Source organism: Maylandia zebra, linkage group LG14 (genome assembly GCF_041146795.1).
Source record: "Maylandia zebra isolate NMK-2024a linkage group LG14, Mzebra_GT3a, whole genome shotgun sequence".
NCBI classification, from domain to species: Eukaryota; Metazoa; Chordata; class Actinopteri; order Cichliformes; family Cichlidae; genus Maylandia; species Maylandia zebra.
Window position 1 is genome coordinate 30,680,019 of NC_135180.1, and position 72,089 is coordinate 30,752,107.

General features: G+C 40.4%; 1 protein-coding gene, 1 long non-coding RNA gene and 1 pseudogene across 3 annotated transcripts; 1 reads left to right on the forward strand and 2 right to left on the reverse strand.

Annotated features, from left to right (window-relative positions):
• The first annotated feature begins 7,712 nt into the window (after positions 1 to 7,712).
• LOC143412490 (uncharacterized) lies at positions 7,713 to 19,977 on the forward strand. Its single transcript, XM_076873338.1, has 5 exons — positions 7,713 to 7,861; positions 17,507 to 17,558; positions 18,370 to 18,525; positions 18,760 to 18,855; positions 19,047 to 19,977. Exons 3-5 carry the CDS (start codon positions 18,412 to 18,414, stop codon positions 19,284 to 19,286), a joined length of 450 nt encoding a protein of 149 aa, XP_076729453.1. The 5' UTR covers positions 7,713 to 7,861; positions 17,507 to 17,558; positions 18,370 to 18,411; the 3' UTR covers positions 19,287 to 19,977.
• LOC112431500 (uncharacterized) lies at positions 9,406 to 12,870 on the reverse strand. 2 transcript variants are annotated; one of them, XR_013093003.1, is made up of 8 exons: positions 12,550 to 12,870; positions 12,034 to 12,073; positions 11,842 to 11,888; positions 11,485 to 11,529; positions 10,612 to 10,641; positions 10,082 to 10,150; positions 9,801 to 9,875; positions 9,406 to 9,421 (listed from the first exon to the last, which is right to left on the reverse strand). It is a non-coding gene; the product is annotated as an uncharacterized LOC112431500 (long non-coding RNA). The 2 variants fall into 2 exon arrangements; XR_013093002.1 differs by lacking the exon at positions 9,406 to 9,421 and having other exon boundaries at positions 9,626 to 9,875.
• Positions 19,978 to 37,940: 17,963 nt separating the features above from the next.
• On the reverse strand, positions 37,941 to 40,151 carry LOC112431501 (uncharacterized; annotated as a pseudogene).
• Between the last annotated feature and the right edge of the window lie 31,938 nt (positions 40,152 to 72,089).

Consider the following 72,089-nt stretch of genomic DNA (forward strand, 5'->3'; position numbering starts at 1 on the left):
CCTACAGAAAAGTGGATCTGCGTTGAACACAGTTTCTTCTGTTTCTTCTAAGCTACGATGGATAGTAACGACGACACGCTTGAGACGCGGTCAATATGCTCCAACACCTCACGTGCCAGTCAGCGCTCTTCAGCCAGTGCCATTGCAGCCAGAGCACGGGCAAAAGCAGAGGCTGCACGTGCTCAAGCACTATTTGCACAAAAAGAGGCAGATATGTTAAAAGCACAAGCATATATTGAGGAAGAACAACAAAAAGCAGCAGCTGAGGCTGCTAGGAAGAGAGCAGAGCTGCAAGCCAGTTTGCATACCTTGAGGCTTGAGAGCGCGGCTGCAGCTGCCATTGCTGAAGCGAATGTTCTTGAAGCAGCTGTTGAAAACGAATTTGGGGAGTTAGATCGGGTTAGCCTGAAAAGTGAATACGTTGAGCGTAACCCAAGTCCTGAACCTCACCAAAACACACAGCTACCAGAACTCATGCCAACTCTGATGCACCAACTACCAGTCGACAGTGATGAGATCAGCAAATACAACTTGCCTGTTCAGAGAACATCCAAATTGAGTCAAGATGCCACTCCCTATTACCCTCGTACTCAAAGCCCCTGCAGGACAGCCCCGTTCAAGCAAGAACATTCACACAGCTTAAATCCATCCAGGGATACCTACAGACACCAGACACAGTCACATGATATGAGACCATACAGCAGTAGCTACCAACCGCCTCAGTCTCATACAGGTGCTGCCAGGACTGACGAGCCCACTTCATCATCGACCACAGACTTGGCCAAGTATCTAATACGGCGAGAGATGATAAGCTCTGGGCTGTTAAGGTTCGACGATCAGCCAGAAAATTATTGGGCCTGGAAGCAATCTTTCCACAGTTCTACAGAGGACTTAAAACTGACGTCAAGAGAGGAGCTTGATCTGCTATGTAAATGGCTGGGACCAAAGTTATCAGAGCATGCTAAGAGGATACGAGCAGTCCACATACGGTTTTATTCCGTTCAGTTGTTAGTTCACCTGTAGTTTTTTAGAGTGGCCATTAGAGGTCACCCCACCGCTTTGTATGAGAGAGACTATGGGCAGGGAGAAACGTGGGCAAGGCACCTGAGCTTTTCTGCTCCAGATTACCAGCAGAGAAGTTGTCATTCCGTGAGAAGTGTGCGTTAATGAGCAACAGAACACACACACACACACACACACACACATGCCCACGCACCTAAGCCTGTATGCAATACCTGCTCCTCTGACAATCCCTGTTACCTTCAACTGTGTAAATGTAGCTGTTGCTGTTCTGAGAGTCTATTGTGCAAGTGGTGTGATATGCCCATGTAGAAAGGACGGCACTGCAACGCTGGACTTGCCCTTACTCTGGGCTCCCTCTTTATTCTGGCAACTGGTACAAAGAAAACAGCACAGTCTTCATTAACAATGTGCAAAGCAACTGCAACATTCAGTTCACCAGCTTGGGAGTTTTTTTCCTTTTCTTTCCAAACATAACACTTAACAAATGACTAAGATATATTTATACAACACAACATCAACAAAGTCTTTCTTTTAAAAGTTCTAGCTGAAACCAAACCTGTGATCGTATAGTAGCAATATTATTTATTTATTTTTCTCCTTTTTCCTAACCAACAACAACAATAACATATAAAAACAGCTTTTCTATTATAAAACAATCATCATTGTTCATCTTTTTTTTTTCCTATACAACAGCATCAATTAAAACTTATACTTAACAGCGCCTACCTGGTACAAAGAAAACAGCACACAGTCTTCATTAACAATGTGCAAAGCAACTGCAACATTCAGTTCTGTTAAAAAGAATTAGAGCAATTACAATCTCATAGAGAAGCATTAGAGCTAAGTGCAAGTCAAAAAGCACCCAACTAGCTAACGAGTATTAGCTTAGCATGCTAACTAAAAATGCTACTCGTGAATAAAGTTACTACCCATGCATCAAAATGCCTGTAACTTTCAGGATACATGCTAGTACTGCTTACAATCAAAATACATGTTGACAATTACCACTATGAGAGTGTTTTCATTAATACAATTACAAAATTGACAACAGTATCGCTCACTAGCACCTACCACCAGCTTGGGAGTTTTTTTCCTTTGCTGAGGCATGCGCTGTGCAGCAATTTGGAACCTTAACAGTTGCAGTTGCTGTGTTTGTCCACCAGGTGGCTCCAACTATTCACAAAGCACATCAATTTTGAGGAAATTCATTAAGCTATTTTCTAACTCTGTTACATCAAGTCAATACAAAAGTCTGCACTATCCTCAGTGTCTTCATTGTCTCCCTTCTGAACATTCATCCGGGCCTTGAGCAGTGTTCTGGCCGACACTCCGGGGAGTGGTAGCGGCAAATCTGAACTAGCACCTTACAGTCCTCCCAGTCCAAGCTATCTACCCAACATAGATATTGACATTTTCATATCGGAATTTATCCTGCAACATGAACCATGGGTAATGGAAGTATCGATATTTCAGGATCGCTCTGCACATCACTACTCCTCAGTTTTAGAATAAGACAGTAGACAGCGGTGAGGAGGAGAGTGCAAGTGCGTCACAAAAACACGCAAATATGACTGCAGTCATATTTGCGTGTTTTTGTGACGGGTTAGGTGCTGCTTCATTTACGGGTGTCATGACACCCGTAAATGAAGCAGCACCTGACTGCAGTTTAAAGAAGAAGCAGGTGCTAACTGAGAAGAGATTCAGCCAATCCAAGCTGAGGCATTTGATTTTTCTGAATGTCAACCTGCACTGTGGACATACAGTTTGGCTACTAAGTTTGGTTCTGTGGATTTCTGTTTTGTTTTTGTGTTAAATCAAAATTAAAAGTTTAATTAAAATATTACACAAATGTAAGAATGCCTGCTTTTGTAACAGAACAAATACACAAAATAAGGGAATTATAAGGCTTCTCATAAAAACGCTAAATGCAAAAGGTTTTATCAACACACAAATCATTCATATTTGCCAAGTAAAGATAAAATATGAGGCTACAGATGATAATAAATTAAGAGCCAATTGGTAGCCAAAAGAACCGGCTCTTCTTTGGGAGCCATGCCACAAGAGCCGGCTCCCATCACTAGTTTATACAGTTTGTAATTGAGAGACTGCTCCATTCATTTTGGGCATATCATTTTTGAGCTGGAAGCCCAGAAAGCTCCTTGGTGCTTAACAGGCTAAGCTCCAGTTTTTAACCTCAAACAAATGGTCAGACTTAAAGACTCAATCAAAAGCTAGAAATCGCTCCCCGTTTTGTTATCTCCCATAACCCACCCACCTGTCCCGAAAGCTATCTCGGATCTAGTACCCTCATAACTCTCTTACCTCTTCTGCTACATGCCTTTCCTCTTTTGAATTTACTCTAGGGTACCAATTTCCACTGTTCTTTAAGAATGAGATTGAGCTGGCAGTTTAAATCATTCAAAGCACATGCAGCATGCCCAACGGGTTTAGATCCATACGCAGGTTGCTTTGTGCCACAGCCGGTAGTGGCAATATGTTGACCGGTGTATTGCCACTGCTGACCACGACAGAGACGTGGTTCAAGGATAAAATAAATAGCAGTTTATTAACAACTATTTAAAACATCCCATAAAAGCATTAACAGGTGGATCAATATACATATATTCTAAAAAGTTCAGAGCAGAGGCTTACCAGTGGGTGACAGAGATGCCAAATGAGGACGAATAAAAAAAAAGAGAAAATCCACCGATAAATGTGCAGCACACTGTCACACACTCACACTCTAGTGCAGCTCAAACAAAGGTGTGTAGTACACCAAGGGTCCCACCACCAAGACACCCCAGTCACTTCCACTTCAGGCCCTCTGCATCTAAATAAAAGAAACAAAAGAAAACTATAATGGATTCAAAACAAACTCGATATACACCCCCTGTGGCTAGCCCAACCACAGAACACACTGGTGATAGAAAAGTAGCTAGAAAACGGGCCTCCTTCCAGTGGTGCAAAGCAAAAACAAAAGGTTACAAATCAAAACATTCAAAAACCAAATATACATCGGAATGAATTAACCCTGTGCTCGAAGCAGACGGCATCACAATATCACTCCAAATCGTCATCCGTCCGACAATTCTAATTGGATACTTCGGTCAATTAACATGCACGTCCGCAGGCTTCCATATCTGGCATGTATGGCGCCACTGTTCTCTGAATTATCCACTTCTATAAAACTGGCAGCAACAGGGAAAAGAAAATCCCAAACAGGAAAAGGAAGGCAAAGCAGCAGCACTTCTGTTCTGTTAGCTGAGCGTAGAATAGAAAAGGCGTAGCGGCCCTGCTGTAAAGCTACTGGCCGCCCACTAAGGCCCACACTTCCTGCAATACATAATGAGTGTTTACTAGAAAAGAAAACAATAAAAGACAGATTGTGAAAAATCAGAGTTACGTACCAATTAAACGGCGTCACCCGATTTATTAACACAGTGGATCATAGGAGGCTTCTGCACCTACGACCTATAAACAACATTGGTTTACCACTGAGTGAAATAATGTACGCCCTGCACCGAATAAACACATACCAGCCACGATGGAGGCTTCAGGAAGGTAATCCACGGGTGATCTCTGTAACACAAACAACAACCAACATGAGTACTGCCAATTCAGGCTGAGGCAACAACAACATGTACGCAGCTCCTACCTGTAACACCGGGAGAAGTCAGGTGACCGAAAGGAGATAACAGGTACACGATTCGGGGATGCTCAGATGGCCACTATTTATACTAGTGCCCCCTAATGCGCCTGACTAAAAGTGGGATCAACCAGAACATTTAATATTCCTTCTGCCACATTAGCAAGGCCTGCGGGCATGATGGGTTGTAACAGCACTTTTATTTCTTCTATCTCATGCATGAGAAGGGACGTCAGACACGGGGCACTGAGAGTGTCTCTGACAATGAACAGTCCAGCTCCTCTTTTAAACACAGTTGCAATACACAAGGCCTTTCACCGTTGTTGTTCACAACTTAGATCTAAAAAAGGATTCCACTTTCCACTACCTGTTCTCCCCCACTCTGGCTTCTTCCTGTGTGAATGCCCCCCCCTCCCCACAAGAAAATTAAACATAAGTCGCTCAGAAAATATAAGTAAACTTAGAATATAATTTTAAGGAGATTCAAACTGTCCAAAAATATAAACCCTGAGCTTGAAAATAAAAAGCATCTGGACTTCTTTAAGTTGTTTGAAGTTGCTAAGGTCAAATGGTGGAGAGTCCCAGATTTAAATGCTGTGGGAGTGTTCCCCCAACAGGGACAAAAGGACACCCTAATGATCCTCTACCTAATCACATGAACCAAGGTGTGAAAACGGGTGTAGGTAGGTCACAATCAGCCAAGGTTTCGGGTGAGCTCGTTGTGAAACCTAGCCCCACCCTATCATATGATTTCCTGAGATCAGATGGCCCAAGATGTGAGTGGGCATTAAGTGAATAGTAACCTCATAAATTGCAAAAAAAAGTGCAATAAACTACAGAAAAATTTAAAATTGTTTATGGTTTTTTGCATATAGTTCTAGTTAGAGAAATTTAAGAGGTTTGTCCCTCAAAACTGTAAATACAAAAAAGTTGCACAAAATAGTTTCCAACCACAGGAAATTTATTTTGAGTGTCTTAATAGTTTTATTTTTGAGATACACCAATTTTTATATACTGCAGGAAAAACAAAAGTAAATATTATAATGCAAATTTGCAAAGAAAAACCAGCATGTGTATCAAAATAAACTATTTCCAGCAGTGCAATTTGAGTTCTAAGCATCCCAGAAACTATACAGAAAAGCATAAAGTTGAACATGACTTTTAAAAACACCGGTATAAGCTTATAAGGCCCTGAAGGTTAAAAAAAAAAAAAAAAGCCTACATTGATGTCACTTCTGGTTTTGGGTAAGTAATGGTGGACATGCGATAGTTGTGATGATGCCTATTCCAACGTAGGAAGTGTTATGAACTAGGGCTGGGCCATATTATACCGTTCACGGTAATACCGGTATAATGTTAGGCAACGATAGGAAAATGAAATATCGCGATAGAATGGGAGTAAAACGCGCATGCGCAGTGCCTTTGTTTTCATACGCACATGGCCGATTGTTGAGTGAAACAGATGAATCAGAATTGGTTTGTAAAAATGGTGCAACTTCAGTGATGTGGAACTTATTTGGTGTTTGTCCGTCAGATACACGACAAAGCACATTTTTTTGCAGAACAGGCAAGCGGCCGTCGTTATTGTCGTATTTGTCGGACTAAGATGCTCTTAAATCTGGGAGTAATCTGGGTCCTAAACTCCGTATGCTTCAGGTCAAACAACACTGCAGCATCACTGAGCGTTAAAAACTGTCTAAATTCTTTCATCTTTAATAAAACGATCAGCATTGCTGCTTTACCAGGTGTAACTATAAAGTTTAACTTCCAGGCATCCATGAAAACAAAAGTTATTACATTTAACGGAGTTAGAAGTTAGCAGGAAGCTAGCAGAAGTTAGCTCGCTAGTTTTGCTAGTTACCTAAGCATGATATTGCATGTTCTGACTGAGAGATTTCTGAAAAAAATCAAACGTACAGCTCTGCTATCACTTCCAACATAAATGAAGACAGGAAACTAAACAGCAGTGACGTTTGTAGGGTTACTGAAGTTGGGCTAGCTGGTATATAATGATGTGCTACGTGATCGCTAGCGACACAGCTATATTAGCATAACATAAACAGTGAAGCTGGAGGACGAACACTAACACTTTTCCACTTATAAAAGTTAACGTTAAGGTTCTTCATGGTTAGAGACAAATGCAATCGCATGGCAGGATGCTGTAAACGGACCAAACTTCAGTCAGGAGAACAACTGAGATAATCCATCCACAATACGAGGTTAGTCATTAATATACTGCAACATGGGAATAGAGCAGCTGCCAGAGAATTCAACATTAATGAATCAATGGTACAGAAGTGGAGGAAGCAAGAAGAATGAGTTTAATAAAGTTTGATTTATCTGACTGCTTTGTTTTGCTTAATGTGCCTTATAATCCTGTGCACCTTATGGTCCGAAAAATGCGTACTGCACACTGCAGTTTAATGTTGCAAAGCACCTCTTTTTAACTTCAGTGGATATTATACATGGTTATGCTCAGGATATGTCAGCCCATTTCTACTGGAAATGCCTTTTGGTTAAACTTTCAGCAAGGAATTTGCATTTGCACTGTTACATTTTTATAAAGCTTTAATGTACATAAAAACCAGCTTCTTGTTTAAGTGAAAATAAATGGAAGGTTGTCTTTTTGCGCTAGTAATGTTGTGGAGTTGTATTTTGTCTCGCATCAATTATATCGTCGGTTATATCGTTATCGCAAATTTTCAAATATATATCGTGATAAATATTTTTGGCCATATCGCCCTGCTCTATTATGAACAGCTGATCGGATCGGCAAAGCGTGTTTCTGGAATATTATGTTTTTGTTGCTGCAAGTGTTTTTTGTGCAGTTGTTGCAACACTATATGTGTAAGAAACCGTGACCTACACTGAAAGAAGTGATATTGTCTCCTTTTAAATATAGCATATTATATTTTGGTATATCTTTTCAATTCAAATGAGTAATTCCTGTCTACATATATAATTCGAGTAACTCCAGAATACATTCCCTGCATTTTAATCCAATTAATTTTAGTTAATTAAATGTAGCTCAAAATGCTTAAGTATGTTTTTCATAGCCTCCTGCTGGGCCATTTTGCGCATGCGTTAGGACAGGCCACCATTTTGCACGCGGACTGAAGAAGCGGACTCTTTGTGTGCTGCAAGCGGGCTCAAGTTAATCGCACAACTTCATATAAAGGTGGTCTAGCTTCGGTAAGTAAACCTTTTACGGTCGTTTTTGTTTTATTTTTTTACCTCAGTCAAAGCATGTTGACTCTTTAAGACGTGTGCACATGGAGAAAGAAGTCTAAGTAGTTGTACACCTCTGAACTTTGTCATGAATTTGACTTAAGCTAGCTATGTGCTCTATTAGCTACTGCTCTATTAAAAGAGTAATTGTATTGATGCGTTAAAATGTCATATGTTTTTAGCTTAGTTCTTGTGGCACACTTTGTACTAACAAATTATGGAACGAGGCAATTTCTCTGTAGTTAGCTGTAAAGTTCACTGTACAGTCGCCTGCGGTTTTAAGTTGAGAAATCGTCCCTCCCGCCACAACATTGGCATTAAGGAATAGTCGGGCGGGGGAGGGGGCTTCTGAACGCACCTGCACAGTCAGGGGTGCAGTAGGAAATAAGTAGGATTGGCATTGCACAACGTCTTTTGTGCAGAAAAAAATAATGGTTGTAAACTGTGGAGGAGAATAACTCAGTGGTTGCCAAAAATGTGAGATCAAAAGGCACTGAGAGTGATGTTTGTCAGAACTGAAATTAACTCAGAAAAGAAGTTGCTTCACTTGATAGAGCTGTTGAGTGCAAGACCTGTCAGCAGTCTGGTTTAGCATTTAAAGCCTCGCTACGTGCTTCCAAACCGCTGCATTTAATCTCAGAGAAAACTAACACAGAGAAGTAAAGCAAGTGTGTAAGTTCATCTCTTTATGTTTGCATAGTATTTTCATGTTGAGCTTAACAACCGACCCATACGGTAAAAAAATATATTTTAAAATACATTTTGAAATATATTTCAAAATATACAAAAAATGGCCAAAAAATATATGTGCTAAAATACATTTTAAAATATATTTATATATTTAAAATGTATTTTAGCACATATATTTTTTGGCCATTTTTTGTATATTTCAAAATGTATTTCAAAATGTATTTTAAAATACATTTTGAAATATGTTTATGTATTTTGAAATGTTTTTTAGCACATATATTTTTTGGCCATTTTTTGTATATTTTGAAATATATTAATAAAATATATTTCAAAATACAATTTAAATTTATTTAAAATCATTCAAAAAAATATAAATTTAACCCTTCATATATTTCTAAGAAAACACATTCACATGTAACATCTGAAAGAAATCTTTATTTGATGTTTAAAACATACATATAGCATATCAATCAAGCAAGGGATATTCATTTTATAAGTTTATTCTCATTACATACTCAAACATTCTAAAAGAAACACACACACATATACATATATGTGTGTGTGTGTGTATATATATATATATATATATATATATATATATATATATATGTATATATATATATATATATATATATATATATATATATATATATATACACACACACACACACATATGTGTGTGTATGTGTATATGTGTGTGTGATTGTATGAACATAAGTCAGCATACTTAAAATGTAATTTCTTTTCCTTTTCCAGCAGTCTCAGTTCCCCCAGCTTTCACGGCATTCCTCAAAGCCCTTCTGGACACGCTGGGAAACCCCTTCCTTACCGCCACTGTAACAAACAAAAGTCACAGTTCTATTACTTTTATCAGAGTTAAAATAAAAATGTGATTTATGTTAGCTGGCTTCATTTAGCAAACAGATATTTCTGTTTATATAGATACAGATATTAATACAGATATATTTTACGCATAATTTTACCTCTTTTTTTTCCTAGATGGGAAGTCTATCCAGTTCACATTACAGTTTGGTCGTCTCTCCTTACCTTCCAGCATTCATAAATCTGTTGACCTTCTTTGTCTGAGACCAACCACTACAATGCATCATCACCTATTTGTATTGGTAACTTACTTTACAACCTATTTTAATGGTTGCAAAGTAAGTTACTTGTGCTGTATGCAATTTTAGATACACAGAAAGTCTTCACTTACTATATATGGCTGTCATAGTGTCCTTATCAAGGGCAGTTCTTCACTCTGCGCCGATGTCCGTTTTGCTCTGTCCTCCTATAAAAAGCATGAACATTTGAGTGTTTGACTAGTTTTAGATTTCCAAAAATTTGATATTTGTACAACTAAACATTTGAACTACAATATATGCTATTGAGCGATACTTTTATGGGTAATTTTTGGTAAAGAAACTGGTGACAGAGTTGTAGGCTTTTTAAAGTACTATTAGCTAACCATTTGAACTGACTTTCAAAGCTGATTACCTTTTAAATTGCTGTGGATCAAAACCTCCAGTGGGAAGGCGGCCATTAGAAGAACACGCACCATTGAACCTGAAAATAACAAAAACAAACAAAAAACAGAACAATATATAAGAGTCCGGTAGGGTAATAAATCTCTTCTGAAGCAATATAGTTCATTTTGGGTGAAAAACAAAACATTCCTCTAAAATATATATACTGACATCAGCAATCAACATCATGATTGTAATTATTTCCTTTTTAGTACATCTACTGCTGTTTGCATGTGTCAAGCACTACGACTGTATCTATGCATATAAATTCACCATATATATCCAGCAAAAATGTTTTGTTATAGTCAAAAGGAAAACAAACAAAGGCATTCAATCAGAGGTGAGAAATTAATTGGGAATATGAATTATAGGTGAACTATTCTTTACCTACTAGCAATCAAGCTTCTTTAACCAAGAAGCTTGAAATATTTGAATGTAAAATAAAATAAATAAATAAATAATAATAAAAATAACATGATGTAATTAAAATGCACAACTTACATTAAGGAAATCTGCATTTGTATCCACAGGCTAAAAGTAAAACAGTAAATGTGTTAGTGATAGTACAGGTATTTGTAAAAAAAAAAAAAAAAAGAGGCAGTAACTGTGACGCTTCTAGTGGGATGCTAAATGCAGAGATTTATATTTACAGTATAATACTGCATGTACGGGTAACTGTGTTGTGAACTGTAACTGAATATTAGAGAATCTCAGAGAAATTAAATGTATTTATTTTTTTGAATTTATCAATCATAAAACCGTCTGTTTTGAAGGCCTGTTACGATAGCGACTTTTTGTTGGTCGGTATATTGCCCCATAAACAATTGCGACAAGTTATGTCATTGTCATTTTAAGACCATTTTATGTCTTTGAATGTATAATCATAATATAACACCATAATAATGCAAGATCTACACACTTTCAATTGACAAACCAACATCTAATTCTTAAAGTATTTAGATCATTGAAATTAGGAATCAAAATATTAGATACCTTAAAAACTTGAATAAATAGTAAATTTTCTAACAAATAGAAAACAATGTTATTTAATGTTATTGTTTTGTTATCATTATATTTTATTTTTGTAAATATAATGGCGGATAAATTACATCATCAACAATTATTGAGGTCATGTACATGTATTGTGTGTTAAGTCGATATATCGATTATTGTGATAGGCCTACTGTTTTTGTATCATAACGAGCTTGTCAAACATGCATGACCACTAAACAATGTCTAAGCAGTAGTATTGGTCTGAATGACAACAAACATAACTAGTGTTTTGGAAAATCTGTTAGAAAACAGTTATTTCAATAATTATGATTAGCATGTGACACAGACACCGCATAAAAAACTACAACAACAAATACTTACTTTAGGAGGATGGGGGAGGGCAGCATGAGGTTGAGACTTTGACATCTGTAAAAAACAAATTCATGTATTACAAACAAGTCACTTAAAAATACATTAATGTGGCAGACTGTTCCCTGTTCAGATGCAGTGTATAAGTACAATCAGGGCTGTCACAACAATGGGGTGGGGCCAAGTGGCTGCAACCCTAGGTACAATGTGCAGGTATATATAATTACATATAATATATGTGAATAAAGCAAGAATCTGTTTAGGTTAGTCACTGTGCTGACTGATGCTTGCTAGGTTTATATGATTGCAAACTGCACAAAAACAACAACAGCAACAACATTAATGACAATGACAAACAAAATTACTTACATTTATGTAAATCTCACATTAGGAAGATCTGCATTTGATTTCATGGGCTGAAATAAATAGGCAGAAACATTACTGCTAAAAAAAAAAAAAAAAAAAACTCTAAAAAGCCTAAAAATGACTTAAAAAGCAAGGAAATATGGAACATTGTAATTAGCGAACATTAATAAAGCATAACTGTTCTTTGTTTCTAACCTTGGTAAGTACTCTGTAGCCAGAAGGAGAGGTAGGATTTCTGTGAAAGCCAAATTAAATGTGAATAGGCTTTGATAGTTATTGAGAAGGCAGAATAATAAGAAAAGGCAAAAGTACGTCACAATATAATTAATTAAGTTACATATTTTGATTACCAAATTATGGAAGCGTGGAGCTGCCACCCAGGCAAAAGAAAAATAGAGCTGTATCACGTTATGACGTGAAATGTTTATTGTTCTAACATTATGCTTTTCATGTTTGTATAATATAATATCACGTTATTATAATATACATAATTGTCACGTTCGCACAATATTGTACGGACGTGATAATTATGTACATTTTTCGTACAATGTTGTTCAAACATGTTGTTCAAACATGATAGTATATTGTTAGAACGATAAACTTTTCACGTTATAACGTGATATACTTATATTTCTCTTTTGCCTGGGTGGCAGCTCTACGCTTCCGTTCCAAATACACGAGAATAAAGTAATATTATATGGGAAAAGGCACCTGCTAGCTTGATGATGGAGGCTTCTTAGACTGGCCACCCGCCTTGGCTTCTTGTCGCCACTCCACGAAATAAAGGTCCGTTTCCTCCATGCCGGCTAATTATTCATCCTCATTAAAATCTCGTATATGTTCAGTTGGCAGAATTGAGAATTTTACATCTTCCAACCACTTAATTAACGCGAACATAATCGGCTTGTTTCTTCCCGTCTCCTGTATCCGGCCGTTCCTCTCGCTGTCAGATTTCGCGCCTCAGAGACGTCGTTATTTTTCAAAAAAAAAAAAAAAGAAGAAAGAAAGAAACAGTAACAACTACTAAAGAGAGTTTTTGCACGTTCATTGCACATTTGTGGGAATGTTTAAATATTTAATTTTTATTAATTACTTTTCATTGTATCTTTATTTTTTAAACCACCGTGGCAATGCGCATGCGCATACACTCCTGCACGCAAAGGGCTTTGGAGTTGACGTAATGTCGCAATGCATTGTGGGAGCGCAGCACCATCTTGGCAGGTCACGAATCAAAACAAGATTGCTACGAACCATTCTGAAACGTAGCTCAAAAGAAAATGACGGTATAGAGACAGATTCTGTCCAGATGCAAAGAGACGGTACTTGATTGTTGAAATGTGGACCCGTATGAAATATAGCCGTGGAGTAGAAACCCTGAAGACCAAACCGCTATTGACTTAGCATGATCTACTCTCATACCTTGTCTGTGGAGTCAGAGCATACACGGCACACCAATTTCGCAATTATAAATCTCTGGAGGCGCACATCCAATTCACCAAGGACTGGGTACAAGATTTGGCTAATTTTAAGCCTCCACGTTGTGAGTACGCCGTCATTCAAGCAAAGGTAAGTCAGCTTGAGTACTGCGAGTAAAATGCGTTTGATTCCCCCCAACATTCAAATTAGTGCTAGCAAAAATTCATTCGTGAGGGGGAAATTACAGTGAGAACATGTAGAGGCTCTGTTAGAGGGATAACATAGTGAGTTCAGTGCATTGATGTGACATTGTCCTGAAGGATTTAGTTATTCTTTATGGTTAAAGAAATTGCCCTAATTAATTCATATTTATTATAAATAATCCTAATTACACATCTTGCTTCCTTGTTTGTGTCCTGTGTCACTAAAAATACATTCTGTTTTAGTTTTATACATTGATTAATGACCTGCAGAATCTGCTTGTCATATTAGGTGTCCATAGTTGTCACTTAAAGTCGAACTTTATGTTTTCTCCCTCTTGAAAGTGATTACATCCTTGCATTACATACTTTAGGTTCATTTTTTGCTGATAGGTTTCTAAAAAGAAACATGCAGATTTAGAATATAACATGCAGCGTTCTATAGATGGATACATAAAAACACTTTATTTGTTACATTTATGATAAATGGATTTGAAAGTAAATAAAACACATTTGTGTCGGCCTTGGCTTATTAAAGTTCTTGTCTTTAAATGAACTTTGTCTGTGTGTGTTTTAGGTCCTGCACTCTTAAAGACTGAATTGCAGCATTGCAGCCACAGGTCATTGTGAGCATCACAGGGAAGGTTGAAGCCGCCCACTGCAGCTGTATGGCTAGAGTCGTGGAGACTTGCAGCCATGTCACTGCTCTTCTGTTTAATGTAGAAGCAACAGTGAGGATCTGTGGCACAAGGACTGTTACAGATGAACCTGCATACTGGGTTTTGCTGGGTAATATGACCAAGATACAGCCAGAGGTTGGCCATAAGATAGACTTCTCCTCTTCAGCTGCCCAAAAAAAAGGTTCTTGATCAAAACATAAACAGACCATTCGTTGTGACAGGTAAAAGAAGCCATCCTCAAAAAAGGAAAGTTCCACCTGCTACTGTGGAGGAGTTGGATCAACTGATGGGACAATATTTTTCCAAGCATAGTTCTGTTCTGAATAACCCATAATGTTTTAATTTAGGGGGCCATGTAAATACTTTGCATTTACTGAATATGTACTTACTAAATACCACTGTTCAAAAGTTGAATAAAGAAACAAAGAAATGTTTGCCTATTTTTAATTAAAAGCACTTTGTCGAACATCACATCAGTTACAATGTAGAAAAAATGTTATGTATAGTTTACAAATGACAAAATGTTCACATAAAATCATGACAGCATTTGTATAATATCACCCACTACTAGCAATCTGTAATTTACTGTCTCTTTTGAAAACTTATCACTACATAAACAGCACAAGACTTAAAAGTATTTAACAAGAGCATTTTTCCCTGGTTTTACTATCACACTGGGGCACATGTTCACCAAAACGCAGCAAACCTTTGCCATCTTATCCAGGAAGGTCACCTTTTTATCCTCACATGGAAGAAGTAATCTGATTGGCATGGTGGTATGTAGCATGTAGTTTGAAGCAGGGATTTCGTAGTGCCCCATGTGTAGTGTTGGAACCCAGTCAGGATTTGTTTCATTCATTTCATAGGCTGGTTTGTTGCAATAATGCCAAATAATTAGCAACTCTATAAATAGAAGGTAGTTCTGCATGTTTGTTCTAAGTTTGTGCTATTGAAAATAAAATTAACAGGCTATAAATAATAATATGAACTTATTTAGAACTTACCTGAATGAAAATACTGGAGCACACCAACAGATATCTGTGGCTGGTAGAGAACTGAATATCAGCTCGTCTCGCAGCTGCTATCCAGGCTAGACGCCTTCTTTTGGTAACATCCAACACATAATCTCCCTCATGATGTTTCCAGGTGAGGAAACAATGAAAAGAGAGCCTGTTTTCAAGCTTATTCCTTTGTCGGTAGTGCAATCTAACATTACAACCGACCACACAGCAAGCATTTGTTTGGCCTGCTAATATGGTGCCTTGACCAAAAATCCTGGCTACGCCCCATCCCGTAAGATCACGCTCCAGAGCCCTATTAACGTACGGATCTAGAAAGAAGACGCTGCATTTTTAACTCTGAGGGAGATGGAGAATGAGCCTATTTCCAAAACAGTGGAGTGTGTTCCTTTAAGTACTAAATTGTATATATTGTCAAAAACTAAAGTGTACATAGCAGTTGTTGTATCTTGTTTACTGTATCACTGACAGATAATTTCAAAGTCAATGAACGCTACATTATAGTGAGATATTGTGTAATGTGAAATACTGTAAGCAAATGAATAAACAACCTAATTCGTGATAGACCTTTGACTCTGTTTTGTTTGAATCCAACTGTTTTTTGCAGATGTGCATAAAACATGTTACTTTTAGTATTGTTATCATTATCATCATTATTGCACTAAATAAATTTTAAATAAAGGATACTTTGATATACATTCTACTGTAAGGTTGGAAATGTATTTTCTTCACCCTAAAATATGTTTTGAAATGTATTTTGGTTTGAAAGAAATATATTTTCAATTTCAAAAATATATTTTTTTGGAGCATCACAAATACAAAATATATTTACCATATATTTGAAATATATTTTGGCCAGGAAAAATGTATTTTTTTACCGTATGGGGATGTATGGAGCCACAGCTGGACTGGCTGTCGGAGTTTTGTATTGAGGGGGAAAGGAAGCGATTTGTTTTATACTTCAGCTAGAATGAAAAAAGACACAAAGCTGGAGTTATTCGGTGTCTTCATGCTGAACAGCTAAAACTTCTTCCCTCATTCTCCCCCCTCCCTCTCCTGTTGCTACTTCAATCATGAAACTGATCGATTATCAGGTGATCGGCTTTTCTGTCGCTAGTCTCTCTCATTTGTTAGTCACCCAGTTTGCGCTAGAAAGAGGAAAACGGCAGATAAACAACAGCAGCACGTTTAAGCTTGATAAGCTGTTGCTAGAATTTTTTTAATATTACTTCTAGTATCCGCTTATGTTTTCTGGAGCCACAGCCGTAATAGCTGCTGGTCATGATAGTTTGGATATGTGGTGAGAAGGAAACATGAAGGTGAAACCAGGAGAAGTTTTTACTGAATCATTAGAGCTGAACAGGTAATGAAGAAACAGGTTTACATTTTAGGTCACATGAATGAGTTGAAGGGAAGTTATGAACTGTTTATGAGAGACAAATAACACCAGGATCCTTTTCTATGTAGCTGACATCTGGTAACTGTGCAGGGGCGGATCTAGCAAAGTTTTGCCAGGGGGCCAGGTAGGGCATTAACAGGGAAAGGGAGACACAAAGACATAATTTCTTTCTTATTCTCATTTAAAATGTCTAGCTTTTAATAAATAATTATTCTAAATCTTACTACCAAAGTGGTGATCTGGTTAAATGTATAGAGATCCATTATTGTATGTAGTAAATATTAAGTCTAATATATGCCCTAGTAATAGTAGTACATATAGCACTTTTTCCTTTGGGAAGGTACGCTGCCTGCAACTGTATTGAAGAAAAATGTTGAATCAAATTATTATAGAAAAATAATTGATTTCTGTGCATTAAAGTAGATTACGTCAATTAAGCATTATCAGGCGAAGGGTGCGGGGTGGTTTCCTAATATTTTTGCTGGGAGTTGGCAGTCCTATTAGTTAGTTTAATATTTCTATGTACTGTTTAGAATACCTGAATAAGGAGGATGGTGTAAGTTTTTTTAGGTTGATCAGTATTGCTGAAGTATAAAATATTTTGGGTGCAGTGTATTTTTTGCATACAGGTATAACAGAATAGCTTGAATGTTTTGTTTTTAAAACTGAGTATGAACTTATACAAAATGCAGCAAAATATTTATAAAAACAGTTTTATTTATTATAAAATACACTATATCGGATTCATATCGGAATCGGCAGATAATCAAATTTATGATATCGGTATTGGACATAAAAAAGTGGTATCGTGCCATCTGTAGTTTGCACAGAGGCACAAGTAAGATTTGTTTTGTTACAAGGGAGTATCATGAAGTAATGCACTAATGGCTTGGAAACGGTAATTGTTTGTCTTTCTAAAGTTTATTTTTTTTATTTGTCTTCCTTTTCTGGCAGATTTTCTTCCCCTTATGTGTTACTGTTTATTCAAGAAGATGGTGTTATTTTGGTAAGTACATGCAAATTCCTTACATATTTATCACAACAGTATTTGTCACAGTATTGCAGGGACAAGTTTATCTATCTCATCTTAAGGGTTCTTGTGATTATTAATATTGATATTAATTAATATCAATTAATATATATGATTAAATTTCTTTTATCCAGGACAAAAGAAAAAAAAAACTTGCGAAAGTGAAATGAAAAACAGGAATTTAGTTCTTGTGAGTTAAGAGGATGCAGAGCATAGGGTTAGATGGAGGTGGATCATTCACTGTGGTGATCCCTGAAGGAAACAGCCAAGAGAAAAAGGATCAGATTGCAAAAAAAAATGTGGTTTGTTTGCATACATGAGTCTTTACGGTACCCACAGGACTCCTGAAGTATAAGTACTCTGAAGTTTGCAGAGCAATTTCAGAGATGTTTGGGGCTTACATGGCAAGCATGTTTTTAGTTGCACATCTAAATTTTCTCTGCTCTCTGTTGCTGATGGCAGAGTTCTGCCCCGCTGACCTCACAGGTGAGACACTCCCACCAGTGGACAAAGAGCACAGGAAAATGTGTTGCCAACCACCTGAAACAGACAAATATCTGCTTTTTAAAACCCTTTAAACCCGTTAAATGGACTGATGCCATTCATTTCTTCTTTGATTAACAGTAGTAACATCCTTCATGCACTGTATACTAACCCATATGATAATCATGCTTTATGAAGTGATGGCAATTGCATTGTAGCATTTAATGAAGAAATAACAAAATAATCATACCAATGATTAAGCACCAGTCTTCTTTTTTTCTGTGTGTGTGTGTGTGTGATACAGGTAAATGCTGAATTCCAGTGTATTACAACACTTCAACTGGAGATGACCTTCGCGGCACAGTTAGACAGAATTACACCTCAGTTGATGACAGTTTTCCAGAAGAAGGGCGGTGTTTCTGGGCAGAAACTTGCCCACCACTTGCAGATCATGCAAGAGGTAAATCTGAATATTGCAAATTCTATTTGGATTTCTTTTGTCTTAAGTGGCAGGTCACTGGTGAGTCCAATAAGCCGTTTTAGGTGACCAGCCAAGCAATTTAAATTTTGAAATTTCATATATAAATTTTATTTACTATGTTTGAACTGACATATGATAAAAATTTACTTATTGCGAATGTCAGACATTGTTCTTTTTTCCAAATTGGTTTAATCAGCAACTCTCTTTAAACAGGCTGAAAGTGATGTTAAAGTGAAAAGGGAAGCAGTTCTCAGGGCACTTTGCCTCTACCTTGGTGAAGAGGACGGAAGCCTTATTCGGGAGTTCTTTGTAAGTCATTTAAGTCATTGTAAGCAAGTCATCTATACACACACTTTTTAGATAGATATCTGTGTGTGTGTGTATTACACACACACACACACACACACACACACACACACACACACACACACAAATGACTAGATTGGAATTTAATTGTAGAGTTAATTGTTTTTTCTTTTACCTTTTTATTAAATGTTTAGGACATTGAAGGAGATGATATCCAGAGAGACCTGAAGAAGCACACCATGGGCATTTATGTCATCAACAGGGAGGATGGACAAAATGGACATTATGATGACATTGGAATATTTGTTGAAGGGGAGATAGTCATGGACAACATTGGATCTCTGGCCCAAGCTTGTGCATTGATGCTTGGAGTAATCTATGCACTAAACCTAGCCTTCCCCAAGGAATTGAAGGACTATTATGAATTCATTTAGAAAGTGTTGATGGGATTCGATGGTGAAAAGCTCTCCCCCAAAGTCTTTGGGCTGAAGAGCAAAATTGCTACTGGATAGGAAGATTTCTAAAATAACACATCAAGAGAATGCTGTTATGTAAATTACCAATGACTGGTGCTCTTGTGAATAGGAGTGAAACTCTTGTACAACCATCATTTGTTCTGTGTTATGTTTCGATTGAACATTTTAACTTTCAATAATGAATGTTTCACGTGTGGTACATTTGAGTAGCTTGAAGAGCAACTTTGTAATTATTCAGTTATAGCTGCTGCCCTGCGTATAATCAGTGTTAACTCAACCGGATAAAAAAAACAAAAAAAAAACATTCATGATTACCACACTGCAGCACACTGGTAACACTTTAAAGACTATTAATTGTTTTGAAGCGAGTATGTTAGGTCAGAAAATATGTAAAACATTCAGAATCTTCAAGGAAGGACTAGACTGGAAAGACAGTGGTCAATAAGCAGTAAGGAAAACACAAGTTTAATTTTAAGTCTAATTACCTTATTAAAATGCAATTTCTAAATATGGATCGCAGAACAGCAAGTCTGAAACTGGTTAGTTTGTGGATGCATCAGTTTCTAATTGTGATACATTATACTGCTGGTAGTGTTTTATTCTTTTATGTAAGGAGTTTGTTTGTTTTTTTCTTTTTTAGAGGAAGAGAAACATTTGTTAACATTTCTCTTGTCTGTTGTTTCTGTTTTGTTTGAATACAGCTTTTCAAAGCTACTAGTTCATAGGCAAAAGTTTTGTAATTTGTATTATACAAATTGCAGCAATTTCCCTTAGAGATGTGGATTCTTATTCTGTTTGCAACAAATTTTGCATTAATAAATGATGTGAAAGAATGTTGTAGTTTTCATTATTGACGTTTTTAAAAACTACAAATCAGGGTAAGCAATATTTTTTAAGTAAACTTAACTTAATTGAAATAGAGAGAAATTAACAATTTGATTGATTTGAATAGAAGTTTGGGACATAAGTGTAAAGGAAACAAATTATTCTGGTACATTTAACACGACCTTAGTTGGACTTACTAATAATATTTGACTAAGACGTATCCACAACAGTTAAGTTAAAGTAGCTTAAAAATATATGTTGGTTTTACTCGCTTAAATTAAATTCAGTGTACTTAAAAAATATTTCTGGATTCAAACAAATTTATTTCGTGCAACCACTTGTCATAAAAAAATTTAGTAAATTGAACAAAACATTTTTTTCAGTGTAGGACTTTTATTTTATTTTCACTTGCTAAATACGGGACAGATTTGACTGGGGAAAAGAAAGGGGAGAAAGAAAGAGGGAAAGAAAAACAGTGGGGAAGAGGGACGGGGATAAAGGGCAAAAAACAAAAACCAACAAAATAAGCAGACAAAAAATACACATATCAATCACCTGGATCACCTGTTGAGAAAGAAAAAAGAAAACAAGCATTTAACAAGGGATAAACAACATCACGATGATCTATGGGAATATAATAGTAAATACTAAGTGTTAAACATTATTGTGCAGCACGTAAGATCGACAGCGCACAGTGTGCTTTGAGGTAGGAGCCAAAAAGGGTGTAGTTTGTGTGTGTGAGCACCCGTGTGTACACCTGTGAGCATGAGCGCGCTTGTATTAAAAGGTTCCTTCATGTAATGATCTGCTAGAGGGTGTGGGGAGCCACAGCCCCGTCCTCCAGGGTATGAAGCAGGTATGGAGGAGATCAAAACTCCAGACATCCAGAGGCCCCCAGAACACAGGAGACCAAGGAAGACCAACAGAGGGGCAGCCGCGCCACCATCCCAGAAAGAGCTGAGGAGAGTCCCAGATGAGGGGTCACTCAGCAGTTGCCGAGCAGAAGCCAGGGGGGGTTGCAGGTTCTAACCAAACTTAGAATATAATTTTTACCAGATTCACACTGTCCAAAACATAAACCCTGGGTCAGAGATCAAGGATGGATGATACAGTTTGTAATGGTAAATGTCCTGTATTTGTATAGCGCTTTTCTTAGTCCCTAAGGACCCCGAAGCGCTTTACAATACTTTCAGTCATTCACCCATTCACACACACATTCACACACTGGTGATGGCAAGCTACAATATAGCCACAGCCGCCCTGGGGCGCACTGACAGAGGCGTAATCCCTCCAAAACCGTAACAACTTAATTTGTTACAGCTAATAAATATAAGGAATTCTTCTTTCTACAAGAACAAAGTTTCTATAGAGATAATATCTTAGTGTCTGAAATGAATTTATTTAGCATTGTCTTACATTCTGATCAGTTACATATGCCTGATTTTCATATTCTCACGTGTAAATCATGAAGATCTAGATTAGATTAGATTAGATTAGATGAAACTTTATTAATCCCTCGGGTGGGTTCCTCCGGGAAATTCAGTTTCCAGTAGCAAAGCACCGAAAGAAGTTGCATGTTACAGATACATTAAGCGGAATGAGAGTAAGGATATAAGCATAAATACACCATATATACACATATACACATATATAGATACAGAATATACAATATGGATAAATAGGATTGCTCATTTGAGTGAGTATATTGCACAGTGATTATTGCACAGTCGAATATAAGAAAACAAAGACAAAACAAAAAACAAATATTGCAAATATTGCACAGTGTATCTGGCAGAAGTCATTAATTAGTTTCCCACCTGTTTACTTGACTCCATCCTTACCAAACTATTCAAATGTGTCTTGTGTTTACAAGCTTTTGTACACTGAATCTGAATGTTATGTGTTTTTATGGTTGCAATTTATCTCAGAATTTATCTCAGAATCTAGTAGAGAGATCAATCAGAATAAAAATCAGAATCTCTGAATTTGAAAAGGGCCAAAGCTTTGATTCGAACCCGGGCGGCTTCTCTCAGCCAGCTTATCCCAGTGAGCTAAACCGGCGCCTTTGTATATGTGAAATTTTCTTTAAACGAACTATTAAAATACTACATAGAATGTAGTTAATCTTAATCAAGTACAAAACTATTTGTTATTTTGTCGTTGCTTCATCTGTGATGGATCTACTGTCAGTTTTAATAATTACCATTAGTTAAGTTAATATTTTCAAAGGTGCAATTTCCTTATGGTGATAGCTTCTGTGTTATAGCAACTCTAAAGAGCCAAAGTAAAAGTAAATTAAAGTATCCAGCCATCCTCATCTTACCTTTGGGTGGATGGGAGCATGGTTCTGCAATCTCTGGGGATATGTAAATAGAAAATTGTCTATGCCACAATGCAGTGTCACTGGATGACGGAAGTGCAGAGTGAGAATGTACGGTTCTTATGAGGCTTAAAATGCGAAAGCACAGGTGCTTTGTCATCAAAGCCAAACTGTCTGTTTAGCTGGGCTATTATTTTTTTATAATCACTGTCTACTGCTGCTAAAGATTTGAAATATCTTTAACCACCTTTTGCTTTGAGAGGTGTTTTTTATTTTTGTCTTTTTACTTTATCAATTCCAATTTGAAACTTATTGTAATTTAATTTTTTTAATATGTCTTTACAGAATGCGTCAACCAAACTAACACATTTTATTATAGGTGGGTTTGACACAGTCAAAAGGCCTGTAGCAGTTGGTGTGGTTATGCTGATAACTTATTTACTAGCTGTTACTGGCAGTTTGGTCAATATCATCTTCATTGTTTCTGACAAGCAGTTACATAAACCAATGTATCTTCTGATTTGCAATCTTGCCGTTGTTGACATACTGTATACCTCTAGTGCCACTCCAACAATGATCGGGGTTCTTCTTGCTGGTTTTAATACCATATCATATGTGGAGTGTTTAATTCAAATGTGTGTTTTCCAGCTGGGATCAACAATGGAGATGTTTTCTTTAACAATTATGGCATTTGATCGATTAATAGCTATAATTTATCCTCTTCGGTACCATAGTTATTTAACAAATACACGTATAATGGTACTTACATACATTCTGTGGATTGTTGCCTCTGGTTTTGTGGCTGCTTCACCTGCAATAGTTGTCCCTCTCCCTCACTGCACCTTGAGGCTTAGGTACACTTTCTGTGACGCTGCTGCTGTATTACGAACCACTTGTGTTGACCCAGAGAAATATTTCAATCAAGGTGCCAGTAGGTTATTTTTTCTGTTATTTTTCACATTCGTTTTCATTTGTCTTTCATACTGTGGGATCTTGTTTTTTGTGAAATTATCATCAAATAATGACAGAATGAAAATGGGAAGCACTCTTGTGAGTCACCTGATTTGTGTAATATGTTTATACTGTCCCATTTTTATCCTTGCTATTTTGACCAGGTTTGGTGTGGTATTAACTCTTGAAGAACGCCAAGGTTTATTAATTGGCACCATCCTCGGTCCATCTCTTGTAAATCCTTTTGTGTATTGTCTTAGGACAAAGGAAATTAAAAATAAGATTTTTAAGATACTTAGAAAGGCTAACACAGCTAGAGTCTTGTGAACTGTGAGTACACTTACTTTTAAAATGGGCAGAAATGTTGGAATATTCATATGCATTTTTTAAACTTTGTCCTGGTCAGATTTGTGAACTTTTGAGTCCTATTTATGTGAGAAGAATCAACCTGTAAATCATTACACTTACAGTCATATTTAAAAAGTAGATTGAAGATTATTTTCTTACACAACAAAATTTTGAAAGACAAAATGTTCCAATTCACTGTGGCACATTTGAGTTTTGGATTAAATGCACTGACGGCTCAAAGAGCTTACGATTCAAGTAGTGAACAGGCAATTTCTCTCATTTATTCTTTATCATGATTATTTGTTGTTGTTTGTGAGCGACACTGTTTGACACTAACAATTTATGAAGTAATTACTGTGTTGTTTTGAACCAAAATAATGTTTGTCATTAAATTCTGGAATGCCTGAGAAGAAAAGGTTAACCCTTTACAGCCGATCGGAGCGGGCACGCTCTGTTTTGCGTAACTATTTTTAAATCCCGGTAGCTCTGAAACCAAGTAAGCTAGCGCAATAATTTTTTTTGCATATGAAACTGGAGGAGTTGTACTTACATCTTATGCCATCAGCTTGTCCTAGGTCACAGTTTCCTTCCACATATAGCTTTGCAAAAACTGCATAAAAATCACTTGCAGCAACAAAAACATGATATTCCAGAAACACGCTTCGCGGATCCATCAGCTGTTTGTAACACTTCCTATGTCCATCAGCGCGAACTATCACATGACCGCATGACCTGCCCGAAACCGGAAGTGACGTCATTTTGCGGAAATGTAGTTTTTTACGATCGGGGCCTTATGAGCTTGTGTTTTACTTGTTATGTGTTTTAAAAAGTTATGTTTGACTTTATGACTTTCTGTGTCGTTTCTGGGATGCTTAAGACTCATATTGCACTGCTGGAAATAGTTTATTTTGATGCATATGCTGTTATTTTGCAAATTTGTACTATAATATTTATTTTCGTTTTTCCTGCAGTATATAAAAATTGGTGTATTTCAAAAATAAAACTATGAAGACACTCAAAATAAATTTCCTGTGGTGGGAAACTAGTTTGTGTAACTTTTTTGTATTTACAGTTTTGAGGGATAAGCCTCTTAAATTTCTCTAACTAGAAATATATGTTAAAAAAACCAAAACGATTTTCAATTTTTTTGTAGTTTATTGCACTTTTTTGCAATTTATGTAATTACTATGCACCTAATGCAGACATATTATTAAAGTTTGGGCTATAATGGTTGTATTGATGTATAGCAACTTGAAATGCTCCCAAAAATGGCTCCACAGCATGTAAAAATATAATATAAGCTCTGGCGAACTTGGTTCTATGGTAGGTCTTAAAGGGTTAAATTGTTTTGTTTAGTTGTTTTAAATGTTTGTTTTGTTTTGTTTTTTATAAGTGGGTGAATGACAACATTCTTAAAACAGTAGGGAATTGACCAGATAACAGTGCGAGAATTATTATAGTGAGCACACATGGACTGAAGGGAATTTTTAAACAAAGATAAAGATAAAATGTGAAGAGAAATGGGATCTTTTTATTGATTCAACTACTTTGACCAGCTCAGATAAAAATGTTTCTTAAATAACAAACTCAGCTGGGGTAGGAACAGGTAACAAAATGAAAGTTGCCAAAAGGAGAAATATGAATTTTCATATGAAAATATGAAAAGAAATGTGTATAAAAAAAGTACAAACATTTTCATTTTCAAATATGGCAAGTTTTACTTATGGGCGGTCACCATTTAAGGTTGCACAGTTTTCATATAAACAACTGAACATTGTCTGGTGATACCTATTCTGTAATTTCAATAGCTTACAATAGATAGCTCATGCAGAATCAGGACATCTCAATCCGCTCTTCATCATTGCATAAGCCATTTATTTTTCTTATATTTCATGCATTCTAAAGTCTATACAACAAACACAAAAAAGAAGCTTTTATTTTCAATGACATCATTGCTATCAATAAATAGGACAATAAATAGGACTTTGTGCTTCTTACTTCTTACAGCTCACGCTGCCATTGCTCTTCCCGTTTGGAGCAGCAGTATCAGTCGGTGACCAAAATGGACTTTTTTCTTTCACCTCACCATAAACCAGAGACCGTTCGCCATAAATCTAACCCAAAGACTGTATGTGATGACATTCTGGACTATCCCATTACCACTTGTTACCATGCTGCTTCTAAAAGGACTGCTTTGCCCTAGGAGGCTCAATTCAATTCAATTCAATTTTATTTATATAGCGCCAAATCACAACAAAAGTCGCCTCAAGGCGCTTCATAAATACAGAGAAAAACCCAACAATCATATGACCCCCTATGAGCAAGCACTTTGGCGACAGTGGGAAGGAAAAACTCCCTTTTAACAGGAAGAAACCTCCTGCAGAACCAGGCTCAGGGAGGGGCAGCCATCTGCTGCGACCGGTTGGGGTGAAAGAAGGAAGACAGGATAAAAGACATGCTGTGGAAGAGAGACAGAGGTTAATAACAGATATGATTCAATGCAGAGAGGTCTATTAATACAAAGTGAGTGAGAAAGGTGACTGGAAAGGAAAAACTCAATGCATCATGGGAATCCCCCAGCAGCCTACGTCTATTGCAGCATAACTAAGGGAGGATTCAGGGTCACCTGATCCAGCCCTAACTATATGCTTCAGCAAAAAGGAAAGTTTTAAGCCTAATCTTAAAAGTAGAGATAGTGTCTGTCTCCCGAATCCAAACTGGAAGCTGGTTCCACAGAAGAGGGGCCTGAAAACTGAAGGCTCTCCCTCCCATTCTACTTTTAAATACTCTAGGAACAACAAGTAAGCCTGCAGTGCGAGAGCGAAGTGCTCTAATAGGGTGACATGGTACTACAAGGTCATTAGGATAGGATGGGGCCTGATTATTTAAGACCTTGTATGTGAGGAGCAGGATTTTGAATTCAATTCTGGATTTAACAGGAAGCCAATGAAGGGAAGCCAAAACAGGAGAAATATGCTCTCTCTTTCTAGTCCCTGTCAGTACTCTTGCTGCAGCATTTTGGATTAACTGAAGGCTTTTCAGCGAGTTTTTTGGACATCCTGATAATAATGAATTACAGTAGTCCAGCCTGGAAGTAATAAATGCATGAACTAGTTTTTCAGCATCACTCTGAGACAGGATATTTCTAATTTTAGAGAGGTTGCGCAAATGGAAGAACGCAGACTTACATATTTGTTTAATATGTGCGTTGAAGGACATGTCCTGGTCAAAAATGACTCCAAGGTTCCTCACAGCGTTACTGGAGGCCAAGGTAATGCCATCCAGAGTAAGAATCTGGTTAGATACCATATTTCTAAGATTTTCAGGGCCGAGTACAATAACCTCAGTTTTATCTGAATTAAGAAGCAGAAAGTTAGCGGCCATCCAGGTCTTTATGTCTTTAAGACAGTCCTGCAGTTTAACTAATTGGTGTGTGTTATCTGGCTTCATGGACAGATAGAGCTGGGTGTTATCAGCATAGCAGTGAAAATGTATGCTATGTCTTCTAATGATGCTGCCTAAGGGAAGCATGTATAATGTAAACAGAATTGGTCCTAGCACTGAACCCTGTGGAACTCCATAATTAACCTCAGTGTGTGAAGAGGACTCCCCATTTACATGCACAAATTGGAGTCTATTCGATAGATATGATACAAACCACTGCAGCACAGTACCTGTAATACCTACAGCGTGTTCTGATCGCTCTAATAGGATATTATGGTCAACAGTATCGAAGTTAAGGTCTAGCAGAACAAGCACAGAGATGAGTCCACTGTCAGAGGCCATAAGAAGATCATTTGTAACCTTCACTAAAGCTGTTTCTGTGCTGTGATGAGCTCTGAAACCTGACTGAAACTCTTCAAATAAACCATTCCTCTGCAGATGATCTGTTAGCTGTTTGACAACTACTCTTTCAAGGATTTTTGATATGAAAGGAAGGTTGGAGATTGGCCTATAATTAGCTAAGACTGCTGGGTCTAGAGATGGCTTTTTGAGTAAAAGTTTAACTACAGCCAGCTTGAAGGCCTGTGGTACATAGCCGATTATTAGAGATAGGTTGATCATATTTAAGATCAAAGAATTAATTAATGGCAGGACTTCTTTGAGCAGTTTTGTAGGAATGGGGTCTAAAAGACACGTTGATGGTTTGGAGGAAGTAATTATTGAAGTTAACTCAGAATGACATATTGGAGAAAAAGAGTCTAACTTAACATCAATGGTACTAAGAGTAGCTGTAGATAATATTGCATCTGTGGGATGATTACTGGTAATTTTTTCTCTAATGATAAAAATTTTATTTGTGAAGAAGTTCATGAAGTCATTACTAGTTAACGTTAAAGGGATGGTTGGCTCAAAAGAGCTCTGACTTTTTGTCAGCCTACAGTGCTGAAGAGAAACCTGAGGTTGTTCTTATTTTCTTCAATCAGTGACGAATAATAGGATGTTCTGGCTTTGCGGAGGGCTTTCTTGTAAAGCAACAAACTATTTCTCCAGGCTAAATGATGATCCTCTAAATTTGTGACACGCTATTTCCTCTCCAGCTTACGAGTCATCTGCTTTAGAGACTTAGAGAATTATACCATAGAGTCGGGTACTTCTGATTTGAGACCTTAGTTTTCACTGGAGCTACAGTATCCAGAGTCGTACCGTACGTAGTGAGGAGGTAAAATTATTAACAAGATAATCGACCTCTGTTGGAGTAGTATTCAGGTAGCTGCTCTGCTCTATGTTGGTACAGGGCATTGAAGATGATAACAGTGGGTGGATTATATTCTTAAACTTAGTTACAGCACTTTCAGAAAGACATCTACTTTGATAAAGTCTACTCTCCACTGCTGTGTAATCAATTATTGTAAATGTAAATGTTATCAGGAAATGATCAGACAGGAGAGGGTTTTCAGGAAACACTGTTAAATGTTCAGTTTCTATGCCATATGTTAAAACAAGATCTAGAGTGTGATTAAAGTGGTGGGTGGGTTCTTTTACATTTTGAGAGAAGCCAATTGAGTCTAATAACAGATTAAATGCCATGTTGAGGCTGTCATTTTTAGCATCTACATGGATGTTAAAATCACCCACAATAATTATTTTACCTGAGCTCAGAACTAAATTAGATATAAAGTCTGAGAAATCAGACAGAAACTCTGTGTAAGGCCCAGGTGGACGATAGATGATAACAAGCAAGACTGGTTTCTGAGTTTTACAGCTGGGGTGAACAAGGCTAAGCATCGGGCTTTCAAATGAATTAAAAGTCTGTCTTGGTTTTTCGTTGATTAATAGGCTGGTGTGAAAAATTGCTGCCACACCGCCCCCTCGGCCTGTGCTTCAAGATTTCTGGTAGTTAGAATGACTCGGGGGTGATGATTCATTTAAACTAACATAATCATCCTGCTGCAACCAGGTTTCTGTAAGGCAGAGTAAATCGATTTGTGGATCAATTATTAAGTCATGTACTAACAGAGACTTGGAGGAGAGAGACCTAATATTTAATAATCCACATTTCACTGTTTTACTCTTTGGTTCAGATGTGGATACTGTATTTTTCTTTCTTTGTAATTGTTTATGTTTAAGTTTTTTGTTGCTGGTTTTTAGTTTATTTTTTGTCTTTTTGGGAGCTGACACAGTCTCTATGGAGATGGGTTTTTTGGGGGGTAGCAGGAGGAGAGAAGCTGCAGAGAGGCGTGTAAGACTGCAACTCTGCTTCCTGGTCCAAACTCTGGATAGTCATATTTTGGGGGGTTTAATAAATTTGTCCATATTTCTAGAAATGAGAGCTGCTCCATCCAAAGTGGGATGGATGCCGTCTCTCCTAACAAGACCAGGTTTCCTCCAGAAGGTTTGCCAATTATCTATGAAGCCCACATCATTTTTTGGACACCACTCAGACAGCCAGCAATTTAAGGAGAACATGCGGCTAAGCATGTCACTCCTGGTTTGATTGGGGAGGGGACCAGAGAAAACTACAGAGTCCGACATTGTTTTGGCAATGTTGCACACCGATTCAATATTGATTTTAGTGACCTCCGATTGGCATAACCGGGTGTCATTACTGCCGATGTGAGTTATGATTTTACTGAATTTACGTTTACCCTTAGCCAGCAGAGTGTTGAGTAATTGCATATGAGAGCATGAGGGTGGGAATGGATGTTTGTATCTGTGTGTGCCTGTATGTCTGTGTTCATATGTCAGGTCGGGTATCAGACGCCACCTCTCTGGGGACATCTCAGGCCCTCCAAGGTATGGAGGCCTATCTCCACCCACCACTTCCCCTGCAAGTGGCAGACGCCCTCAGACATCGGTGCGTTGGTGGTTCTTTGTGTCCGGGGATGGGCGTCCAGGTATACACCGGCTCACTCCTTGGTGACTGCTTATCGGGGCCTGGAGCCTGGGGCTCGCTCGGGCCACTTCGGGGGTGGGGTGCCCTCGGCCTCTCAGCCTGGGGCTCGGTCACTGTGGCGCAGCTGGCTGCCGGCGGAGCTCCCGCGCAAGTCACTGCAACGCCCCATGGCTTATGCTCCGCGGCTGCTGAGTGACCCCTCATCTGGGACTCTCCTCAGCTCTTTCTGGGATAGTGGCGCGGCTGCCCTTCTGTGTCTTGTGTTCTGAGGGCCTCTGGATGTCTGGAGTTTTGATCTCCTCCATACCTGCTTCATGCCCTGGAGGACGGGGCTGTGGCTCCCCACACCCTCTAACAGATCATTACATGAAGGAACCTTTTAAAAACAAGCACGTTCATGCTCACAGGTGTACACACGGGTACTCACACACACAAACTACACCCTTTTTGGCTCCTACCTTAAAGCACACTGTGTCACGATCCTGGGTCTTTGACCCAGCATTTTAAGTTTTAGGTAATGTTTGATGTTTATGGTTTATTTTCAAGTTCATTAGATTACCTAAGCTCATTTGTCAATTTCGATTCCTCTTGTATTTTCTTCCCCTGTATTTACGTTTCCCTCACCCTTTGTCTGTGAGGCTGTTTTGACTGCATGTCTTATGTTATCAAGTTTTTATTGTCATGTCTCCTTCACATGTTTCCTGTGTTATTTTGGAAGAGTCTGGTGTTCTTTGTTCATTGTAGTTAGTGTTACTCTCCCCTGTATTGTCATTATGTTTCATTCTAGTCAGCTGTGTTCTCATGTGTCTCCACTTCCCCTGATCACCTCATGTGTGTATTAAGTCCTCAGTCTTCTTTTGTTTGTCGTCAGGTCGTCTGTTTTTCTCGCCATAGTCAGAGTCACAGCCATTGCCATAGTTAGCTTTCATAGTTTGTTCCCAGTTTAGGTTTCTGTTTAGTTATTGCTCTTCTGCGGCCCTCATTCTCGTTTGGTTCTTTGGTGATCATCAGCTACAATAAAAGGCTCGCTTTTGTTTAAGTTCACTCCCATATCCTCACTTGTGTTCGCACCTAGGTCAACCACACACATCTCCGCAAGGTTTGTCTCCACAAACCATGACAGTACGACCTGACCATGCCGGACCCAGCGACACAAGAGAGGGAGATCATCCAGACGGTGGAGTCGCTATGTAGTAAATGGTTGCAGTGTTCAGGAGGGGAGGAATGAGAAGAGTTAGCTTGCCAAGTAGGGGTATGCGCATCTGTATTTCCCTGGTTATGGGGGGCACTACATCCACTGATCATTGACTTTCTCGTCAACTCCGTCCGCCGCAGCAGCTGCCCACTGTGCGTACTGCGCCGCCTGAGCCCTGCTGTTGTGCTGTTTCCCCGCTGCTTCGTGAGCCAGAATCACTCAGGGTCGGAACGGTGAGGTTCACCACCGACACACCATCCGCTCGTGCTTCCGCGTCTTCACCACAGTCTAGCCGCAGGGTGCGGCGCACGGAGACGACGGAAGCCATAGACTTTGGTGAGGAAGAGCAGCAGCAGGTGTTACGGGCTTATCGGGAGGAAGAGCTCCATTGGAAGCCCTGGCTCCTTCCCGACAGGGAGCGCTCACCTGTTGCTTCGCCTTGGACCGGCTGCTCGCCCTCACCTCCCCGCTCAGACTTCACTTCCCCTGCCTCATCTTTAGCGAGGATGTGGGCAGAAGATGAGATTGCCACCACGTCACCCTCTGCTTTGGTGGCATCAGCGGCCATCGCACCTGCTACCAGAATGAAGCGGCGCCACGCGAACTCCGGTGAGTGACTGTGTTTTTGTGCCTCACGATCTTTCTGTGGAGAAGAGTGAGATGAGCATTGATTTGCCGGGGCCGGAAACTATAGTGGAATTGTGCTCTGAAGCTGACAGAACTGTGTTTAGTTGTTCAGAGGGATCTACTATGGGTGTCAAGGATCCCGACCTCTATGAGCGGCAGGAAGCAGCTTGTGCCCAGCTAGAGGAGGAGCTCCGGGGAGAGCCGTGGCTCAACCCCGATTATCAGCACCTTTTCCAGGGAACTCGTCTGGCTCTCAGGGGCCCCCTGAGTCGCCAGAGACTCACACCACCAGCGCCTAGCTCTCCAGCCTCAGGAACGCCATCCAGCACGCAGGAGGCTCCACAGTTGGGCTCACGGGTTCCTACTGGAAGGAAACGACGTCCGCATTGTCGTCACCCCTTGCAACAGCCGGAGGTGAGTGACGGTGTTTCTTCATCCTAAACTTCCACCGAGGAGAGGAAGAATGGTACTGTGTTACCAGCGTTTGAAAAGCACAGAGAGACTCATAGTTTGGAAGTGACCGATGTTAGCAATGAATCCAACTATCTGTGTGCCGCGGTTTGCATGAATAAAGACACTGTTTCTGAGCTAGCCGGACAAAATGTGGGTTTTGTAAAGCACAGCCATGGTTACAAAATTCAGTTGCAGAGGCTACCATAGACAAGTGTAGCGGTCCTGCAGGCATCTTAGATTCCACAGTTAAATTTAATGAGTCGTCCATGATCCATGGTGTTCATAATGTGGGTAATGATGGGGATTCTCACTCTCTGGAAAGGCTTATGTCTATGCACGTCACTCATAATAAAGGTGCCTCTGTACCTGAGTTGTTCAGTCCCCAAGTCATGCCCCCTGTTAATGAACTAGCCATGGTGAGTGTTTCCGAGCCTGTTGTCAAGAACTGTGGCATCCTTCCTCCTGTTCCTTCTGGAATCTCGGTGAGTGTCTGTGGTTCCAGAGTAGCAATTCATGATCTAAAAAGTGAAGAGACTGTGTTTGAGTTTACTGGGGACCATGTTTTGCCAGCAGTACCTGTGCTCAGTGAGTTAAAAGTTAAATGAGCAAATCATGAACCCATCCTGAATATTGACAATGAGAAAATGAATGTGGCTTATAGCAATTTGGATTTTGAAACCCCAATGACTGGTTTCTGTTTCTCTCAAGATGTTGAGCATCATGGTTTTGAACTATTTAGCCCTAGCACAGCCACTGCTCTCAATCTCAATTCCGAGTCTCCCAGCAAGGAGACTAACACCTGTTTCAGACCCATTAACAATGCACTCAAAGACTATGATCTTGAGAATAAAGTTCGGGGGGACAAGCCTGCCGCCCTAGAGGCTGGTACTGGGCGTGACTTTATAAATAATCCTTCTTTGGGCAAAGATGTGAGTGTTGTTTTTGTAGCTGGACTGTCTTCCTCAGAGGCTGAAGCACGGACAGAGTCATGTGAGTCAGAAGGAACTGTGCTCTGCCCCTTAGAAAGAGTGAATGAAGACTGCATGACTTGTGTTAAAGACTTAATAAACTCAAGGACTGTTTCATGCATTGCTGCCATGCTAACCCAAGAAACTAATGTTCCAGATTCATCTCCTACTCCCAGGGTGGCTGAGGCGCCGCGCAACCTTACCCACGTGCCTGAATTCCGGGTGGAGGCAGCGGTCACCCAGCCAGCACCTGTTCTAGTTCCAGCTACTAGGGTCAGGGCAGCTGTGGGTCCAGCCATCTCTTGCACCCTTTTCTACATCTCGGGTGGGAGTGGCTGGCATCTGGTCTGACCCTGCATCCACTGCGGTTCCCAGGGTGAGGTCAGCCAGGGCGAAGCTAAGCTCCACACCCATACTAAGAACCCATGGGGGAGCGCTTGCTGCCTTGCAGGCGCCTGCACCTTCTCATGTTTCTGCTGGAGGGCCCGAGGAGCCCGTCCAGCCTCCTGCCACGTTAGCTGGAGGGCCTGAGGAGCCCGTCCAGCCCCATGCCAAGTCAGCTGGAGGGCCCGAGGAGCCCGTTCAGCCCCTTGCCTCGCCTGCTGGAGGGCCCGAGGAGCCCGTCCAGTCCCACGCATTGTCTGCTGGAGAGCCCGAGGAGCCCATTCAGTCCCACGCATTGTCTGCTGGAGGGCCCGAGCAGCCCGTATGGCCTCCTGCCTCGTCGGGGCCCGCCAAGCCACGTCCAGGCCCGGGGCCCGCCAAGCCACGCTCATGACTGTCCTGTCACCGGCCACTTTCCGGGCCATCAGCTGGGCATCATTGCCATCCTGGACGGCCTCCTGAACTGCACCGCCGGCCTCCTAATAGGAGATGGCGCGGCCTGTTGAGTTGCCTACCTCGTGGCCGGCCCCCTGAACCATTGACCTATGGACTGTTGTGCCCTCGACCTCCAGGGCGACCCCCTGATCCGCCTGACTTTGGACTCTTGTGCCATCGGCCTCCAGGTCGGCCACCTGAACTACTTCGCCATGAACTCCTTTTCTGCCCAGATCATGGTCGCCCTCCTGAAACAGGGTCTCGGACTCTTATGCAATTGTGTTTGGACTGAGTGCTTCGGATTCTTTGTTTTTTGTGGTTTTGTTTCAGTTCACTTTAGGGGGTTGACCAGGAAACCAGAGGTGGAGATAAACCGGAATCAGAATCAGAGATTCTGATTTATCTCAGAATTTATCTCAGAATCTAGAGAGATCAATCAGAATAAAAATCAGAATCTCTGATTTTGAAAAAGGCCAAAGCTTGGATTCGAACCCGGGCGGCTGCTCTCAGCCAGCTTATCCCAGTGAGCTAAACCGGCGCCTTTGTATATGTGAAATTTTCTTTAAACGAACTATTAAAATACTACATAGAATGTAGTTAATCTTAATCAAGTACAAAACTATTTGTTATTTTGTCGTTGCTTCATCCGTGATGGATCTACTGTCAGTGTTAAAAATAACTGCCATTAGTTAAGTTAATATTTTCAAAGGTGCAATTTTCTTGTGGTGATAGCTTCTGTGTTATAGCAACTCTAAGGAGCTAAAGTAAAAGTAAATTAAAGTATCCAGCCATCATCATCCTACCTTTGGGTGGATGGGAGTGTAAGGTAGTGACTGGAATAAGTCACAAGGTGTCGGTGTTGAGCTGCATATATGTTGTAAATTTTAGCAATTTTGACCATTTTTTCTCTGCAGGACACCGTAGTTCAGATTTCTCGTTCGTGCGGGCGCCATCTTGGTTCAGTGTTTACTGTGATTTGCAAAGGTAAGCACTGTCAGTGGCGAACTGCATTGGTTTTGTTTAAAAATAAGTGTTCCACTGTGTAAAATAGCGGTTTGTTATTTAAGCCGAGCATATATTTTGTTTATTGAGAGGTTCATGTATTGTCTGATAAGAGTATGAGCAGTTTGTGTGCATGTTTTATTTGGTAATATCTGCCGCAATTTTGGGCTACATTCCCGCTAGTTAGCAGAGCACCCATTCGGGCAAAGTAATGCAAGATGAAGCATTAGCTTTTCAGCTGCAGTTTGCTGGTAATCCTGCTATGTTAGTTTTGTGTCATACTCATTCCTAAGACCGTGGAATTTTGTAAAAACATGATTATTTTTGCTTAATGTGTTTTTTATATATTTGTTGTTGTATTTTACTATGTTGATAATCACGCAGTGTTTACTGTGATTTGCAAAGGGCCAGCAGCAGAGTTGGAGTGGTGTTTGCCCCAGCATCTGAATAAACAGCGCGGTCCGAGCCACAAATTGAACACCTGTGTCCGACTGTTCTCTCTGCTGTGCACCCCAATCCAACACAAAATTACACAACGCAGAGTCCGGGGTGTAGGGAGGCCCCTGCACTGGTTGGGTTACAGGAGCATGGTTCTGCAATCTCTGCGGATATGTAAATAGAAAATTGTCTATGTCACAATGCAGTGTCACTGGATGACGGAAGTGCAGAGTGAGAATGTACGGTTCTTGTGAGGCTTAAAATGCGAAAGCACAGGTGCTTTGTCATCAAAGCCAAACTGTCTGTTTAGCTGGGCTATTATTTTTTTGATCTTAATCACTGTCTACTGCTGCTATAGATTTGAAATATCTTTAACCACCTTTTGCTTTGAGAGGTGTCTTTTATTTTTGACTTTTTACTTTATCAACTCCAATTTGAAACTTATTGTAATTTAATTTTTGTAATATGTCTTTACAGAATGCTTCAACCAAACTAACACATTTTATTATAGGTGGGTTTGACACAGTCAAAAGGCCTGTAGCAGTTGGTGTGGTTATGCTGATAATTTATTTACTAGCTGTTGCTGGCAGTTTGGTCAATATCATCGTCATTGTTTCTGACAAGCAGTTACATAAACCAATGTATCTTCTGATTTGCAATCTTGCTGTTGTTGACATACTGTATACCTCTAGTTCCACTCCAACAATGATCGGGGTTCTACTTGCTGGTGTTAATACCATATCATATGTGGAGTGTTTAATTCAAATGTGTGTTTTCCACCTGCTAGCAACAATGGAGTTGTTTTCTTTAACAATTATGGCATTTGATCGATTAATAGCTATAATTTATCCTCTTCGGTACCATAGTTATTTAACAAATACACGTATAATGGTACTTACATACATTCTATGGATTGTTGCCTCTGGTTTTTGGGCTTCTTTACCAGCAACAGTTGTCCCTCTCCCTCACTGCAGTCTAAGGCTTAGGTACGCTTTCTGTGACGCTGGTGCTGTATTACGAACCCTTTGTGTTGACCCAGAGAAATATTTCAATCAAGGTGCCAGTAGGTTATTTTTTCTGTTATTTTTCACATTCGTTTTCATTTGTCTTTCATACTGTGGGATCTTGTTTTTTGTGAAATTATCATCAAATAATGACAGAATGAAAATGGGAAGCACTCTTGTGAGTCACCTGATTTGTGTAATATGTTTATACTGTCCCATTTTTATCTTTGCTTTTTTGACCAGGATTGGTGTGGTATTAACTCTTGAAGAACGCCAAGGTTTATCAATTGGCACCATCCTCGGTCCATCTCTTGTAAATCCTTTTGTGTATTGTCTTAGGACAAAGGAAATTAAAAATAAGATTTTTAAGATACTTAGAAAGGCTAACACAGCTAGAGTCTTGTGAACTGTGAGTACACTTACTTTTAAAATGGGCAGAAATGTTGGAATATTCATATATGCATATATGCATCAGATTTGTGAACTTTTGAGTCCTATTTATGTGAGAAGAATCAACCTGTAAATCATTACACTTACAGTCGTATTTAAAAAGTAGATTGAAGATTATTTTCTTACACAACAAAATTTTGAAAGACAAAATGTTCCAATTCACTGTGGCACATTTGAGTTTTGGATTAAATGCACTGACAGCTCAAAGAGCTTACGATTCAAGTAGTGAACAGGCAACTTCTCTCACTGATTCTTTATCATGATTATTTGTTGTTGTTTGTGAGCGACACTGTTTGACACTAACAATTTATGAAGTAATTACTGTGTTATTTTTGAACCAAAATAATGTTTGTCATTAAATTCTGGAATGCCTGAGAAGAAAAGGTTAAATTGTTTTGTTTAGTTGTTTTAAATGTTTGTTTTGTTTTGGTTTTTGTAAGTTGGTGAATGACAACATTCTTAAAACAGTAGGGAATTGACCAGATAACAGTGCGAGAATTATTATAGTGAGCACACATGGACTGAAATGAATTTTTAAACAAAGATAAAGATAAAATGTGAAGAAAAATGGGATCTTTTTATTGATTCAACTACTTTGACTGCTCAGATAAAAATGTTTCTTAAATAACAAGCTCAGCTGGGGTAGGAACAGATAGCAAAATGAAAGTTGCCAAAAGGAGAAACATGAATTTTCTTTAAAAAAGAAATTTGTATAAAAACAGTACAAACATTTTCATCTTCAAATATGGCAAGTTTTACTTATGGGCGGTCACCATTTAAGGTTGCACAGTTTGCATATAAACAACTATAAAGACACATCTCCTGGATGCACTGGTACGCATCTTCAGTGATGTATCCTAGCGTCATCAGGTGTTTCGGGTCTCACAACATCATACACCCTCGCCCAGGCGACCCAGCCGGGGGTGATCAGGCCCCGACTTGCGTACCAGTAGCTACCCACGGATCAGCCCTCTTAATCCACAGCCACCTTGTGGCTTTCTCTGCCGCTTCACTCACAGCCTGGATGGCCCTCTTCTTGGCTGCCCCAGCCACGCCCAGCCGGCCTAGAACTTTGCAGAGTGATCGTCCTGCAAAGCCCCTACAACCCACTTCTATGGGCTCATAGAAAGTCTTCCAGCCCCTTCCCCTGCACTCTTGCACTAGTTCCTGGTACTTTCCTCGTTTCCTTTCATTAGCCTCCTCAATCCGCTCTTCCCAGGGCACTGTGAGTTCCAGCATGATCAGCTGTTTTGAGGCCTCAGAAATAATTATCAAGTCTGGCCGGAGTGATGTTTCTGCACATTAGTTGTTTACCCAGGTCAGCCTGTAGCGGCCAATCAGAGGCTGTGTTGAGAAGGCCAGTTGTCAAATGTGGGCACCCCTGGGGTTTCTCTCCAGCCTTAATAAAAGAGATTGCCTTCCTCGGAGCATGATGATGCTTGCTGATGCTGATTGCTGAGGCAATCTTTTCAGCAACTACTCTGAGCACCTGGTCGTGCCGCCAACGATACCGACCATCGGCCAGGGCCCTTGGGCAGCTGCTAAGGAGGTGTTCTAGGGTCCCTCTTCCAGAGCACAGGGGACAGGCAGGTGTCTCGCTCTTTCCCCACAAATGGAGGTTTGCTGGGCTTGGCAGAGTGTCGTATACTGCCTGCACTAGGAATCGGATCCGGTGGAAGTCTGCCTGCATGATGTTTGCCCAGGTGACCTTGCGCTGCAAGGTGCTCTCCCACCTTGTCCATGCTCCCTGCCGCTTAAGGCCTACAGCTCTGCTTACTCGCTCCTCCTCCACACCTGCTCGGACCTCTTCCTGGAGTAGCTGGTGTCTCTCCTTTCCCTGTGCCCTGCTGACCTGGGCCTTTGGGATGTACCCCAAGCCTGCTCCCCCTGTTGCTAAGACCCCCATTAGTGTTTTCTGCCTTAGGCGTGACTCCGCCACCTCAACTGCCTTCTCAGCCTTCCACTTTCTTCCTGTCCTTACCTCAATGCCTGCTGATGCCACCTTGCAGTCTTTAGAATCTCTGTACTGTAGGGCTTCTCGTGTGCGAGCCACCTTGAACTCTTCTGTGAGACCACTGAAGGGTAACTGCACGCTGTTGCTTGTCCCATACAAGGCAGCGCTGGTGAGACTGCGGGGAAGTCCCAGCCACTTACGAAGAAAGCCACTGATCTTTCTTTCAAGGGATTCCACAGTAGTTATTGGAACTGTATAGACAAGCAAGGGCCACAGGATTCAGGGCAGGATGGAATGCTGGTAGATCCAGGCTTTAAATCTTCCAGGCAAGCCGGACTTATCCACCTTAATAAGCCACGCTCCCAGCTCCTCATTTGCCTTCTGGATAGCAAGTTTTACTTATGGGCGGTCACCATTTAAGGTTGCACAGTTTGCATATAAACAACTGAACATTGTCTGGTGATACCTGTTCTGTAATTTCAATAGCTTACAATAGATAGCTCATGCAGAATCAGGACATCTCAATCCGCTCTTCATCATTGCATAAGCCATTAATTTTTCTTATATTTCATGCTTTCTAAAGTCTATACAACAAACACAAAAAAGAAGCTTTTATTTTCAATGACATCATTGCTATCAATAGATAGGACAATAAATAGGACTTTGTGCTTCTTACTTCTTACAGCTCACGCTGCCATTGCTCTTCCCGTTTGGAGCAGCAGTATCAGTCTGTGACCAAAATGGACTTTTTTCTTTCACCTCACCATAAGCCAGAGACCGTTCACCATAAATCTAACCCAAAGACTGTATTTTGTGATGACATTCTGGACTATCCCATTGCCACTTGTTATCATGCTGCTTCTAAAAGGACTGCTTTGCCCTCAGAGGCTCCCATTAAAGACTTTAATGCTGCTCAGGCTGGTAACTTTTCCCAGATCACTATTTCTTCACCTACCTGTCAGCCTGTTCCGGTTTCTTCCGCCCGGGCCACTGTTAAAAATATTCCTGCACCTAAACCTTTCAGTATCATTCCCCCAGTCATCATCTCTACCCCTATCAGTCAGCTCACATCCACACCTGTGCCAGCTCCCAGGACGAGGGCAGCTGTGACCCAGTCCACCTCCACACCCATTCCCGTTCGCCGGGTGGGGGTGACTGGTGTCCAGCCACCTCCCGTGCCTTTCCCAGCGCCAAGGCTGAGGGCAGCCAGAACCCAGGCTGACCTCACTAGAGGCTCGGAAGAGCTAGCCTCTCCACCTGTCAGTCAACCACTTCATCCACCTCTTGATCCAGCCTTTCACACCCTCGCACTATCCCTGGTTAGGCTAGCTGACCTGTCCCCTGCTCAGGCACCAGCTTTACGAGCCCAGGCTGTAGCTTTATCTCCTTCAATAGTTCAGTCTGTAGCTCAGCCATTAGCCACACCAACCTCAGCTCTGTTGTTAGCCTCGCCAACCTTTGTTCATCCCTTAGCTTCCTCAGTCCAGTCAGTTCACTCACCTGCTGTTCAGCCTCCAGCCCAGTCAGTCCAGTCCCCTGTAGTTCAGTCTCCTCCTGTCCTCCAATCCCCTGTAAATCAGTCTCCTCCTGTCCTCCAGTCCCCTGTAGCTCAGTCTCCTGTCCTCCAGGCCCCTGTAGCTCAGTCTCCTGTCCTCCAGTCTCGTCCTCTCCAGTCTCGTCCTGTCCAGTCTTCTCCTGTCCAGCCCGTCCAGTCGCCTCCTGTCCCCCAGTCGCCCGTCCTCCAGCCTGTCCAGTCTGTTGTCCAGTATTCTGTAGTCCAGTCAGTTCAGTCTGTCATCCAGTATCCTGTAGTTCAGTCGCCCGTTGCCCAATCTCCTATTCAGTCTCTGGCCCAGTCACTCATTCACCATCCTGTTCAGTTCCCGGACCTGCAGCCACAGCATCCGGAGCCAGCTGTGAGCTCTCCCGCTCCTCAGCCAGGGGTTTCCGCACCCGCTGGCGGACAGTTTTCACTAACAATAAAGTGTGATTTGGAGTCTTATCACACCCCCGTTCTCTGCGGCCTGCTGGAGCGGGGGGGCTAGGAAGAGGAGCTGGCCATCTGACTGGGGTCTGGAATGTGGGGCATCCCTGCTGCTGCGGAGACGGGGCTGTCTGCATCTCCCCACCGCAGGGAAAAGGGTAACACCACCTGGATCTGGGTGCAGTTTCCCCCTCCAGGGGCAAGGGTACCTAGACCCGGGGCTTAGAGTACGCTTGGGGAGTGTGATTGTGAGTACAGTGTCTCTTTATGTCTGTCTCCACGTTGGGTGAGTGTTGAGTAATTGCATATGAGAGCATGAGGGTGGGAATGGATGTTTGTATCTGTGTGTGCCTGTATGTCTGTGTTCATATGTCAGGTCGGGTATCAGACGCCACCTCTCTGGGGACATCTCAGGCCCTCCAAGGTATGGAGGCCTATCTCCCCCCACCACTTTCCCTGCAAGTGGCAGACACCCTCAGACATCGGTGCGTTGGTGGGTCTTTGTGTCCGTTGGTGGCTGTTTATCAGGGCCTGGAGCCTGGGGCTCGCTCGGGCCACTTTGGGGGTGGGGTGCCCTCGGCCTCTCGGCCTGGGGCTCGGTCACTGTGGCGCAGCTGGCTGCCAGCGGAGCTCCCGTGCAAGTCACTGCAACCCCCCATGGCTTATGCTCCGCGGCTGCTGAGTGACCCCTCATCTGGGACTCTCCTCAGCTCTTTCTGGGATAGTGGCGCGGCTGCCCTTCTGTTGGTCTTCCTTGGTGTCTTGTGTTCTGAGGGCCTCTGGATGTCTGGAGTTATGATCTCCTCCATACCTGCTTCATGCCCTGGTGGACGGGGCTGTTGCTCCCCACACACTCTAACAGATCATTACATGAAGGAACCTTTTAAAAACAAGCACGGTCATGCTCACAGGTGTACACACGGGTACTCACACACACAAACTACACCCTTTTTGGCTCCTACCTTAAAGCACACTGTGTCACGATCCTGGGTCTTTGACCCAGCGTTTTAAGTTTTAGGTAATGTTTGATGTTTATGGTTTATTTTCAAGTTCATTAGATTACCTAAGCTCATTTGTCAATTTCGATTCCTCTTGTATTTTCTTCCCCTGTATTTACGTTTCCCTCACCCTTTGTCTGTGAGGCTGTTTTGACTGCATGTCTTATGTTATCAAGTTTTTATTGTCATGTCTCCTTCACATGTTTCCTGTTTTATTTTGGAAGAGTCTGGTGTTCTTTGGTCATTGTAGTTAGTGTTACTCTCCCCTGTATTGTCCCCTGTTCTCATGTGTCTCCACTTCCCCTGATCACCTCATGTGTGTATTAAGTCCTCAGTCTTCCTTTGTTCATCGTCAGGTCGTCTGTTTTTCTCGCCATAGTCAGAGTCACAGCCATTGCCATAGTTAGCTTTCATAGTTTGTTCCCAGTTTAGTTTCTGTTTAGTTATTGCTCTTCTGCTGCCCTCATTCTCGTTTGTTTCTTTGGTGATCATCAGCCACAATAAAAGGCTCACTTTTGTTTAAGTTCACTCCCGTATCCTCACTTGTGTTCGCACCTAGGTCCACCACACACATCTCCGCACGGTCTGTCTCCACAAACCGTGACAGTACGACCTGACCATGCCGGACCCAGCGACACGAGAGGGAGATTGTTAGGTTTTGTATTGTTGATTGTCATTTATGCTTAGAAATATTTACTTATGTATGCTTAGAGTTTTACAATTAGTTGTAGATTGGTAGAGGTTTGATCCTTGATAGTCTGCAAACTTTGTGTCCATTAGAGAGCACTTTGGGAGCACAAGAGAGGTCGTACCTTGTCTTATTGTTTTACGGTAGGATTAACGTAGCTACGTCTGTTCTAGTCTAAGTGCTTTTTGTTTAGATGAACTGCTGGACTTCCTCACCGTGTTATCTAGGGTGAACCATCTAGGGTGAGGGGGAGACTACCCTCTTCCTGACCAAGGATGTTCGCTTTTGTGCTTTCATGTTATATGACCCTTTGATCAGCAGTACCACACACACACACACACACGGTACTCTTTGTTTGTATGTAGACGTCATATGTTAATGACCCTATGCATATTCATGTAACCACAATAAAAGGAGTGCTATGGGGAACCTGGCTGAGAGTCTGACGGAGGTCAAGTGGTGGAACGACACTTGGCTCCAGGCAGGTCTGCCTCATGCATGAGTAACATGAAGAACTTTGCCTACTTCGGGTCTTGCTTGCTGTGTAATTATATTGTCCTCAACGTTCCAGCGAATAGGTTCAAGCTACAAACCTATCATTAATTGGTCCTTCGAGAGCCGGAGCCCTGGAGTCGACATTCACCGAGGGGAGAAGAGACACACTGAAAGACTGACGTCAGCCAGGAAGTTCCTGTAGTAAAGTCCCGAGACGTGAGAATTTGTCATCGGGCCGGTGGATTAGCTGTCTGTTTTCTCTCCTCGATGAATGACGATCAGCGGGATCCAACGCTGATATTACACGCTAAGCAACACCAAGTAAGTCCCTAGAGCCCGACTCTATAACCGTGTGGTTGTGCAGTCTCCACCACTTTGTGAGGCGTTGAGAAGTTCGCTACTTTGTGGAGCGATAAGTGAGTTTTTCGCTGCTTTGTGGAGCGATAACTGAGTTCCTCGCTGCTTTGTGGAGCGAGAGGTGAGTTCCTCGCTGCTTTGTGGAGCGAGAGGTGAGTTCTCCGCCACTTTGTGGGGCGTTGAGAAGTTCCGCGGGGTCCAGAATGTGCTGGACAATAGGCCTATTTTGTGTTGTTGTTGTTGTGTTTGAGTGTGTTTGTGTGAGTGGGTGCGGAGCAGAACACGTGGTCTGTGACACCGGCTGTTGTTGTTATCATGGATTCCGGGTTTCACGCGGACCTGAGCCGTGCGGTTAATCGCAGGCTTATAAATGGAAGAGATTCAAATGTTAGAAGTTTTCAGAAAACACACCAGCCTTGAGAAGGCCAGCTCACATCAGCAGCACTTAAGATATGCTCTGGTGAATGGCTTTCCCCCACCCCTTGCTGACATAAAATGTTTATTCTTTAGCTTGCCCTGATCAACAACAGCCTGTGTGCCAGACCATAGATTTAATTGAGGTGGATAGTTGTTAAAAGTAATCTGCATTAAGCTTAGGGTTGCTCAAATTCAGTACAATGACATATGAGGTGAAGTAAAATAGGTATGGTCTGGCATAGTCAATTGCCTTTGACTATGCAAGACCATAGATTTAATTGAGGTGGATAGTTGTTAAAAGTAATCTGCATTAAGCTTAGGGTTGCTCAAATTCAGTACAATGACATATGAGGTGAAGTAAAATAGGTAAATATTTAAACTACTGAAGTGCATAGAGGCATTTGATCTGTGTGAAAGACTGTCGTCTTATTATGAGCCATTGTTGAGGTATAGAGCACACCTGTGAAAACAACTAATATGCTGAACCCCGTATGAAACATCTAAAAGTACATGATGGAGAAGCTGAATTGAATGTGAAAGTGCAAGTCTTTGCCACTGTGGGCAAAGCACGCAACCACTGTGTGAGGTTGCGTTGCGGTCTCTTCTGAGCTGATGAGCAAGCTACACATCATCAGATCGAGAGCTGTCTGAGAACTCCTCAGAGAGAGGGAAACAGAACTATGATAACTGTGATAACTGGAGTGTGCAGAGTTTCCGTGAGCAGTTTTTCTGCATCTTGACTCATGTGTGTAGAGTGTTCATAGCATCAGCATCATGTTTTTGTTTATTTGTTTTGTTGGGTTGAAAATATTTAAATAAACTTGTGATCATGCCTATGGATCACCATGGCACATATCATCAGCCATATGATTTATTTATGCAGATGAAAAAGTAAGTGTGAATGTGTTTGACGTCACAGTGTTTTTGTGCGCTGTGTAAAAGTAATTGCCTTTGATTGTGAGAGCGGTGATTCTGCAGGTCACCAGCTATTGTAAAGAAAAAAAAAGAGTGAAAAAGAGAATTTATATTGTAGATGAAAAAAATCATAGGAAAAAGGTTTTGTGTTGATCAGCCAAGAACAACTACAATCTCATTTTCTGCTTTTAAGAAAAGACTGTTCACAAAAACAGAGAAAGAGAGAGAGAGAGATGTGTGTTGATTAAGCAGTGATAATAATAATAATGAAAATGTCTTAGTTTGTCACTTTCAGGTGAAAAGCAGACCTGAATCAATTTTCCACATGCAGCGGTCGGAAGAAAGTTATAGTTTAACATCATTGGAAACATTCAGGCCAAGTTTCTGGCTAACTTATTTACAGCACCATGTGTCTCTCAAACTCACAAGCAAGCTCTCACTCCTCCCTGAAGACAAGGAATGCAGCTCCAAAGAGCAATAACATGGCAGATAAAGAGACAGCAGCAAAGTCCTGAACAAAGAGTCCCAACAAGCAGTAACAGTGTGGACAAACGGCATCAGAGAAGAAGAGCAAACCCATCATCCTGCCTGATCGGATGAATGGCACTGTGTTTCCAACAAGCTGCAACTTCACTATGCATGTGAAGAAAACTTTTGAGGAGAACTGAGGAGACTGTTGGAGTTTGACATTTGCCACCTTTGGAGTAAAATGGCAAGAAGAGACAGTGAAACACAGGACAAAGCTGAAGGAGAACTGCCTGCTATTGGACTGTTGAAGTGGGAGAGGACAACAGAGTGAGAGGAGTGGTGAGAACACAAAGGAATTTTGTTATTTAAGTTGGGAAATCAAAATTTGGGTTAGCAAACCTGGGGAAAAGAAAACCGACTGCTTAAGTTGGAAAATTGTGAAGGAGTCCGAAACACTGCAAAAATAGAAACATATACAAAATCACACACACAAGCAGAACATGCATTAACCCTACTAACACAAACACAAGAGAGCTCATGAAGATTAGACAACATCTTAAGCATGTGAGTCTGTTTACCATCTTGTCCAAGTCACCTCATGTGATGCAAAGACCAGTGGACTCATAGCACATTAGTTAAGAAATGATCAAATAATAGCAGAGAAGTGTGTAGGAAAGGCAGCTTTAAGAACATGCCCTGCTGGAGATGCAGCTCCACAGACATTGATTAAACCTGCCTAATAACACAAACACACATGCAATGAAGATCAGCTTCTTATCTCATCATCAGTGTTAAAATAGTGTAAATTTAGCAGACACTTGTTATCAAATGCTGAATTTATCCAATGCAAAAAATTGACTCTCTAGGTTGCAGGACAACAGTTTAACTTTTGTGGGAAAAAAGATTCTGGTTTGACCAACCAGTGATCAGACAATAAATTTAGTTGTTGATATAGTAAATTGGGAGAAGCTTCCTGCTTGATTGATGCAGCACAAGTAATTTACTGTATGAGGGAAATTGTCTTTTGTGATACTATTTTGAACATGCATTTCTGTTGTCCTGTCATCTTAGTGGGTTAATAGCTGATATGCAAATTAGTTTATCGTTCTTAGATTAAGGAAAGGTGACTGAATTCTAGCACGAGTGAATGAGATGTGTTGGAGTTTGTTGTGTGTTGAGTGGAGACTCTAAAACACTGAGTTTCCTGTTTTGATGTGCGAGTGAATCCTGTACCTAGATACACAACTCTGAATACGTCAGAACAAACTTTTTTTGTGAAGTGCATGACAACATGTCACACGTTTTATGATGAGGGGAAAAAGGAAAACTGAATAAAATCTGTGGCCTAAATGAGTGAAGAGCACAGACCTGGGCATTAAACTCCTAGCTAATAGGACATTAGGATTGTGTTGTGTGTTGTGCAGCTGATGGTTGGTTTGGAGTGAATCTAGCTGATGATTTTTCTTTTGTTGTGAAGTTGAGCCTGCTAATTAGTATGATGGTATGATAAACCATGCTAATGGTATGATTTACCCTCCTGAGATGAGGAGCTTGTGTCATGACTTAACAAGGCCTTTTTATTTTGATACTTTCACAGTGCACTTTAAGTTTTGTTCAATAATCTCTGTCGTTTGAGCAGATCTGCACGATTAGAACAGAAAGTGCTGTACGACACGTCGTCGAGAAAATTGTTACAAGTGAGCTTCTCCACATTAAAATGAGCTCAGGAGAACGCCACTTATTTGGGACAATTAGAAATTAAGTTCCTGTCCAAAAAGGATTCAGCGATGTAATCCGAGCTAAAGTTCTTTTTCTTTTTGAAATGACGTCATTTTGCTGAGAGTGGAAACTAAATGCGACGATCGATTCCACTATCAGCAAAGAAAGAATGAATGCATGAATGAATGAGTGAAAGAAAAAAAAACTGATTGGTAAAAGCTGACAAGACTTTACTGATGTAACACGACTGTGCGAAGTTAACCCCACCTGACAAAGGTGCAGATGAATTTATGTGTGTTTCCTTTTACAGGAGCACAAAGATGACAGCAACATTCGAGGTTGCGTGATGATTTAAGCTTTTAAATGCCACTTTCTGTGTCTGTGCATCTACCAGGGGTGTTATTCACTACCTTGTGTTGCTCACAGAGGAAACTGTGAGAAAGTGTGCATACATCTGCGCAGCGCTAACATTTGCATTTTCTTTTCTACAGCATTACAGTTCTTCATGTGACTTGATGATGCGATTTATACCAGGACAACTGGTTGATGTTTTTTCCTACTACAGGATTTTTGGGTTTATATGTGAAGAAAACTGTGTTTACAGGTTATGAGTTGGTGATGCTGTTACACTGTGTTTTTGGGAAAATGTGAAGGTTACTTTGATAATGTGAATAACATGTGAGAAATTTCCTGTGTTGAAAACTAGTGTCACTTCTTTCCACAGCTATGGATGGCTAACTTTATGGTCTTTTTATGGCACCTCTGGAACCTGTCGACCTGCCTCTGACCACGGTCAATGTGTATTGCTAATGTTTGTTTTTCTGAGAATGCATGTAGAAGATTCAGCAGAAACAGACAAGTGACATGAGAAAAACAAATAAGAGATGCAGTGTTTATGGAATAGTTTAATATGGTGCTCATTAGCTGGCCACTTTTGAGCCCATAGTAATATATGAGTGGAGTGACTTTGCTTAAGGGAAGTCACCGATTACATTAATGTTGACTGAGTACATGGGATGATCCATGTCTGAGGCAAATTATGGTAATAATTGTAGTTTACTGATTTGAGAAAACCTGCACATGACACTTGTCTTGCTAGTGCTGAATACTTATTACTCTTAGGATACAATTGTTTACAAGTGTGAAGTTTGATTTTACTTCCAGATCTTGTTCTACAGGCCATGATGGTGTGTATGCAGGCTCCTGGCGGAGCCAGTTTTTAAGCAAATTTAATATACAAAATACACTAACATCTTTTATTGCAGGATTATAGGTCCAGGGTGGTGCTGCTCCAGAGGAGGAGACGCCCTGATGTTGCCTGGGACATGATTTAGCTAACCCTTTTTTCTTTACGACAGGAATCCAGGTTTGATGAGTTGACTCATGGGAGTGTCCATGCGTCAAGAGGAGGGGTCCAGGATTAACATTAAATAATGTTTTTTTATTATTGTTGCAGTGATTTGTGTGATTAACAGTTTATTTACAGGTATTAAACCTATGCAAGTGGTGCATCCAGGTTCAGATGAGGCTTTGATGGCCTATAAGTGAAGTTCACTGAACTAAAAAACGTTGTTTGATGATTGTTGACATGGTCTCCAAATAGAAGTTTTTCCTCCTAGCAAGGAAATATAGGTGCAGCAGTCAGAGTATTGCTGAAAGGGATCTCCTGAGAAATCTTCAAAGGCCCAGTGAGAAGCAAGAACCATTCCAGGCATAGCTGACAGCCCAGGCAGTGGTTGAGGTCAAAGGTCAAGCTGGTTGGGGCCCATCATGAGATCAGACTTTGGAGCCACAGCAAGGACCACGAAACTGCGTTGGAATGAGAGCTGTGCCAAAGGGGGCTTTCCAGAGGCCAACAGAGGAGATTGTGGACAACAGACAGGCACCTGAAGGATGAGGGGAGCGTGCCAAGCTCCATCGACAGCGCAGAGGGAGTCTAAGGATGACATCATGATTCTGTGAAAAGCACAGGAACCAGAAGATATGGTGGAGATGACAGCAGTTTCCTATGAACATCTCCTAATGCTGTGCCACTGCACTGTGCATATGATGACACTCTGAAGACTGCTGGGATCATAACAGCAGTAAGATAACTGAACCCGGCACCCTTTCCACAGAGGGGTTTTTCTGCAGAGCGTGGACAAAGGCCTAAAGTGAGGTGATGGGGGTTGGTAGAGGCCATAAAACTAGAGTGCTGAAGAGGTCTGCAGCTTTGGAGATAGCCAAGACCCATGTTGACAAACAACAAGACCAACTGGTATGTTTAAATGTTTATTCTACATACATTTGGACTCTGGTCCTATGGACAATGATGGAAACAACTGGAAGAGTGTTACGTTCCCCTGGGGGGGGGGGGGGTCTAGGCGGGGAGGGGGAAGTAACAAAAGTGACCGGGTCAGAAAAAGGAGTCAGGGAGGCAAAACAGTTAAATAAAACAGTTTTATTGAAGTAATTCAACTAAAAGAGACGGACAAGCCGTTATCACCATAAAAGAAACAAACAAAACTCAGGCATCAGTCAGTAAGGCAAAAAGTCAAAAGGAAAGCGCAGCTCACTAGCTGGAAACACCACAAGACACTCAGCTCACTAGCTGGAAACCACAAGACACTCAGCTCACTAGCTGGAAACACCACAAGACACTCAGCTCACTAGCTGGAAACACCACAAGACACTCAGCTCACTAGCTGGAAACACCACAAGACACTCAGCTCACTAGCTGTAACCACACTCATGGCACTCAGGCCCAGAGCTCACCTTTCCCTGGGCTTAAATACTTTTAATTACTGATGTGAGTCAGCTGTGTAACAGGGAAAGGTGGCACCTCAGGCAGAAGAGGTGGTGGGACACGCCCACACAGGCACCTTCAGGAGGAGGCCCTGCTAGGGCCGTAACACCCCCTCCCATAAATACAAACCCGTGGTTTGTCAAATGATTATGATAACCAAAAGTGAGTCCATAGCCGTGTCAGGACGAAATGCAGGCTTTCCACCTACCAAACCGCGTAGCAACGGTTAGGCATTGCCCGCGGAAGCTGCCAACCCCATCTCAATGGGTTCAAAATACTTACTGAGGGTGGCCGCAGACACTCAAAACAATGTCTCATGTGATAGCCAGGGCTTTTTTGAGCCATCACATGTGGAGAACACAGCAGGCAGTCAGAAGACCTTACTGCAACAGTTTTCAGACAATTGCTCAGGTCACGGGTACAGGCATGTTTGTTAGTCAGGGGTGCAGGTCTGAGTGATGGTGTTATACATGATCTGTCCACCTGCAGGTCATTTTGAGGAACTGGGACATTGTCAACCAGCAGCAGCTCAGGGTTAGGTGACCTCTCACACTGACTACATGACACGATTGAGCAATTATGCTCCAAGTGTAGCCTTTTACTAGGCCTGGCAACCTTGTCGGTTTGAGAACCACGACTAACTTTTCTCAAAGCAGGCCCTTTTTGCTTTGAGTCGGCGTTCCGTTTGAGTTTCAATTTCAAACAGTTAGCAATGAGGTGTCCAGGTTTCTGGCAGAAGAAACAAAGCTTCGTTTTGGGTCTTGAAACCACAACTTTTTCAGCCTTGTTAGCTGGCTCCCTCCTAGCTCTCCAAGATGTGTTACCGTGAGAAGGGATGTCACATTCCACCGCGTTTGTTTTATGAGTTAGGGTAAACCCATCCGCCAGTATGGCAGCCTGCTGTAGAGTGGAAACCCTTTGCTCACTTAAATAACAAGAAATAGACTCAGGAACAGAGTTTTTAAAATCCTCCACAAGCATGAGCTCACGTAACGACCCCAAACTGTTAACCTGGCTTGCAGAGCACCACCTACCAAAAAGCTTTGCCTTCTCCCGAGCAAAGTCAAGGTAGGACTGACCCTGTGCCAACTCCAAACCTCGAAAGTTCTGCCTATAGGCCTCAGGCACAAGTTCATAGGCTTGGAGGACGGCACTTTTAATCTTTTCATAAACTAGGCTGTCCTGCCTAGACAGACCAGAGCAAGCTTCCTGAGCCTTACCTGTGAATTTACACAGCAACATCACCCCCCACACATCTTCAGGCCACTGTAATGCAGTTGCTATGCTTTCAAACACACTGAAGAAGCTCTCAACACTGGATTCACAGAAAACGGGAACCAGGTGGATGTTATTGCTTACAAACGAGCTTCTAGACACCTGTGCACTGATGGCTTCATCAGCCATTTTGGGGGCCGGAGAAGGGTTAGAAAACACCCTAATTAGGACACTACCACACCCGTCTGCCAACTCACGCAGACTACCCAAAAATTAACCGATTAATGGAAAACTACACAACTTACTTTAACTGACCAACTTACCTCTTGCTGTATACACTAAACAAACACAACTTACCCAGTTCCTAAGCACAACAAACTTTACCTACCTATCTTCTGGAGCGTGCTGGGCTCGAGGCGACTTGAAAGGCAGAACTTCAGCGACCGGGGCACTGAATTGCCTACCCCCAACAGGGAACTAATCCCCGCCCAGGATTACTCCGAAAATAAAAAAGGCAAAATAACAAAATAGTGCCCGAAGGAAGAACTTAATAAGCTCAGCTGGACACTCACCTAACTTAACTGGGAAGTTGAATGTCTAAAGGTGAAAAAAAAAGATAATCAAAAACCAATTCCAACTCAAAACTCCCTTTTCAACGCTCCCGGATGAGCCCCCACTTGTTACGTTCCCCTGGGGGGGGGGGGATCTAGGCGGGGAGGGGGAAGTAACAAAAGTGACCGGGCAGAAAAAGGAGTCAGGGAGGCAAAACAGTTAAATAAAACAGTTTTATTGAAGTAATTCAACTAAAAGAGACGGACAAGCCGTTATCACCATAAAAGAAACAAACAAAACTCAGGCGTCGGTCAGTAAGGCAAAAAGTCAAAAGGAAAGCGCAGCTCACTAGCTGGAAACACCACAAGACACTCAGCTCACTAGCTGGAAACACCACAAGACACTCAGCTCACTAGCTGGAAACACCACAAGACACTCAGCTCACTAGCTGGAAACACCACAAGACACTCAGCTCACTAGCTGTAACCACACTCAGGGCACTCAGGCCCAGAGCTCACCTTTCCCTGGGCTTAAATACTTTTAATTACTGATGTGAGTCAGCTGTGTAACAGGGAAAGGTGGCACCTCAGGCAGAAGAGGTGGTGGGACACGCCCACACAGGCACCTTCAGGAGGAGGCCCTGCTAGGGCCGTAACAAAGAGACATTTATGACGCCCTGCAGAACTTAAAACACTCTGCAGAGAGACATGTGATTTGCACGCCCGGAGGAAGCACCACCAAGCTGGGATGTTTTTGAAAATGTTACTTTCTAATTTTAACTATTGAATTAATAATTCATTTGTTTGCTCGTAGGATGCAGTTTGCCATTGGATGAGATCAATGAGGAATGGGATAACTGCTAATACATTTGTTAAACTGTGTACTTTTACAGTAATTTAGGGTGATTTGACATATGCTGAGTATAAAAATGTTTGCATTGAAACTGTCAGACATGAGGTGATCATAACTGGGAACTTTTCTAGCATAAAGGTCAAAAGGGGGGAATGTTAGGTTTTGTATTGTTGATTGTCATTTATGCTTAGAAATATTTACTTATGTATGCTTAGAGTTTTATAATTAGTTGTAGATTGGTAGAGGTTTGATCCTTGATAGTCTGCAAACTTTGTGTGCATTAGAGAGCACTTTGGGAGCACAAGAGAGGTCGTACCTTGTCTTATTGTTTTACGGTAGGATTAACGTAGCTACGTCTGTTCTAGTCTAAGTGCTTTTTGTTTAGATGAACTGCTGGACTTCCTCACCGTGTTATCTAGGGTGAACCATCTAGGGTGAGGGGGAGACTACCCTCTTCCTGACCAAGGATGTTCGCTTTTGTGCTTTCATGTTATATGACCCTTTGATCAGCAGTACCACACACACACGGTACTCTTTGTTTGTATGTAGACGTCATATGTTAATGACCCTATGCATATTCATGTGACCACAATAAAAGGAGTGCTATGGGGAACCTGGCTGAGAGTCTGACGGAGGTCAAGTGGTGGAACGACACTTGGCTCCAGGCAGGTCTGCCTCATGCATGAGTAACATGAAGAACTTTGCCTACTTCGGGTCTTGCTTGCTGTGTAATTATATTGTCCTCAACGTTCCAGCGAATAGGTTCAAGCTACAAACCTATCAGAGATCATCCAGACGGTGGAGTCGCTATGTAGTAAATGGTTGCAGTGTTCAGGAGGGGAGGAATGAGAAGAGTTAGCTCGCCAAGTAGGGGTATGCGCGTCTGTATTTCCCTGGTTATGGGGGGCACTACATCTACTGATCATTGACTTTCTCGTCACCGCTGTCCAACTCCGTCCGCCGCAGCAGCTGCCCACTGTGCGTACTGCGCCGCCTGAGCCCTGCTGTTGTGCTGTTTCCCCGCTGCTTCGTGAGCCAGAAGCACTCAGGGTCGGAACGGTGAGGCTCACCACGACACACCATCCGCTCGTGCTTCCGCGTCTTCACCACAGTCTAGCCGCAGGGTGCGGCGCACGGAGATGACGGAAGCCATAGACTTTGGTGAGGAAGAGCGGCAGCAGGTGTTACGGGCTTATCGGGAGGAAGAGCTCCATTGGAAGCCCTGGCTCCTTCCTGACAGGGAGCGCTCACCTGTTGCTTCGCCTTGGACCGGCTGCTCGCCCTCACCTCCCCGCTCAGACTTCACTTCCCCTGCCTCGTCTTTAGCGAGGATGTGGGCAGAAGATGAGATTGCCACCACGTCACCCTCTGCTTTGGTGGCATCAGCGTCCATTGCACCTGCTACCAGAAAGAAGCGGCGCCATGCGAACTCCGGTGAGTGACTGTGTTTTTGTGCCTCACGATCTTTCTGTGGAGAAGAGTGTTGGGTTTAGAGTTTATTATTGTCATTTGTATTAGGAAACATTTAATCATATATGCTTAGAGGTGTATAATCAATTGTGTAGTGATAAGTTGTGTGATCTTTAACAGGCTACAGAGGCTTGGTGTGTATTCCACACTGGAATGCACACCTGCATCTTGGGGGCATGGGAAGAGGTCGCATCTTGTTTTATTGTTTTATGGTAGGATTAACGTAGCTACATTTGTTTTAGTCTAAGTGCTTTTCTGTTTAGATGAACTGCTGGACTTCCTTACCGGGGGGGTCTAGTCTACCCTCTTCCTGACCAAGGATGATTGCCTTCGTGCTTTCATGTTGTTATATGACCCTTTTGACACACACACACACACACACACACACACACACACACACACACACACACACACACACACACACACACACACGGTACTCTTTGTTTGTATGTAGACGTCATATGTTAATGACCCTATGCATATTCATGTAACCACAATAAAAGGAGTGCTGTGGGGAAACCTGGCTGAGAGTCTGACAGAGGTCAAGTGGTGGAACGACACTTGGCTCCAGCCAGGTCTCCCTCATGCATGAGTAACCAGAGAACTTTGGTGCCTTGAGTCTTGCTTTTTGCTGTGTAGCAGATTGTCCTTAACGTTCCAGCGAATAGGTTTATGCTACAAACCTATCAAAGAGTGAGATGAGCATTGATTTGCCGGGGCCGGAAACTATAGTGGAATTGTGCTCTGAAGCTGACAGAACTGTGTTTAGTTGTTCAGAGGGATCTACTATGGGTGTCAAGGATCCCGACCTCTATGAGCGGCAGGAAGCAGCTTGTGCCCAGCTAGAGGAGGAGCTCCGGGGAGAGCTGTGGCTCAACCCCGATTATCAGCACCTTTTCCAGGGAACTTGTCTGGCTCTCGGGGGCCCCTGAAGTGCAGTTGCAAAAACTAAAAACGAAACTGAGAATTCCTTTTTACTAGAAATGCACACATGCATGCTTGATTATTAACTCATGATTATTAGTGCACACAAGAGCAAGTCAAAGTCCTAGGTATATAGGACAAACAATGTCCTCTAGTGTGATGTTTTTGGGCATCAGTCCAGAGCATAGGTGTCAAACTCTGGCCCGCGGGCCAAATGTAATTAGGCTGCGGGCCAAATTTGGCCCGCAGCCTAATTACGAAGCCAATACCAAATTACTATTAGAGCTGGCCTACTGGTATTATACAGCTAATATATATATTGTTTAGTATTAAGCTTTGCTTGTTCCATATTCAGTTTTTCAGCAAAACTTGTTTGAGTCAATAAGAAAAGATTCATTCTTATATCTAGATCTTCAATAAATATTAATGTTAGCCCGCGACTTTGTTCCAGTTTTGAATTTTGGCCCACTGTGTATTTAAGTTTGACACACCTGGTCCAGAGGATATAGTTTTCATACAACCGGACCAAATATCTTTAAGAAGGTTTTAAAACCAGTATATGAAATTAGTTTGAGTGATTTTAGTCCTATTTTGTCATTTGGAGTTTGACTTCATATATTTTAAATTCAATTTGCAATTTTACCCACTATAGATGTAGTCTTATGCAGCCCTCCCAAAAAAAAGAGAAAAAAAAGAAAGGAAAAACTAAATGCATATGGCTGGAAGTAAATGAAAAAAATCAAAAACCAAAGATTTCTTAAAGTTTTTCTATTATCATCTTTTTTAATCAATGTCCTACAGTATGACATGCATAAAATAAACAAAAAATATGCTTCAAATTGTAAAATATCTTTGAAAAAGAAATATCAGGTCAGGGGAGATGCATTTATCACTCTTCTTGTGTTAGTAATAATTATAATGATAATGTCATGGAAAGTATTTGCCTTGCAAAACATTTCGTGTCACAGCATACATTCAGATTGCAGCTTAATGAGAATGTTTCAAAGTGTTAACTGACAAATATAGTGAGCACTAATATTTCATATAATATATCCATTTGTGAGTTAGCAGCACACTTTAATATGTGGGTTGTAGCCCAAAAATCTCCTCATATATAAGATGAAAATATTTTTAGTTTATAGAAAAAAAATCTATGAAGATAATTGAAAAATTTAGACATCTTTCTTTTTACGGTCCGTTCCTATCCCATCTGACGTTTGCTATTTTAGTAGTTGAACAACAAAAAGATCCTCTAACTGTCTTGATGTGACCCTTGACTTCTTAACAGATACTTAATTTTTTAAGTATCTTAGCTTAACTGTTTTCACAAAGGAAATAAATATTCTTAGGGTTATAAAAGTCTGCTCAGACAACATTAAAACATTAATTTTGGTATTTTGTTTCAAAATAATAGAATTACTTAATTGTTATTGTCACACAGTGTTGCTCACAAAAAACAATAAATAATGACTAAAAAACTGTCAAAGAATCAGTTAGAGAAGGTGTTAGTTCGGTACTTGAGTTGTAAACTTGTGGTCGCTGGATGTTAATCAAAACTCAGAAAAGTCCCAGGGCGAATTGGAACATTTTGTGTTTCAGAATTTGTGTAAGAAAATTATCTTCAACATTTTTGCATTAAATGTGACTTCTCACCTAAATAGCGTTTAAAAGTTCACAAATCACCAAACAAGATTTCGAAAGTCCATATATGAATATTTTAATAGTTCAATTTTATTTATATAGCGCCAAATCACAACAACAGTTGCCTCAAGGCACTTCATACTGTAAGGTATTTGTGCCCAGTAAGTAAGTGTATTCACAGTTCACAAGGCTCTAACCAGCTGTGTTAACCTTCCTGAATATCTTAATAATCTTACTTTTAATTTCCTTTGTCCTGAGACAATAAACAAAAGGATTTACAAGAGATGGAGCGAGGATGGTGCCAATCAATAAACCCTGGCGTTCTTCGAGAGTTAATACCACACCAAACCTGGTCAAGATAACAATGATAAACTGGGGACAGTATAAACATGATACACAAATCAGGTGACTCACAAGAGTGCTTCCCATTTTCTTTTTGTCATTATTTGATAATATTTTCACAAAAAATAAGATCCCACAATATGAAAGACAAATGAAAGTGAATGTGAAAAATGACAGAAAAAATGATATAATGGCAACTTGGTTGAAATATTTCTCTGGGTCAACACAAGTGGTTCGCATAACTGCACCATAGTCACAGAAAGTGTACCTAAGCCTCGAATAGCAGTGAGGGAGCGGTGTAGCTGTTACAAGTGTAAAAAGCACAAAACTACAGGCAACAATCCACAGAATACATGTAAATACTAGTGTACGTGTATTTGTTAAATAACTATGATACTGAAGAGGATAGATTATAGCAATTAACCGATCAAATGCCATAATTGTTAAAGAAAACCTCTCCATTGTTGCTCCCACCTGGTAAACATACATTTGAATTAAACACTCCACATATGATATGGTATTAACACCAGCAAGTAGAACCCCGATCATTGTTGGAGTGGCACTAGAGGTATAGAAGATGTCAACAACAGCAAGATTGCAAATCAGAAGATACATTGGTTTATGTAACTGCTTGTCAGAAACAATGAAGATGATATTGACTAAACTTGCCAAAACAGCTAATAAATAAATTATCAGCATAACCACACCAACTGCTACAGGCCTTTTGACTGTGTCAAAACCACCTATAATAAAATGTGTTAGTTTGATTGAAGCATTCTGTAAAGACATATTTAAGAAATATTAAATTACAAAACATTTCAAGATGTAGCTGAAGATATGCTGAAAAAATATGCTGAAAATGTTAACCGTGTTTAACAGTTGTAAAAAAAGAAACTGGTATAACCCTTCTAAACCCAAACAGGTTTGGGTTAACTACACAACAGTGCTTTCTCATTTTAAGTCTCACAACAACAGGAAGTTTTAACTTGGCAGCTCCCTTATCCAATCACACTGGATGTCAATTCTTTGTGTTTACATATCACCAGGGACTGCAGACTACAAGTCTAGTATGATGTCACCCCCACCCTCCAAAACCAATGATAGATGAGGATAGATTGGAAATCATCAATTTTAAATTCCACTAATTCTATTTCCATACTTCAGCACAAAATGCCACAGGGCTTTATCAGTACCAGTGAAGCCCAATTTACCTCTGATGCTTCAAATGCTTGAACACCTATATAAAAAAAGAACCCCAACAACAACCAAATGAAAAAAGGAAATAAAAACAAACAACCATTTAGTGAATTCCAACATTATATTATAATTTGGACAGACTTTATGAAGAAAAGAACAATTTTTGGAGCATTTTTTAAGCACAAAATTTATATTGATAAAAAAAACATATGCAGGCCTTTTTACTGAGGAGATGCAGCCTATTATGCGTAAATTCAGCAGATAAATGCATTGGTATAGCACTCTTCTACTCTGAGCATGTTCATATTTACTAACACACTTTCATACAGCACTTAAAGACTTTTTGACAATTGTAAATAAACTGGTCTATCTCTTGAAGTGGTTCTGAGCCACAATTTAACATTTGAACTGGTATTTGTGTAAAAATGCATAAATGTGTTGTGGATGCATCACATAATATTTTATTTTTTAGAAATAATGTTAGTATTTTTAATTTAAGTAAATAAAAAGATAATTTCATTTCATTTAAAATATATATAAAATATACCAAGAAATAGAGTTAATCTTTTGTCCAAGTAAACTTTCTTACAAAACAAGACACAACTTTCACTGTATTACTTCTTACGTTTGCTCATTAGGTTAATGACTTCATTGTTTACAAAGGGCTGATAGGAAAGATGTGTCATACTCACCCCTCTTGAGTGAATTATAATCAGTACCTAGCTCCACTAATGAACTTCACAGGGTTTGGTGAAACAATACTTGTGTCTTTTATTTCTGTATTTGATAAATAGATATATCAAGATTTGGGCTTGATAAAGTTGGGCCCACATCATTACCAGTGTTGGGCAAATTACTTTGAAAAAGTAATTAATTATTAGGGGTGCAACAATACTCATATCGATATTGAACCATTCGATACAGTGCTTTCGGTTCGGTACGAATATGTATTGAACAATACAAATTTTTTTATTTATTTTATCAACTTTTCTTCTGACGATGCTGTCTGTGTTGAGCGCTCGGTGGATCTGCGTTCGACTACTCCACCTAGGCTGCACTGTCGAGTGCAGATCCACTGAGCACAGCACAAGGACAAAAGTAAAACAGTATGTCGGATGTGCCACGCAATGCTCAATTGATGGGAACTAGTGCGTTAGCGCAGTTAGCTTGTTAAGGTGTTGATGCCGTCCAGCCCCACGCACGGGGCGATCCGCGGTAACTTGTTAACGGAGATTTGCCACGTTATGGCGTTAATGTCATTTTAACGAGATTAACTCTGACAGCACTAGTGTGACCACAACGAATATGACTGCACATTTACACCGACATCATCCTAGTGCAAAGATAAATGGAAGCAGACAAAAACAACAAGCACACATGCTACACCCTTCACCCGAGTCATTTAGACAGCCGTTAGCACATGAGTCTCCTTATGGGGACCTGATATGTTTAATATGCTGCTGAGAATATAGCCCAGAAGAAGCGTATAGTATAGCTTTTATTTTGGAAAAAGCCCTTTCTCTGTAATAAACTGTCTTTTCCAAAGATGAGTGATTTCTCGATTCAGATAGATTTATTTTTATTATTATTATTTTGTTGTTTCAGCAACATTAAATTTAAAAAATGTACTTTTGAGTTAAAATCTATATTTATAATTTTAATAAATGAGAAATTAAAAAGGCATGAACATTTTTTTGTATCGAAAAAATATCGAACCGTGACACCAGAGTATCGAACCGAACCGAACCGTGAATTTTGTGTATCGTTGCACCTCTATTAATTATAGTTACAAGTTGCTTCTTCAAAAAAGTAACTGAGTTAATAACTGAGTTACAATATTCTAAAAGTAATTAATTACTTGAAAAGTAACTATTGTGTTTGGTGACACAATACTTTTGTCTTTTATTTCTGTATGGGATATATAGATATGTCAAGATTTTGGCACGATAAAGTTGGGCTCACATCATTACACATCTGAAGTAAAAATCACTAATTTGTTTGTGTTGTGAAGAACAAGATGAGGAGACCAGGATTGCCACCAGGAGATTTACACCCCAGAAGTTATTCTGTATGTGAACCATTTTGTTGTCCTTTGTGCTATTTGTTAAAGAAGCATAATCTAATGACTGCGCAGTTTATTTTTCTCTTTTTGCTCTCAGTGACTATCAAGACGGACTCAATTTACTGTGAACTTTTGAATTTTTATACTGAACTGTTTCGGCCGTCTCCTCGCTCACCTGACTGCCTCCCTGCCCAGCTGCTCCACTGCCATCTGGACCACCCCTCCATGGCTTAGCCTCCACTCCTGCTTAAGAGAGATTGTGGCATTACCCTGTGAGTCTTTATAGTGATGGTAAATTTGATTCTTTTTACTGAATCGAGTGTTAATGAGTCACTTGCCAAAGTGAATCGGGTTTTTTGAGTCATTTGATTCACTGAGTCAGTTGACCAGAGAGTGCAAAAATTTTACATTTTCACTCAAACTTAATTTGTTTCCCTTTTCATGTAAATCCCACTGCTAAGATGAATGATTCAAAAAATATATATATTTTATAGAGAAAAAAAAGAGCAAAAACATTTCTAAAATTAAGCAATTTCCTATCAAAATTGCTTAATAAACATTTATTTTGTTTATTTGTATTTTATTAGTATTTTCCTTAAGTGTGTCAAATATATATTTTTTCATCTAAATGTCCACTGCGCTGTGAGCCAGGGGGCGGTAATGCGCCTTAACATTGGTTGCCAACCAAGAAGAAGAAGAAGAAGCTGTGAGCCAGGAGGGAGGGGGTGAGTGAGTGATTTGTTCGCTCGCTCTATGATTCAGCACAGGAGGGAGGGGGTGAGTGAGTGAGTGAGTGAGTGAGTGATTCGTTCGCTCGCTCTTTGATTCAGCACAGGAGGGAGGGGGTTAGTGAGTCCTGAGTGATTCGTTCGCTCTTTGATTCAGCACAGGAGGGAGGGGGTGAGCGAGTCCTGAGTGATTCGTTCGCTCTTTGATTCAGCACAGGAGGGAGGGGGTGAGCGAGTCCTGAGTGATTCGTTCGCTCTTTGATTCAGCACAGGAGGGAGGGGGTTAGTGAGTCCTGAGTGATTCGTTCGCTCTTTGATTCAGCACAGGAGGGAGGGAGTTAGTGAGTGAGTGAGTGAGTGAGTGATTCGTTCGCTCTTTGATTCAGCAGAGGAGGGAGGGAGTTAGTGAGTGAGTGAGTGATTCGTTCGCTCTATGATTCAGCACAAGAAGGGAGGGGGTGAGTAGCTCAAATGTGTTGTTAGCATGGTAGCAGCGCGATGCTACTCTGAACCGAGGAGCTATTTTCTTGATGTGAGCTTCTACTCAGGGTTTTTTCTTCCAGTTCAGAGCAGAAATGCTTTTGTTACGAAACTGGCTGTTGTTTTTCCCCCCACAATTTTAATTATAAGCTAGATATATTTCTACTAATGGAATTAGTTTGCTAACAGCAACAGGGATGAGTCAGTGAGTCAGTTGGGCTTGTGAATCATGATTCACGAGTCAGTAAAGTGATTCTCGAGTATTGAACGATTCGTTCATGAATCGAACATCACTAAGTCTTTAGTTATTATTTTGGACAAGCCGTTAATCAGTATTGTTCCCCTACTCTTCACAGTGATGCTCCCTCACCTATATTTCTCATCCCCAGAGTTCCTACACTGGAAAATGCCCAGTGTTGTGTTCTCTTCCCCGTCCATGACAGGCCCAAGCCTCATGGACACCTTGCAGTATTCAATAAATTCGGTTGTTTCTCCTGTTTCAGACTGTTTAGTTTTAGTGTGTTTTGGCTCGCAACACGCAGGGCATCATTCTCTTAGTGTTGCTCAGACAATTAGTGTTCATAACGTTAACCGTGGTGAGAGATGTTAGTGTTTATTGTGCTTAGGAAATTCTGCATTTTGAGTCAAGGGTTCATGTGCTAGGTTATGCCTGAATATTTAGATAATCGTTTAAGTTTCTGAGTTAATCCTTGGTTTTGTAATTTCCTCAAAAGAGCTAGAAATTGAGACAGTTGTTTAGCGTGTGTGGAAGGCACGCTCACTTTAAGTTCCCGATTATTCATCGTGTTAGTCTTTCATCTTGTGTACATTAAGTAACTTTCACTTCACACCTGCTTCTCCACATGCTTTCTGCATTAGAATCCTCCCTTATCTTTTTGCCAGTAAACACTTTTACAGCATTGCTATGTGCTGGAAATGTTACAGACGCAGAAGTTGGAGAGACAATTTTATGAAGGAAAATAACTTGTGCCACATTGACATGGCTATCAAAAAATGTACTGAGGGCCACTGTGCCTGTGTCCCAATTCAGCGGTACCATTGGTAGGCTGGGTAATTTGAAAGCAGCAAGAACATAAAGGTCAAAAGTGAATGGCTGTTAAATGCAACCTGACCTCCATCATCCAATCATGTCTCCCTTTTTATGGATTTCTTGAGAGTGGAAAGAGTGCTGTGACGACAGGAATGCTGCTCATGCTGAGTGTGTAAAAGCCTGTATCTATAAAAATGCATAGCAAGGTGCAATGCCGTGTGTGTGCGGGTCCTCATTGTTGTCATACTCAAGAAGTACCAAAGCCTGAGAGAAGCGCTTGAGAAGATGTGGAGGGTGAAGGCAACAGTGGTCCTAGTGGTAAAGAGAGCAATTGTGCAATGACCTCCAAGCTAGGTGAGTGGCTCCAGCAGATCCCAGGAACAACATCCAAGACTCCTATCCAGAAGAATTGTAGGAATAGCAAAGATACTGTGCAGGACTCTCAAGCATTTGATGTGTGATTGTGTCATAAAGTTGCTTGTGTAACCGATCATGTGCAACTTCATGAAACAATCATTATTGCACAATTTGTTAAAGAGCAGCTACCTAAAACTTCAAAGAAGTCTATGATCTTTTTAATATTGTTACATCCTCGCTTTGTATGACTCTGGATTCTCTGAAAAACAAAGTCTTAAACCAGAAGGACTCCCCTCACCACACTCCCTACCAGAAGGATTTTATTCTCCCATATAACTCTGAAATGCATACCTTAGCAGATAACCCTAAAACTTGAAATGTAATATCATCTCACTACTTAAGAACTGTATTTAGCTCGTAAATAGCTTGTTGTTCTATAACAAAGCCCAATGTAAAGCTAAGGCATCAGAACCACCCTTGTGCGGCTACTGTTGGGGTGCAGTAGCTCCACCACCCTACTATGGGGAGGAAGTGGGTTTGTGTACTCAAGTTTATATAGTGAGAATTATAAAAGTTAATGGACTCTGACTAAACTGATACCAGCCCACAATTTTTTTTTTTTTGCAGTAATTCAAGATGGCGCCAGTGTGGTCACGTGATGGTGTCAGACTGAGTGGAGGTCTTCCTGAGCTCCCGCCGCCACTGAGCATATCCTGCTTTATTATCGATATGTTCTGTACAACCTTGAGGGATAAAGACTTTAAACAAGAGTCTGTTAAAATGCCTCCTACAAGAGCTGCAAAATCTGCATCCAACAAATCTCCTGAAGAATTAGAAGCAAAAGAGGGTATGTCGACGAGCACAGCTACCACTCCAAGTACACCTGTGGACACAGACGCGCTCGCTGTGGAAATATCAAAGACAGTCGTGGACAAAATATCTACTATGATGGAGAATAAATTCAACGAGCTCTCATTATCAAAAAGTATATCAGCACAACTGGAATTAAATTCTCAACGGATCTCTGACACGGAGAATCGCATTTCAACTGCAGAAGACTCGCTGTCAGGTATGGAAACTAGACTGGCTGATATGGAGACTAAAGTGAATACTCTTATGGAAAAATGTCTAGACTTGGAGGGCCGGAGCCGAAGAGACAACATTGTAACTCTGAACTTAAAGGAAGGCACTGAAGGTCGTGAACCGGTGAAATTCCTCGAAGGCTGGATACCGACTTTGTTGAGTATTCAAACTAAACAGGGGAAAATCAAAATTGACAGAGCCCATCGGTCCATTGGATTATCAAGACCTAATCACCCTCGTGCAATGATTATTAAGGTGCATAATCCGGTAGACAAGATTAGGATCCTCACTGCAGCTAAAGATAATGGCCCCCTGACTTATGATGGACAGATCATTAATATTCGACAAGATTTGGCAACAGGAGTAAAAGAGATGCGACGTGCGTTCAACGGAATGTGCCAAAAACGTATCCAGAAAAATATGCACTTTTATATGCGCTATCCTGCTACACTTAACTTTTCTCACGGAGGGAACAATTACTCCTTCCGTAAATCTGAAGATGCTCTTGCTTTTTTGAACAATTTGAGTTAAATTGAACACCGACAGCAATTGATTGAATATGATTAGTTCTATTACGGCACTTAAATATTAGTCATACTCTTAATTTAAGGATACCCAGTCCATGTTAAGGTATATTGGAACTGGAAGTTGTACACTTATTAAGGAATTATTTAACTGTCCCGTCCCTTCTTATTTGTTTTTTCTTACAAACTTTATAAAGTAAAACATGTTTAACTCAGAAATATAAATGAGGTTGGCTGGTTCTCTCGGTGGCATGCGGGAGTTTGGAGAGGAAGTTTTGTTTCTTTTTCTTTTCCTTTTTGCCTCTCTGTCAGTGACTTTTGCTCGGTTTCACGAGACCAAGTTTTCTTTTTTGATGGATCGTAGGATCGTTTTTGTGGGGGGAGGGAAGGGGGATTTTAGGGGTTGTTTTTTTCCTTTTTTTTATCATTAATATGCGTGGTTATTGTTTTTGTTGTTTATTTATTTTTAATTTATTTTTTTCATGTTTTTGTCTATATAATGTATCTAAAATTACCCACATTTCTTCCTATGGAAACATCTGTTTGCTTAATTGCAGTAGCGCACTCCAAGAAATGGTTTCCCACACATCATGTTATAATAGAGGGGGAAAAGAAACTATAACAAAAGAGATTGAGCTGATATGACTGACCTTAAAATAATTTCTTTAAATGTTAAAGGGCTGAATAATGTTGTTAAAAGACAAAAACTTCTTTCATTCTTGAAAAAGGAAAAAACACAAATTGCTTTACTTTCAGAAACTCATTTAAATGATTTGGAACACTCAAAACTAAAAAGAAATTGGGTTGGCCAAGTTTTTTACTCATCATATAACACAAAAAGCAGAGGAGTAGCCATCCTTATCCATAGAAAAAGTCATAAAAGATAAGGAAGGACGCTACATTCTTATATCTGGTTTCTTATTTAGAGAATCTGTTTCTATAGGATGTGTTTATGGTCCAAATTCAGAAGATGTCTCTTTTTTTCCCAATCTCTTAACCCATGTTTCAGCCATAGCTTCCCCATATTTGGTGTTGGGAGGTGATTTAATTGTGTTCCTGATCCTAGGGTTGATAAATCTCCACCAGGGAGTGAATTGTCGCCAAGAAGCATTAGATTGAAAGAGTTCTGTTCTGATCTAGAAATTTTTGATTCCTGGCGAGTAGCTCACCCCACAGAGCTTCTCAAGAATAGATTTGCTCCTGTCATCCAGGACGGTGTTGGATAGGATGGAAGAGTGCTCAATAAGGTCTTGTCCATTATCTGATCATTCAGTAGTAAGTATAAATATTCACCCACCTTATTTCGAGCCAAATTCCCGCCGATGGAGGATGAATCCTCATTTATTGAGTAACCCCTTATTTATTGAATATATCACTAAAGAGTGGAATGTTTTTATGGCCACTAATAAAACGGAAGATGTAAGCCCATCTTTATTGTGGGAAACTGCTAAAGCCTATCTTAGGGGTAGTATTATCTCATACACTATAGCGCAGAAAAAGGCGTCAATGAAAGAACAACTCGATTTAGAGCACATAATACAAAAACTAGAAGTGCAGTTTAAAATCTCCAGGTCCAAAACTATACTTAAGAAGTTAGAAGCAGCCCGCTTAGCTTTAAATCAATTACTGACTGAAAGAGCAAAGGCAGCAATTTTCTTTGCTAAGCATAAATTATATGAATCTGGGAATAAACCTGGCCGTCTCTTAGCAAAAATAGCAAAAGTAAGTAAGTAAAGTAAACTTTATTTATTAAGCGCTTTTCGCAGACAGGCAATCACAAAGCGCTGTACACAAATATTAAAATATTAAAATAAACAATAAAATCAATAGACATTATATACAATGTAAAAGATCAAATGTAAATAATGTAAAAAAAATAAAATAAAATAAGTAGATCAACAAAAGGCTTGTTTGAACAGAAGAGTTTTTAACTGTTTTTTAAAAGAGGACAAGGCAGGACAGATACAAACTTTATACAATCACTGTTTGATAATAAACATGTTAAGCATTATAAAACAATGGATATTAATCGAATTATGAAGCAGTTTTATATGCACTTATACTCATCAGAGTGTAGTAATACAGATGAGAAGATGCGGGAATTTCTAGAGAAGGTGCCTATCAGAAAGTCACAGAAAAGAGTTAAATAACCCTGTGACAGAGGAGGAAGTGCGCCTTGCTATTAACTCCCTTAAAGGAGGAAAAGCACCAGGGCCTGATGGTTTCTGCCCAGAGTTTTATAAAAAACTAAGTCACCTTCTTGTAGGACCATTGACTGATATGTTTTTAGACTCTTTTAAGAATGAACAATTGCCCCCAACACTCAGACAGGCTAATATTTTGTTAATTCTAAAGAAAAATAAATCTCCAGATAGGTGTGAATCATACAGACCGATCAGTCTCATCAATGTCGATGCTAAATTACTCTCCAAGCTATTAGTAAGGAGGCTTGAGGGCATTCTCCCACTGCTCATAAACCCTGATCAAACAGGCTTTATCCAAAATCGTTTCTCATCTACAAATATTAGACGACTATTAAATATTATACAATACTCGAATCTGACAAATCATAAAGCCTATGTTATATCTTTAGATGCCGAAAAAGCATTTGACAGAATCGAGTGGACATATCTATTTAATGTATTAGAGAGATTTGGCTTAGGCGAGGGTTTTATTGCATGGATTAAAACTATCTACAAATTTCCACTGTTTTACCATTTGCATGGTATAACAGTGGGTGGAACAAATCATAAGATATCATTGTACGCTGACGATATTCTGCTGTTCTTATCAAAACCAGAACAATCAATACCAGCTATTATGTCTACCATACATGAGTTCAGCTCATTCTCTGGTTACAGAATTAATTTTGGGAAATCAGAAGTTATGCCGCTGGGTGATCAGATTAACTCTTTGCCAGATATCTCTAATCCCTTTCAATGGTCCCCCAGCGGCTTTTCATACCTTGGGCTAAACATTCCACCAGTTCTTAAAGATTTATGGAAACTGAATTTATCACCCGTTATAATAAAAATTAAAAAAGATTTAGATAGATGGCAAAAACTGCCGCTTTCTCTTATGGGGCGTGTGAATTTAATCAAAATGAGTATTCTCCCGCGTTTATTATATCCCCTACAAATGCTACCTTTATTGATCACTCAGAAAGTTTCTTGTGATATAGAAAAAGCCTTTTCAAAATTTATCTGGCGTGGCAAGAAACCTAGATTAAGGATTGGAACTCTACAATTGCCTATAGATAGGGGAGGCTTAGGCTTACCAAATTTAATTTTTTATAATTGGGCATGTCATAGCCGTATCTTATGAGAGTGGCTACATGCTTATCTAAATTCTCACTCTCACCTAGACTCTTGGTCCACTTTACCTTATTCCCTTTGGAGCTTAGCTGTCTGTGACAAAAAAAACAATATTAAAAATGGGGATTAAGAATAACCCAATCATTTATAATACAATAAGGGTCTGGGGGGAAATGCGTAAAAGGTTGGGTAGAGAAGATTGCACTTCATTCTTGACTCCTTTACTGAGAAACAAAGATTTTGTTCCAGGAATGTCTTGTAGCATGTTCCATAAGTGGCACAAAAAGGGATTAAGGGTAATTGGCGATTTGTATCAAAACAACACACTGATGAACTTTGAGCAATTGCAGTCAAATTTTAATATTCCTAGAGACCACTTTTTTGGCTTTCTCCAGGTTTGTAACTTCGTTCATTCTAGAATTCCACAGTCTTCAGAAATAGTTATATATGATGATATTGAGACATTTCTTATTAAGCGAAAAGACAGAACTCATTTTATCTCGGCTTTTTACTCTCTCCTATATACTCTTAGTAGCAACACACTGAGCGCTATTTATAAATGGGAGAGAGATCTTAATAATCAATATACCGAAGAGGAGTGGAAAGGAGCCATTAACATGAGTAGTTCCACTTTTACTTGTAACCGCTTGTGAGAAACCCAATACAAAATCATACATCGCCTTTATATAGCTCCTAATGTCTTGCATAAGATTGCACCTCATATTTCCCATCTTTGTAGTAAATGTCAAAAAGAAACTGGCACTTTTTTTCATTACTTTTGGGAATGTAAATTAATCAAAAGATTTTGGAGCTTCATATCTCAAGAACTAAGTAATATTTTTAACAACCTGATTCAAAGGGACCCCGGGTACTTTCTTCTTGGCCTACCCTCAAAAGAATTAACATTGAATCACTTGCAGCGCAAATTATGTCACAAACTATTGCTGGTAGCTAGGAAATGTATTCCCATTAATTGGGTTAAGGATAAACCTCCCTCTGTGACGTTGTGGTACAGAGAATTATTTAAAGTTATTCCTCACGAAAGAACTGCTGCTATTTTAGGAGGAAATGAGGGTCTCTTTCTCAATGTTTGGTCCCCTTTGCTTTCTTATTTGCCAAATAATTTGTCCCAACTGTTGAGGGGGGGTGGTTGCGATTAAGATGTTCTCAGTTAAATAGGAAGCAAGTGTAAAGGACAATTCATTCTTGGAGTTTATCTTTTTCTCTTTCTATATCTGTGGGTAATTGAGTGAAAATATGTTTTTTTGTTTGTCTGTGTGGATGTGGGTTTTTTTTGGGGTGTTTTTTTTTTCTTCTTCTTCTCTGTTTGGTTGTGTTGTTTTATGCTATTCTTGATAAACGAATAAAAATTATATATCAGACCTGGAAAAAAAAAAAAAAAAAAAAGATGGCGCCAGTGTGTACGGCTTGCCGTCTGATTCTGTTTGTACTAGTGTTTTATTTTCACTACTGACCTACTGATCTCCAAAGGCCTGAGCATTTCAAAGGTTACTGTGTCTGATGTGGGCCTGTCTGATCATTACTTTGTTTTCTTTGAAAGTAAAATCTCAGCCCACACAAATATATCAACAACAGTGATCACAAAACGGTGTATAACTGAACACAGTAGTGCAATTTTTAACCAGGTCTTCCCATTAACACCTGACCTGCCCAGAGGGTCAGTCAATGAGCTCGTCAATAGCTTCAATGCTAACATGTTAAATGTAATGGACACTATTGCTCCCATTAAGGTGAAGGTTATCTCTGGAAGGAAAAAGTCTCCATGGAGAAACTCCACACTGGTGAAAAATGAAAAAAGAGAGTGTAGGAAAGCTGAGCGCAGATGGAGAAAAACAAACCTCCAGGTTCATTGTGACATTTATAAAGAGAAACTTCACAATTATAATTTACAACTGAGGAATGCAAGGAGGTCCTACTTCTCTGACATCATCACTAAAAACAGCCATAATGCTCGGGTCTTATTTTCTACAGTTGACAGGCTAACAAACCCCCCTGTGTCAGTGGCAGCTGAACTTCATTCGACCATGGCCTGCAATGACTTTGCCAAATTCTTCACTGAAAAAATCCAAAAAATTAGACAAGCAATTGGTACATCAACAGCAGATCCAGGATATGTACTGTGTCCACCAAAAAACTGTTTAAACACCATGAAACAGTTTCAACCTATTAACAGCAAAGACCTGGAGGACATCTTAGGTCAACTGAACTCTTCCTCCTGCTGTTTAGATGTCCTGCCAACAAGTTTTTTCAAAAAGGTCTCAAAGACTCTAGAGTCAGACCTGTTACAGATCGTCAACTTTTCTTTATTATCAGGTGTGTTTCCAGAATCACTAAAAACTGCTGTAATCAAACCTATACTGAAAAAGGACAATCTTGACAAGACACAAATGAACAACTACAGGCCGATCTCAAATCTCCCATTTTTAAGTAAGATCATTGAAAAAGCAGTTTCTCAACAGCTCAGTTACTTCTTAAAACAGAATAATTGCTACGATGCCTTCCAGTCAGGTTTTAGACAGAATCACAGCACTGAAACCGCTCTGACCAAAGTGTTCAATGACATATGTCTGAATACAGACAGTGGAAAAATGTCAGTCCTAGTTTTACTGGATCTCAGTGCAGCATTTGATACGGTTGACCACAACATATTACTCAAACGACTGGAGAACTGGACAGGTCTTTCAGGAACTGTACTAAACTGGTTCAAAACATACGTAGAAAACAGGAAATACTTTGTATCAATAGGTAACTTCACATCTGAGCAGACAAGTATCACATGTGGAGTTCCCCAAGGTTCCATCTTGGGACCCCTTCTGTTTAACATCTACATGCTCCCACTGGCACAGATTATAAACAACAACAAAATAAACTATCACAGCTATGCAGATGACACACAAATATATATCACAATGTCACCAGGAGACCGAGGCCCTGTACAGGCTCTTGGTAAATGCATTGAGGAAATCAATGACTGGTTGTGCCACAATTTTCTCCAGCTAAACAAAAACAAAACTGAGGTAATAGTCTTTGGCGCCAAAGAAAAACGATTACAGGTCACCAGAGAACTTCAATCTATACATCTAAAAACCACAAACCAGGCGAGAAATTTGGGTGTAGTGATGGATGCAGACCTAAACTTAGAAAAACACATTAAGACAATAACAAAGTCAGCTTACTATCACCTCAAGAATATATCAAGGATAAAAGATCTGATGTCTCAACAGGACCTGGAAAAACTAGTTCATGCATTCATCTTTAGTAGGCTTGATTACTGTAACAGCATCTTTACAGGTCTACCTAAAAAATCAGTCAGACAACTACAGCTCATTCAGAACTCTGCTGCTCAAGTCCTCACTAAGACCAAAAAAGTGGACCACATCAGTCCAGCTCTGAGGTCCTTACACTGGCTGCCTGTCCGTCAGAGGATAGACTTTAAAGTTCTGATGCTGGCCTATAAAGCTCTGAATGGTTTAGGACCAAAATACATCAATGACCTCCTGACCCAGTATGAACCATCCAGATCCCTCAGGTCATCTGGATCCGGTCTTTTATCAGTTCCCAGAGTCAGAACCAGACACGGAGAAGCTGCATTCAGCTTTTATGCTCCTTATATCTGGAACAAACTCCCAGAAAGCCTCAGATCAGCTGAAACACTCAGTTTATTTAAATCCAGGTTGAAGACTCACCTGTTCTCAGCTGCATTTGAATAAAGCACCACACTTTAAGCTTAAATTTCAAAACTTACATTTAACTACTGATTTTATCTACTGTTCTGATTTTATCTGTTTTGATTTTATATACTGTTGTTTGTTTGTTTGTTTGTTTGTTTGTTTGTTTGTTAATTAGTTAGTTAGTTTATTTGCTTGTTTTAATCAATTTTAAATCATGCTTTTTATTTGTTCTTGTTTCTAATGTCTCTGTAAAGCACTTTGAATCACCTTGTTGTTGAATTGTGCTATACAAATAAACTTGCCTTGCCTTGCCTTGCCTTGTTTTAAAACATGCTAACTCTCTGCTTGTATATGATCGTCAAATGCTGCTGGCTATAAGATCCTCTCAGTTTAAAACTCTTTATTGCAATCGTGGATATCAGGGAACCTTCTCCCCACCACTCCTGTCAGGAGTTCCAGCTTGTCTCCGTTGCGTTCCGGCGCTACCTCAACTGAGAGGGCGCCGTAGACGCCGTGGGAAATGCAGTGGCTTATTGGTGAGAATGAAGGCTACCTGGACACGATTTCGAAAAATACCTCACCCTATCCCGACTGGATTTGACCGCGTCAACTACTGGCACTCTCTGGACACGGCTTACACCTGCCTGACACCTGTTGTCGGGCTTACGACAATAACCCCGCGCCAGCATCCCCCCCGTCTTCGCTCAGGTGGAGTAAACCCTCAGAATCTACGGCCGATAGGTCGGGCACCCACATCGGC

Bases quoted from the DNA above. Each gene is read 5' to 3' on its own strand.
- LOC143412490 (XM_076873338.1), top strand. From the start codon at position 18,412: ATGACCTTCGCGGCACAGTTAGACAGAATTACACCTCAGTTGATGACA. The intron at 18,526-18,759 runs GTAAATCTGAAT...CTCTTTAAACAG, and splicing joins ACTTGCAGATCATGCAAGAG to GCTGAAAGTGATGTTAAAGT. The intron at 18,856-19,046 runs GTAAGTCATTTA...TTAAATGTTTAG, and splicing joins GCCTTATTCGGGAGTTCTTT to GACATTGAAGGAGATGATAT.